The sequence below is a fragment of the Pteronotus mesoamericanus genome, unplaced genomic scaffold, assembly GCF_021234165.1.
Source record: "Pteronotus mesoamericanus isolate MK-2021 breed Mesoamerican mustached bat unplaced genomic scaffold, CSHL_Meso_final contig_82, whole genome shotgun sequence".
In the NCBI taxonomy this organism is placed as follows: Eukaryota; Metazoa; Chordata; class Mammalia; order Chiroptera; family Mormoopidae; genus Pteronotus; species Pteronotus mesoamericanus.
In genome coordinates this window covers 26,118,335-26,190,423 of record NW_026555265.1, presented here as the reverse complement: position 1 = coordinate 26,190,423, position 72,089 = coordinate 26,118,335, and positions in this window count along the sequence as shown.

The following is a 72,089-nucleotide window of genomic DNA, read 5'->3' as shown; positions in this document are numbered from 1 at the left end:
AGAGAGAGAGAGAGAAACATCAATGTGGGAGAGAAACATCGTTCAGTTACCTCTCGCATGCCCTTAACTGCAGACTTGGCCCACAACCCAGGCATGTGCCCTGATTGGGAATTGAACCAGCGACCTTTTGATTCCCAGGCCCACTGAGCCACACCAGCCAAACTTATTTAAAGAGCTGGAAACAAATTTATTTAAAAATATTTACATCTTCACTATGTCACAAATATGCTTTTATTTCATTGAGGAAAATGTCTAATGAGAAGGACAAATATTAATAATCTATTTAAAATTATTCCAAATTGTTATATTGGTAATAAAGAAAAAGTTCAGTGAGCTCTTCTCATCTCAGACAAGGAGGGCATCATTTAATTTAAGGAAGTCAATGAGCAATTTTAGGGTAGATAATGAAGGCTGAATACAAGTAACAAGATGAAGTAGTAAAAAGAGTATGGTAGAGGTTCAGGCAGATATGTGTGCAAACACAGGTATGATAATATATCAAATATCAGGTTGGCTAATGCTATTAGATTGGAGAGATTAAGGGAAAGAGTGGCTTGAAATGATAGTAGAGTCAGGCTACAGCAGACAGTTTTGGGTCTTGCAACCTGTAGTAATGGTCTTAGTCTTTAATTTTACAATAATGAGCTCTTAATGATAAGGATTGATATTATTGTCTTAAATATCACACTGGTTAGGGAAACAAAGGCACACAGGAGAGAATATTTATTTAATTGGTTATTGAAGTAATTCAGGTAAGAGATGCTGGTATTTTTGTCTAATAGTTAAAGATAGAGAAGAAGAGCAGCTCATGGATAATTTTTTTAAAGTAAAATCAAAGAACTTGGTGAATTTATTGGACAGAGTAATTAGCAAAAGAGCTTTATCAAGGATATAACTTTCTCAGAGTCTAGAATTCTCTTTCAAAGTGTCTGGCTTGGGAAGCTGAGTGAATTTTGCACATGTGGTTCTTCAATGCATTTGATATTTCTAAGTTGATACGTTAAGTAGGCTCCTGGATATATGGGCTATATATAAGGTGGGCATTTTTTTTGCTTTGAATTTTATGCATTTAATAGTTTATAAAATTAGTTTATGGAACTTTATTATATCTATGTATATATTTATCATAACAGTTATTGTCGAAACCTTAATATATTGCCTCTTCCTAAGTTCATTTTAAATTGAATTAACAGTGTTACCTGTCCCCAATATTTGAGTTCATCTGCTTGTGAGCACTGGTTGAAATGTTGACAGGAGAGACCTGGTTCTTCTTGCCAATGCATATAAAGAATCACATATCAGCAAATCTATTAGTGTGCAATCAGTGTTTATTAGTGACTCGTTCTCATGGAAGAGAACAGGCCTAGCTAAGGTGGGTGGGGGTAAGGTATAGGTACAGGGCAAAGCAGGGCAGGGAAAGTAAGAGTGGCCGAAGGCCAGGGGCGGCAAGCCCCCAGGAGGTCAGAAGTCCGGTGACCTGAGGCCTGCAGGCCAGAGAGCAAAGAGCTCGAGTCCCTTATTCTGAGGATTTATATGGTTGGCAGGATGGGGGTGAAAAAGTTACATATTGATTGATGGGTACACATGGTGCTAGCTTTCTCAGGGGGCTATGACTTCCCAAACTTAACATGTGTGAAGGTCTGTTAGCCCAAATCCTTATCTTGTCCAGGCTCCATTGTGATACGAGGCAGTTAATTAAAATTGGGGTGGTTATTCAAAGTTATTTATGAGCTCTTTCTTTAAGCATCATGGACTCCCTCATAAAACGGATAGTCGCCAGAAGTAGGCAATTAACCAAAGTTGTTATATGGGATTTGTTATTTGCTCTTTGGGCACTGTGGACTCTCTCCCACCTTTCAGGCCTTGGGAGGAAAGCAATGTTTCAAAGGCTTTCCTTTCCAGAGAGTGGAATTGATACATAGAATCAAGGACTTCCTTCTTCCCACCCTAACGTAGTGTTTTTTGTTTTTTGGTTTTTGTTTTTTTTTTTATGTTGGAACACTTGGCAATATTTTCAGAGCAGGCTCAGTACTGCTGAGTTAGTGGGTGAGACAAGTCTTCCTCCTCCTCTCTGCCTTGGTTTGCTATTCATTCTACCTAAATGCTAAAAGGCATTTCCCAGCAACCAGGATGCTAGACTCTGCCCAGTAACAGCAGCTCAGTCTCAGAATTCTTCCTTTGCCTTCTCCTGCCTCAGAAAGACATGCATGACCAGGAGTTTGCAGTGTAGAAAGGTTTATTAGAGAATTGACCGTTCTGGAGTGTGGACAAACTTGTGCTCTAAAGACCTGACTCACTGGTGGCATGTTGGTTACAGATTACATAGGACAAAATAAAAAAAGGCCATGGGTTAGGGGTTTGGGATAGTATTGGGAACTGGTCAAAGGTGGGGTAAGGATAATAAATCTTTTTTTGTTTGTTTGTTTCATGTCATGAGGTCAACTCTGGCATCCCTCTCTCTGGTTTCATAGAAAAGTTGTCTGAGAGCTGTTCAGACTTAGAGTTCAGTGCTGAAAGGTATCTTAGGCCAAGACGTTATCTTGAGCCTGCCAGAAGCCCAGACCTTGCGGCCATTAGGTTCAGGCTATTGTCTTCCGCTGCTGCAGGAGCTGCTGACTATTCGGGGCGGGGGAGCAGGCTCTATCTGTGAGGGGTATAGAGAGAGATATATAGTTTTTAGAGCTAAAATTCAAAGCTAATTTTGATCAAAGTCATAAGGATTCTTGATTTCAACAGCTTCTAAGAATTATCTACAGTTTTAGCTCTTTCTCCTGGAATTAGGTCATGTGTCTTAGATTAATTTATTTCAACACAATACTTATTCCAAATCATACTCTACAACTTTCTTAAAGTGTGTCGCTATTTCCCTCCCACCCCAGGTTCTTCCTAGAGAAATGAAAACATACTTAAAAGTTATAATCATACAGTATCATTTACTACATTCTCTATTCTAATAATATGCATAATACAAATACCATTTGTATTTGAAATGAGGTGGAAAAGAGAGAATCTCTTTTTTCTTCTTCAAAGCATGTCACTCTAAGAGTAAAACTTCAAAATCTATGTTACCTAAGTAAGGCTATATTGGCTTAGCACTATTTCATTTTAAAATATCATACTTCTCGGGTAACAGTCTCTAATGTCTACATTTAAGATCAAGATTAACAGTAGCAGCAAGGATATTGCTCTCTGCTGAAGAAGGACATTTGCATTTTGTTCCTTATATTAATTCATAAAAGTAAAAAAATATTTCCTAAATATAACATGAACATGCTTTCCAGTTTGACTCTCCTGGTTTACACTTGCATCTGCAATTATTCTTAACTATTCTTTTATTCTCAACATATTTGGATAATTAATTATATGGTTATTATATACATAAACATCATGAATTCTCTTACAAGCTGCTGTTCATGAATTTATCAAAGTCCATCATAAAACTATACATTTCCATGGCTTATGCAATCATGTAAGAACTTTCATTATTTTTGGTAAATTTTGTGTAGTGTACTCATCTGTTTTTATTATTTTATGTCCTTAAATCTTTTATATTTGCCTCTTATTGTATTTTAACATTTCCCTTAAATTATCATATTTTTGTTTTCTTTATACTTGTTTTTTAATTTGTTTGTTTTTCTCCCCATCAGCAGAATAATGGTTCAGTTAGCTTTCTTATCCTTTCACTATTTAGTTTTTCCCATTGGAATTTTCTCCAGTACTCATTTGTTACTGATTTACTTATTTTTTTCACAGTCAAACCTATTATTACATGAAGGGAAATTGGGAATGGATTTTCCTAGTGCAATAAGATATTAAATTCAAATTTATGGGACTATTCAATATTAAAGGGAGAAGAGCATATAATGATGCAAAAAAGAGTAGTATTGCACAAGGACATAGATTTTTACCTAATTTAGTAATATTTCTCTTTTTGTTTTAATTAAATATCACAATTTTGTATAAACCTATTTTTTTATTGTTGACACTATTACAGATGTCCCCTCAGCCCCACTCATCACCTTTACCACATTGTTCTTTGTGCCCATAGGCCATGCATGTATGTTCCTTGGCTAATCTCTTCCAGAACCCCTCTCCTGCTTTGCCTGGAGATCTCTCAGTCTGTTCCATGCCCCTGGTTTTATCTGTTTATCAGTTCATTAGATTCCACATGTGAGTGAGATCATATGGTATTTGTCTTTCTCTGACTGGCTTATTTGGGTTAGCATAAAATTTACTAGGGTCATTCATCCTGTCACAAAGGGCAAGAATTCCTTCCTTTTCACAGCTTCATGGTATTCCATGGTGTAAATATACACAACATTTACTTGATGTACAGGATATCTAAAATGTGTTTTTTCTTGATTCTTATATTTGAGAAATAAAAATCAAAACCAACTATGTTTCCAAATTCCCAATATGTAATGATATAATGATAGAACAAGGACACGCTAACCAAAATATGCACTTTCATTCAGAAATAATTAATGATTATAACATCAGATATGCAGCAATCATACATGAGTGTGTAGGTGTACATGTTTGTGCATACACTCAGCAATCAAATATATATACATTTGTAGAAATATGTGATACTGTGATCACAGATTATAAAAAGTTATAAACTTCTAACATTACATGGAAATGAAATAAAAAATTATTAAAAATCTCACACAGGCTATATTACAAAAAAGGGAAAGTTTGTTACATTTATAATAAAAGTTAAAGAACTCAAAGTATACAAAAATTAATTTTATCAATTGAAGTTAACATTTCAATTTTCAAATGATAAGCTATTAGGTATTTTATTTTAGAATAACTGAAGAACCAAATAACAGGGTCCCTGAGAAAAAGTAATTGATATTTTTAATATACAAAACCTGGGAATATATACATATATAAAGAGAAACCAAAAAGAAATAAATTATTCAATGGGGCTATGACCTGAATGTAAAAGCAATTCTATTTCTTCTTCCCTCAGTAATCTCTCTTTTCTCTGAATTCATTCCTTCTTACTATTTACTCCTGAGAAATACAGGTATGAATACCACAATATTACTACAAAATAAATACATTAGATATAAAGGCAAAATCCTTCTTATCTGTAAACCTTAGTCCTGAAGAAACAGTTATTGGTACCATTCACATAAATATTAATATAAGTAGAATATAATAATTGTATAATAATATAAGTATATTTTACTAATATACTTTAATATATTAAGTATTATGTTAATTTATAGTAACATAAATTATATATGTTATATAATTTATATATTGAATATAACATATATAAAGTATTATATATTATCATATGATTGTATCATATATTTATATATAAATATATAACATTTATATATAATTTATATTAATATAAAATTTGTTATATAATTGTTATATTTACATAATATATATTTTATATGTTATATATATCAACATAATACATATTAATATATTAAATTATATTCATATAGTATACTTATAGTTTTATATATAAATATCCATATATGATATATATCCACATATTTTTCAACATATATGTTGGTAGGACAATGTTACATGTAGTGTATTGCAAAATATGGAATAACATCTAGTCCTTAAAGTGAATATAGTAGAGATGTATGGGTTATCATGAAACATGCCAATTATATTTTAATAAGTGAAAAGAAAAACATTTGCAATAAATCACATAAAGTACATTTTGTAAAAATTTTAAATCTCTCCAAATTGGCCGTGAATGTGTATGTACAGAAAAAGTTTTGGATATGTACACTTCACTGATTTTTTAATTCTATCTGGATTACAGTATGAGTTCTTAACAAAGGTTAGATATATATGGGGGGAAAGTGACTAGCTGGTAAGGGAATTCTTCATTTCTATATCCTCATTGTACAGTTTTGATTTTTATAGTAATCTTATTAATTAAAAATAACCAATAAATGGAATTATTTTAAAAAATATAAAGAACCATACTGTTTATTTTTAAGCCTGTTATGTTTCTTAATTTTTTCAACCAGGGCCTCTTTTAGAAAGAAATTCTTTAAGTTTGATCTGTTCAGATGCATCGACTTCATGTCTTATGCCTTTTGTTATGGAATTTTGGGTATCTATGTCATATACATGATCTTGTATTGATTTCATTAGCATTCACTAATATTTTATTAAACTTATCTTTTATAACTTTATTAATTTTAACTTCTACATTCAATTTTCTAATATATATGGAATCTATCTTGGTATATCTTACTAGCTTGAAATTTAGTTTCATTCTTTAATGTGAAATTTGTAAATTTCTCAAAATCATCTTTCTACACTATGTCTGTTTTTGTGTGTGTATGTGTCTCTCTCTTCCCATTCTATTTTGTTTCCTTATTCTGTGGTATGCCTCAGTATCCAGTAAAGACCTCTTTTATTTTTGTTCCTTTTATTTAACTTGGACATAGATCTTCAGGAAAATGTATTTTAAGTAATTAACAAAATGCGTAAATTGAATTATTCAAAAGTCTAACTGAAATACTTATTGTGATTGCAATGAATTTAAAGAGAATTGGTATTTTTATAATTCTAAATCCTAAGAGCATGGAATATATCTCTCATTATTAAAGTTGTATTTACATTTCTTTAGTATAATTTAAAATTTCCACTATAGAAACATTTTTAACTTCATTTTATTCTATTTTATTGCATTTATTTAAAAATTATATTTATTTATTTTTAGAGAGGGGAAGGAGGGAAGAGAAGGAAAGAATCACTAACATGAGACAGAAACATCCATCAGCTACATCTCTTATACCTCCCGACCTGGTACTGGACCCATGAAAGGCATGTACCCCAAATGGAAACTGAACCAGTGAGATTTCACCCTGCAGAACAACAACACATGGATTGAGCCACATCAGTCAGGACTAAACTTTATCTTAAATTGTATATTTAAAGCTTGATTTCTAGGTATTTTACAGTTCTTTTTGCTCTTCATATTGTTGAATTACTTTATTTAAGTTACTTTTTATTGTTCTTTGGGAGAAATGTTAATGATTACTGTAGCTGATGCAGTCAAGACATGTTGAAATTGATTTTGTAATAAAAATGCTAAAATAACTTGAACTCATTTCATATTCTATTTTTACATAAATATTTATATCTCTAAATTTAATAGCATTTCCTTTTTCTTCTTATATGTGTTAGAACATTTATTTTGTTTTTCTTGGTTATGTCTCTGATATTGAAGAAAATGGTTGTAAAGTGTCTTCATTAAGGATAATAGCTGTTAGAGAATTTTGAAAGTTCTGCAGATCCTAAACAATTTCCCTTTGAATCTGTTTGCTAACACTTTCAAAAAGCATAATTTTTCATTTTATTTTCACTCACAGTTTGTGTATCCTAACATGATACACTTAACCAAATAGTAGTTTATTCAGTAAGTGGCAAAATGAACATTTAAAATGTTTTTAAATAGTATAATCACATATTACAAAATGCACAGTTAGTGATGAATTTGGGGTCATTAGAAGAATGACTCGCTTATATAACTGTGAACTCAAAGTGACCTATCTTTACAGAGAATCTGATCCATGTATCTCAGAGTAGCCAAAAGTGAAGCAGTATCAAAACAGTGTGAAAGTAAGTTTATGAATATTACCATATGAATATATATTACTTTATTTTTATATTACCTATTGTTCAGTACCATCCTGATCCTAAGAGATAATGTTAAAATAGTAGTGAAAGCCAATAGCAAGCACATTGTTGCTCATGTCAAATGGTAGAAGGTGAAGAGATAACAGCAACATTAGCTATTTTCTGGGTGTTTTATATGTATATACTTACATGTATTAAATAACCTGTATTAATATATCATTAAATCTATATATCATCATTTGTGTTGTATAAGTAATCCCAACTACAAAAATTATGCTCTCAAACATCAGAATGTGTTAAAGGTATTAATGTTTCTATGTGAATTGAGCTTCACAATTAGTGAACACTAGCTAAGTTGAGCTCTATTGATTTCTTTTGTTGTGTTTTACCTTCATAATTTTTTCATCTATCACTTATTTCCTGGCTTCTGACTCTCAGTAGCTCTTAGTTGATCTTACTCAGCTGATTTTATGTTTATGCAAATGTGTGTATCAGTATGTTGTGGTATGGAGCTATATTACTTTTAACTTTCTACCCTCCATTGTTAAATATCAGAAGATTTTAATAAAAACTAAAGTCATTTTCTAGTTTGGAGTTCCAGCTTTTCCAGTACTAAGTCGTTCTCAGGATGTGGAACTTTTAGTTTTAAAACCAGGGGAAAAAATTCAGGAGATTTAGGATGAGTTGGTCATCCCATCTTTATGTTTTGCTTTGTATAGCTAGAAACAATGGACTTTCCTAGGAAAAACCAAGTCTTCCTCCACACACATATTTAATAGCTTCTCTTTTTTTAAGGTTTTAAATAACCTAATGTATCTGCTAATATGTATGGGGATGATCTACACTAATATCTGACACCCTTAGAATAAAGAAACCTTCATTCTTGTTCAAAAGTTTACACGGAAGAAATCCCATGGTTTAGATACATTCACAAGTTATCATACACAGACTTCAATAAAAAGGATTTTGTCTTTAAAAGACTTTAAGGAAATACCTAAAACCTGCCAGACTACCAATGTTAACCTTTTTTCACATAGACGCAACTGTTCCTATAAGCCTTTGTATATCATCCTTAATTTCCATTTAAGAGTCATAAATTTCAAGTGGTGCTGCTCTCCAGAGCTGGCAAATTACCTTAGCTCATTGCTTTCTCTTGTGCAACTGGAGAGCCATATATATCGCACTTTGATGGCTGCATGCTGAATGGCCATCAGGTAATAATAATAATGTAAAATGTATAGGAGTGCATTTTTAATGATACACATGGTGAAATATGGGGAAAATTCCTCCTACAAATAATAGCACTTATGTCTGAAGTAATAGCTCTTACAGAGTATGCAGAATGGATCTTCATAATGTTTAATTCTAAATCATTAAACAGCTCTCAATCTTGACAGTGCTCATGGTATGCAGAGAGAAATCACTTATTCTGGTATCATCATCTTATGTGCACTGAACAACTGAAGAACATTTCAAAGCCCTTAATGATTAGAACTGCAATTATCATCTGTGATTTATGTCTAGGTATGTATGTACTTTTATGATTTTCTTATTCTGGTATGTTACTCAGGCAAGTGCCTGGTGTCAAAACTTGTATTTCAACTTCCTCAGGGCTATATTACTAAAAAAAAATTAGTGCTATGAAACACTATGGTAATCACATGTGTCTTCCACTCCCAGCACATAAACATATATAACTGTTCTAGACAAGGCTCTCCTACAGATTCTTAGGAGACTTCCTATGCCAGTTTATAATAAATGGGAGGTAAATTTCAAACAAATAGCTTATTTTTATTTCCAATTCAGTCATCCATTATGTGGGTCCATTATGTTGTGGCTCCTATGGAGCTGAGCACTGCAGGAGCAATGAGTTGAGCAGTGCTGGCAACCATTCTGATTAGACCAGAAACTGAGACAGGATATTTAAATAGAATAGGCTGGCCAATGGCTGGTTGGAGGGAGCTGAATGAAGTGAAGGAGTCATTTATAGAATTGGACGGCATCACAAAGGCAAGATTATCCAGGGTCAATCTTTCATTCATAGCTCATGTGGTCTTCCTTGGAATACTGTGGCCATCACCTGCTGTTAAAACTCACTTTGTTCTCTTGCAGGTTAGCAAATAACATCTATTTGGAGCTATTAGGATTTGCTATGGTTTCACTAAGGAAAAACCCTGCGGAGTTTTAAATAAGAAACTGCACCTGTACTTATCTATTTCTATATTCATATAATCTCCACTCTGGTAATTGAAAATCAAATAACAGATATAAGAATAAAGGTGATTTAGGTCCAAGAGCTTAGAAAAATAACAATAAAACTGTAATTCACATTGCTGATGGAAGCAGAGATAATTATAACAGATATTGAAGGACAAAGTTGAGGGTGGCTCTTTCATAGCAAGCCCAAACATTTGTAGATTTAATGATTCTGCCAATTCATTACAAATATTAGTTCCTGTTGCTGAGATGTGAATTTGAAATACAAAGTAATACCAATCTGTGTAAGGGAGTCATTTGGTTAGGTTTCAAGCCTGGATAACTGCCCCTTCTCAGAAGAGCCTTGTTGGTCTCATTTAACTAAACATTTTATGAACTCACACAATAATATGGTGAAACTTGTATTAGTATCCATACTATACTGATAGAAAAATGAAGAAATTATGCGTTTTAAATTTTACGGATTTTAATAATTATTAATGTATTTGAAAAACACCTTTTTGTTAATGTTGCCAAAAAGCATGTCAAAAATTACAAATTGTATCTTCATCCTGGCAGTCTGATCCATATGAGCATAGGATTTTGGAAATAGAGTTTATCAGCATAAAACTAATGACCAGTTTATTTCGCATTGAATTGATAGCACTATCATGTATATTGTACAAATTTTAATTAACTAATCTTATTATAAATATTTAATATTAAGGAACATTTAAATTCAAATATTTATTAAATATTATTATTATGGTTTGGAACCATTTCAAAAGCTTTTCTTTATGATTTAAATATTCAATTAATATTAAGCCCTAGGAAATGTTATGAAGGAAATGCTTTCTTATTCCTGTCTTTTATTTTTTAGAATTTAAAGAGTTCTCTTTGGAGATTTTTCTTCTGAATCAATATTAGTGTGAAAAGTAAATCCAAAAGATCAAATACAGCATGTGCATCTAGATTTTGGCCCTTAAGACAGAGCTTGCCTAAACCCTGCTTTCAAAAAGTGAAGGGAAAATGATTTTGTGCAAAATAATTTTAGTTGGCGATTTCCTCATCTAGTGCAGAGCATTGTTATGTACCTTAGGATAACATTTACAGCTCATCATCAATACTGTTTTGGACTCCCAGTGCAAACTGAAAACATAAACTTTGGTGGGTATGAATTAAAGTAATGGTAGAAAAAACACAGAGGTCTATTTCATACTGTGAGATGCAAACATAAAGTTGACAATTATTAACAGAGTCTACTCTGGAGTCCTTTTACCATGGGTTGAGTTATTTCATTTACTTTTTTCTGGTATGAAAATGCAGCCAGCCTACAAGGCACGACACACTTGGAGATAGCCCTAGCGAAAATATACGCAGATGGAAGAAGCAAATGCCTGTCTATGAGCTTGCCTCACACTCTGGTTCTATTATTAGGGATTGGGGAGGAGAAATGGTTTCCAAAGAGCAGGTGCGCACAATATACCAGCCAAAAATAGTAATATCTTGAGGTACTTCACCTCTCTAAATCTCTAAGTAGAAACCTCCAAGTTTCCAGGTTACTGCCTAACACAGAATATGCGTCATAAAGCCTGATGATGTTATTGTGACTCCTTTTTCTACGAATGTTCCCAAATAATGGTTCCTAAAGTCCAATTTTCTTCTTTTGTATTTTTCTCCAGCAAAATACGTATACAAGGAACAAAACTTCTCCTTTCTCTGAGCAGGGTATATATATTTTTATTTGTAATGGGCATATTAAAGTTAACCTTTACATCTGTCCTACTCTCTAATTATACTGGAAACAAAAAAGCATAACTCACAACTGTACCATAAAATGTAAGTTGTATATGATATAAAATTCTGTGCAGCATACACTTTATTTCAGGCAGTATAATTCTGTTTTATTATTCTCCTGTCACATACATAAATCAATAGGGAATGCCTTTCCCCTACAAAGAATTGTATGTTGCATTTCCCCTATGTAAACAAAACATGGTCTTCCTTGACAAACAAGACTTTCAATTCGTTTTTTTTTAGAGCAAAGTTCAAATGACTACATTGGTCCTATGAGTTTGCTTTGATTGCAAGAACTAGCCCCAAACTTAAAAAAAAAAAAAAAAGGAATTTGGACAAAAGAAGTAGACATTTTATGAGAAATGTACAAAAACCAAGTCACTTGAAAGTCTCTTTTTTTCAGTCTTTTTTATGTAAAGAAGAAATATAAAAAACCAAAAACTTTGTATTTGAGGAAAGTTAGCAGTTGAATTAGTTTAATATAAAAACAAATAGAGTAACACCCTCATTAAATACACCAAATTTTCAATTCTATAGTCTCAAATCTCAGTAAATAATTTCATCTTCTGTCCAGTGTTTCTTACACGGCAAAGAGTAACTTGGATTATAAAAAAGTTGTCCATAATATTTTAATTTGATTTTAAAATGAACTGTTTCAAATAAATTATGTATTTTACGATGGAATCTATTTTGGAATAGTAGAAAATATCAGATAATCATGTTCTTGTCTCTATAATATTCGTTTTATACATGTGAATTAAATGGGCATGTTGAAATGAAAATGTATGTACCTGCCATCCGCCTCATCCTCCGTGGCCCCATTTTCATTCCCATTGTCTTTCACACTGAGTTCTCATATAAAGATGAGTCTTTACTGTTCAAAGATTATTTCGCAGACACATTTTTATAGTACTCTGAAGTTTGTCATTCTCAATTACATATTTTGTGCTATTAGCACAAAACTTCATTTTTATTAGTTATCCAGTACTTTTTTATTATTAGCTATCCAGTACTTATCAAATTACATTCAGAACCTGTATTTTATTAAGGCCCACTGCAGTTCCCTACCTTATCTTTATTCTTTTTCTAATTCTAGGAAATTTGGGGATCATTATTAAGTTACAGAACATAATACTTTATTTGTATTTACTCCCAATTTTTTTCTGCTTTCTCAATATCAAAACCATTTATGCTACTTTTATTCTATAACTGTTCTTTCTTTGTATATTTTTAGACTGAGGTTATGGGAAAAATTGTTGTCTTCTAGTCTCAAAAAAACTTTTCCTCCTTTACTCGGGGTTCAGATAAATCTTTTATTTATTTATTTTTTATTGAATGCATTTGTGTGACATTGGTTAATAAAGTTATATAGGTTTCAGGTATACAGTTCTGTAATATGTCATCTTTATATTGTAGTGTGTGTTTACCACCCTGAGTCAAGTTTGCAGAGAAACATATTTTAGTCTTGTTTACCAAAGCCAACTTGCCTACTAAAGTTATTATTCTTTCATCTTACCATGTGTAATTCTTCTCTGTTTTAAAGTTTTTATCTTCACCGTGTCCTTCCAGTCCACGAAAAATATGTTCAAGGTAACTTCTGTCTAAAATCTGTTACCAAAAAATAAAGATATCAAATCTTAAATCAAATACCTCTCAAGGGTGATAGAGGTAATAGTACCTCTGTACTGTTGTAATTATTGGACAAGTTAGTGCACTTTTACTCCCTCTGTATTATAATTATATACAAATCCTGAATCCCTTGTAGATTGGCTTTGATTCTCATCACTCTTCACAACTACTCTTAAAATGTAATTAAATCATTATTACTCAACTAACATACAGGGTCCAGCAGAAGTTTACCTGTTTCAGTGTGGTTGATAAGGTAATAATATGGATGTAACAACTCAGAATTTTAATTTGAATTGTTCATATAAAGTGTCATATAATATGCTTGAGTGTGATATTGTTATGTTACAGAATTACATGCTTATGATTTTGTAATAAAAGTGGGCATTATTTGTGGCAGACGCTGTATATGGAAGGCTTTCTGTACAGACATAAACTAAAACCTGTACATGGATTAATTAATTTAACCCACATGCAGATATAAAAATTAGAAGTGTGGAAAACTTAGAAAGTCACCCAAAGGCACAACAAAATTATTAAGTGGCAAAACTTGGGTTTAAATCCAGGTTGTCTAATTCCAGAGCATAGTAACTGACCTTTTTTTATTAGAGTACAAATTTCAAAACAAACAAGATATCATAGAATTATTTTAGCTGTTATCTTAAATTGTCTGTACCATTCATCACTATCGACTGTTACATTATTAATTTGATGTTCTATTTTCTTGGCATCTGATATTGCCATTTTTCTCTTTCCTTCTTAATTCCCCATCTGCTTTATCTAGAGCGTACACTGACAAATTTTATTCCTCTTTCACCCCAACAATTCAGATGTTACCCAACAGACTTTCCCATGGCCCTTTTCTCTGTTAACAGTCTCTCCACTTACACTTATGTATATATTTATATTTATAAATATTTATTTATTTATATAAAACATATTCATATTTTAACTATCTACTCTAAGAGGATAACTCCCAATTTTCCAAATTCTATCCTTAACATCCTCCTGAGATATGAACCTGACTTTTTGATCATTCCTTGTGTCTTGCTGAGGTGAACTATAATAACTTCACTGCAGAATAAAAGGATAAAGTTAAATACTGTCACCAGGATGTCATCAGAGACATACGTTCTCTGGCCCCTCATCTACCAATACTTTTACTCCAATGAAGATTAAGGAACTGGTCCAGAAGAGGGATTATACTACTCAGGGTTATAGAAAAGCAGATGTTAAAAAGTGAAGGAAGAAACCATTTCATTAAATTGTAAAATAAGTGGAGTTTTTATTTTTAGCACTGTGTTTTAACCTTTTGAGATAACATGCTATGTGATGGGACATTGATTAGGTGATAAGATTCCAATGACTATGTTTTTCAGCTCCATTCCTTCCTTGAAACCAAATGCGGGATATGACCATAGTCATGTCATCTTCTTCAGTTAACTCTTACAGTTGGCTCATTTTTTACTGTTCCAAGTCATCCTCAGTGGTCATAATTTTTTGCTGAAGGGTACAAAGTTTGGAAATTTGTTTTAGACTGTTTGATGACCTCTGTAATACTAACAAATCTCAGACTTACAGTTTTCAGTTGAGTGGAAGATGCATGTCATTCACAGAAATAGTGAATATATATTTTTCATAAGATTTTCTGACCTTCGAAACTATCCTGTGTTACATATGCTGCATTATTTTGGGCAAAACACAAAGGCCTCTTAACAATAATCTTAAACAATCTACTGCTCCTCTAGCTAGTCGCATTATTTGTTTTTGCTGAGAATTGCAAGGAAATCACAGGATACAAAACATTGTGTTCTTTCTGAGCGTTTAGGCAAGTTGTTGATGGCCACAATGATCTTCTGGATAGACTTACCCTTGCCTGTGCTATAGCTTTATTGGGAGTCAATGATCACCACTTGAAGACTTCTATTCAAATAGAGAGAAAGCCAGTGTGTTTATTCCAAATAATTTATGAGCTGATGAATAGACATCTTTTATGCATTTTATGTTATTTTTGCCATTTGCACCATGGGTGTTCCAGTTTCATTTAGTGGAATTAAATCATTTTAGCTTTCTTTATATCTGTCAGTCTGAAGGTAGAGGACGTTGAATATAGATATGAAGTATTTTGAGCAGTTGCCTATTAAAATAGTATGCAAATGAGGAACCATGATCAAGGTTTTCTGATGTAAAATAAACTTTCACTATTGAATAGCATACTAGCTCCTAAGTTGAGTAACTGACAGTTGTAGTTTTAATGTACTATTGTGATTGGACTACCTTTTATAATTAAGATGGTAGGAAAGCCATGGGAAAGGATACAACTGAAATTCAGTTCGTTGTGGTAGGAATTCAAAAGTTCTTTGAAATTGGACGATTTTCAGAACTTTTTTTTTTTCTTGTACTTTTTCATTCAGTCTTTATTTTAGGCTCATGCACCGTGCATTTTTATGTATTCAAGATTACTGTTTCAGATGAAAGTCCACCAAAAGATGTTCCTAGGGCCATGTTATGCATGGGTCATGTTAAATTATTAGGAAATGTAAAAATAGACCTCTAGAAAATTAGCATGGATCTTTATGTTCAATTCAATCAGATTTTTTTTTCTTATATAATAAGACCATCTGAGCTTTGAATTTCCTAGGATGGTAGAGAACTCTCAGTTTCATTTCCATTTGCATAGAATGATCTGTTTCTGCTCTAAATAATTTTTTGGTATAGGATGAAGATTGATTTCTTAGATCAGAATTTTTTTTCTTGAGAGAGAGAATAGAGATGTGGGAAACATTGATCTGTTGCCTCCCATAGACGCCAGAGCTAGGGATTGAATCTGCAACCTAAGTACCCTGGCCAGGGATCAGACACACAACCTTTTGGTGTGAAGTTTCTAGCTTTAGAAGTCAAAACTCTATCAGGGGAGATCACCTGCATTAGCACAGTCTGAGTTTATGGCCCACACTCCACTGCTATAGGCTGCAGTGCTCAGAAATAGCTATTGTTGATGGATCTGTTCCTATAGAATGTTTCTTTACATTGAAAAAATTTTGTTGTCTGTGAGAGTTACCAAGGTGGTTCTCTGATATTCCAGTTCTCCTTTTTCTGCATATATAATACAATTGCATTTCACTGTGTTATTTCAGTTGAAAATGACTCTCTGACTTGCTTCAGTAAATTGAATATGAAAACAAGCGGCATAATTTTCTCTGTATGAAGGTCATTATAACCAATGAGCAATTTAGCATATTCTCTTCTTCCTGCATAAAGTCTCTACTTTAAAACCTTTCTAAACAGTTTAGTTTACAGATCAGCAGCATAAACATTATCTATGGACTTTCTAGAAATGCAATGTGTCAGGCACCTCCCCAGAGATGATTCAATATATGAGTTTTAACAAGTGGTTTATATAGACATTAAAGTTTAAGAAGTTTTGTTCTGAAAGCTGTCAGCCTGTGCCTCAGAATGATATCAGTTTGGAGGTGTGCTGTTAGCCAACCCACTTAGAAATTTTAACTGAGTGGAAATAAACATTAGTTGTCATAAGTCACATAGATTCACATTTTTATTATTTTATATTTTATTGCAGCATAACCTTGCTTATTCTGGTTGGAACAAACATCAAAATGTTCAATGCAGCATAGGATAAATGATTACCATATAGATACTAAAAATGTGATAGTTAATACCTGAAATATGAAATATTGGGGTAATTAAACTATTACTAAATATGCAACACAAGAAAAATTCTCTTAAAAATTTTAAAATTGTTATTTTCCAATTACACAAAAATTAAAACCTTTATTTTCCATTTTCTTCATTGTGAAAAAATATGCATAACATAAAATCTGACATCTTAAATGTTTTTAGGTGTATAGGTTAGTAGTATTAAATAAACAAATTTTATGCTACATCACCATCCATCTTTAGAACTCTTTTCATATATATGAGATTTATTACTTTTAGTTACCTTCTATTTCTTGTCTGTTGAAGATTTTTATTATGAAAAAGTGCTGAATTTTATCAAATGCTTTTTCTGCATCGATTGAATGATCATGTGCCGTTGTTGTTTTAATTTACTCTGTTAGTGCAGTTTAATTTTTGTATGTTTAACTATCCTTGAATTCAGAATAAGTCCACCCTTGGCGTGATGTTTAATCATTTCCATATGCTGTTGAGTTTTGGGTACTAGTATTTTGTTGAAAAGTTTTGCATTAGAGTTTGTACAGGATATTGGGTTGTAGTTTTCTTTCTTTGTAACATTTTTATTTGGCTTCAGTGTTAAGGTAATATTGGCCTCAGAGAATTAAGAAGTATTTTCTCCTCTTCAATTTCTTGAAAGTTTGAGAAGGATTGTTGTTAGTACTTAAAATGTTAGTTGGAACTCACAATAAAGCTATCATGTCCAGGGCTTCCCCTCGACCCCCCAAGATATCTTCAACTACTGATTTAATATCTTTACTAATTAAGGGTTTATTCTGATTTTCCATTTCTGTGAGTTAGTCTTGTTCAGTTTTGTCTTCTTAAGAATTTGTCCATTTGAGCTAGATTATCCAATTTGTTGGTGCATAATTGTTTAGAGTTCTCTCTTATCTTTTGCATTTCTGTACAATTAGTAATACTGTCCCTACTTTTATTTTTGATTTAAAATTATTTAGCTAAAAATTTTTCAGTTTTTAAAAAATATTTTCAAGGAAACAATTTTTGGTCTTGTTGATTTTTTGTTACTGTTTTTTTAATTCCTTAATTAATTTGCCTCTGTCTTAATCTTTATTATTTGTTTCCATTAGTAGATTTGAATTTAGTTTGGTCTTCTTTTTCTAGTTCAATAATTTCTAAAGTTAGGTTGTAGATTCAAGATTTTTCTTTTTTGTAATTGAAGCATTTATAGCTATAAATTTACCCAATATTATTGCTTTCCTTGTATCCCATGTTTTTATTTTTTATTTTTCTCTATGTATTCTCAAATTTTCACTGATTTCTTTTCAATCCATTTGCTATTTAAGAGTATGTTATTTAATTCTAACACTTTTTTCCAGTTTTATTTATTAATTTTTAACTTTATCATTTTATATTTACTGAGACTTAAGTTGTGAACTAATATACAGTCTACCTGAAAATATCTCATGTGACTTGGAAAAGATATGCATTCTGTTCTTGTTGGGTAGAATTTTCTGTATATTTCTATAAGATTTTATAATATTTTATAAAGCTGTTTTAATTGTGAATACCATGGATCATAACTTACATTTATCATCCAAAAGTTATAACACCCTCAATGGATACCAGCATAACATCAGTAATATACAAAAATGCTGCTTATTTAGAGCTCGGCCCTCATCCTTTTCAGATGCTAATATCACACAATTCCATTTTTATATATTGTGTGCCCAAAATATAAGATAATGATTCTTTTAAATATGTCTATGCCTTATATTATATAAAAATATATATCAAACCAAAGTTATAATAACACAAGCTTTTTGGTTAATAATTCTTTTTGTTAAGTATTTGTCTTTTCAGCCATATAGAAAAAAAAAGTGGAGTTGGAAGCTATTGATACAGTAATATGAATTTTGTAATTGCACATGTATTTATGTTTTAGTGAGATCTTTATTTCTTCATATGTCTTCAACTTACCCTCTAGTGTCTTTTTTATTTCAACTTGAAGCACTTTTTTAAGAATTCCCTGCACAGCAGGTATAATGGTAACAAACTTCCTTAGTTTCTGTTTATCTAGGAATATCATAATTTGTACTTTACTTTTGAAGGACAATTTTACCAGATATAGGATTCTTGATTGATAGTTTTTTTTTTCTTTTAACACTTTAAATATATTGGCCCACTGTCTCCTGGATTTCAAAGTTTCTGATGATAAATTTGCTTATATAACTACTGAGGATTCTTTGTTAGTGATGAGTCATTTCTCTTTCGTGGCTTTCATAATTCCTCCTTTGTGTGTGTATGTGTGTGTGTGTGCGTGCATTTTTTAATTATAATGTCTTCTAGAGTGGGTCTCTGAGTTTATCATTAGTTTTTTTTGTTTGTTTAACTTCTTGGATGTTAACATTCATGGCTTTCATCAAATTTGAAATGTTTTCTGACATTATTTCTTCAAATGTTCTCACTGCATCTTTATCTATTTCTTCTGAGAATCCCATAATGTATATGTTGATTTGCTTGATGATGTATCATAGAGCCTTAAACCTCTGTTAATTTTCTTCAGTCTTTTTCCTTTACATTCTTTAGACTTAATGATTTCCATTGTTTTACCTTTAAGTTTACTTATTCTTTACTCTGCCTCTTCAAATTTGATTTTGATTCCCTCTGGTGATTTTTTTATATCAATTTTACTTTTCAGCTGCAGAATTTCATTTTTGTATTTTAGAGTTTTTCCTTTATTTTTTAATATTTTTATGTACATTTAAAATTTTTTTTCACATTTTCTGTTACTTTGCACAGTTTTATAACCGTTGTTTTAAAGTATTTGTCTAGTAGATCCATCATCAATTCTTTCTCAGGGAAGATAACTGTTGATTCACTTATTATCTCTGAATGTTTAATATATCTGATTCTTTCTATGCTCTGTTATTTCTGTTGTTTTTGTTAAAAACTGAATATTTATAACTAATAATGTGGTGACACTGGAAAGCAAATTATTTCATTTTCCCAGTGTTTTATTTTTTTGGTCACTTTGTTTATTGGCTATTGTTTTTATTTATTATTTTTTATTTTTGTAGGCCTTTTTATTTTGCAAGAATCATTTTGAGATATAAATTTAAAGTCTTTCCAAGTTTTTTCTGAGCATATGCCTTTCCTTGAAGATACATGTGATTTTCTTTATTCCCCCCTCCCAAGTATGCAGTTGTTTTGAAATGTTTTAATTTTTAATGTCTGGCTCCTAAAAGAGAAAAATGAATATGACTAACGACTCTAGCCTTTTACATTATTTGATAGTTATTTTAGCCAGACAGTGGTGGCGAACAGTATTTGGGGAAGGTGAGACAATAATGGCTGCCTACCACTTTGTCTGTACCTCTGAGGTCGGAAACAGCAATCAGTGATCAGAGCACAGGTCCCTTATGTTCTAAGGGCAAGTTTATTTTTGCAAACCCTGGATCCTTCTGGTTGCATATATGGTGTTACTGGAATGTATTCATGATTGCCTGACATGAATTATGAGTGTAGAGAGTAGTTGTTGCTGTCATAACAGCTGAAACTGACAAATTAATTATAGTTTACTGCATATGCTTTCCTCTGGAAGTTTCAAGCCATCAATAGACTTCATATTTTTTAAATAGTTATATCAGATAAATTTTGCCAATGCAATTGTTGTGTAGGTGGAAAGACAGATTCCTGATGCCTCCTACTTCATCATTTTTTCTATATATGCTTGTTAATAACCTTATTTATTTAAAATTGCTATAAAAATAATTGCACATACTTAACATATATAATTGATGAGTTTGGACATATGCAAATACCTGTGATACGATTACTACAACCAAGGCAATAGGTGATAGACATATGCAATATCTGCCAGAGTTTGCTTGTGTGTCTTTGTGTGTGTGTGTGTGTGTGTGTGTGTATGTGTGTGTGTGAGATAAGGATACTCAACATGGACTCCATTCCATTAAGAAATTTTGAAGTGCATAAAGTGCATAATATTGCACCATTGGAACTATGGTATATAGCAGATCTCTATAACTTATTTATCTAGCATAACTGAAATATTATAGCCATCAAATAATGAATCTTTACTTTTTAATGAATCTAATTAATTAATGGAAGAAGATATGGCTTCTTCAAATTAGTGTAACTACTCTAGTATTTGGATTTCCACAGTAAGATCCTTTAAAAAGTAACTATTGCTTTTTCTTAATCCAAAAGGAATTTGTTTTCAGAAGTCCTTTTGCTTAAAGATAAATAACAACCTTAAATAATTTCCTTTAAAATAATGGCTTAACAAGTTTCAAAGGAGAGCTAAATTACCAATTAGTAATTCATAGAGGTAAATTATATGCTGATCATCTATGTCATTATTTGTTATAATTTTAAGGGGCATTCATATTAAAATCTCTGACTTTCTGTTCTACACTAGAAAAAAGTTCTTCAAAAACGTTAAAGAAAGCAAAGTGTGAGCTTCGTTGAAGTTTTAAGAAAACATGAGTATCAAATTGGGTGAATGAATGATGGGTGTATGTTTCAAAAATCAGTAAGTAGACCTCTTCTGGAAGCTAGAAAATTTTAAATCATGGGTTTGAATTAGATCACTTAAGAGTTTTTAGCCTTCATTGTAGTAGAAATAGTTCCTCTGGGTAATTAAAAGATAGAGAAAAGTTTAACAGGACTAAATTAGAAGACTTTATTAATTCATGGAGTCTATCACATCAGGAGAGTTGGGAAATTTCTTATTCTAGACTTAAATAAGAGTGGGATACAGTCACAAATTGATGTCTGTTCCCTCTCATTATTGTAGGCTAATGCATCACCAATTAAAATGAGAAGTCATAGTAGAAAGTCACTGATCTGTCCTTCTTGACATTCTATGAAAGGTATACTATAGCATGCATTGAAACTCCAAACTGAAGTTTAAGTTCATCATTGTACACTTGGTTGTGTAAAATTAAAAAAAAATACAAAACCTATTTTATGTTCCTTTTAGAAATCAATAAACACATAAGTACATTCTAAATAACTAATGGAATGACAAGAGGAAGAATATAAAAGGTTTCTATACACAAATGCTATGCCATACAATTATATTTCCCCATAAATAATTGAAACCAGATCTCAGCACAGGAATCCTTATTCAAAAGGGAGATTTAAATATGCTTATCCACCAAATTAATCTCAATTTAATTGTCTTCAGCTTTGCTTGTACTTGATGTTAAGCCTCTATAACATTGGGCCTGTGCAACATTAGCCAGCTTACATTTGTACTACAGCTCAAAAAAAAACAATTCAGAGCCATGAAGATAGAATCTGAACAGACAACCCACATATGAACTGATAATATGTATTCAAGATATAAAAGCTAAAACTATTAGTTAAATTAAAAACAGTTTCCCTTCACAACAGGATAGATGGAACTGGAGTGCCTTATGCTAAGTGAAATATGCCAGGCAACAAAAAACAAATACCATATGATCTCACCTATAAGTGGAACCTAACCAACACAACAAACAAGCAAGCAAAATATAACCAGAGACATTGAAATAAAGAACAAACTGACAGTAAACAGAGGGGAGGGAGGAGGGGAGATAATGGGGAAAAGAAGGGAAAGAGTTGTCAAAGAACATGTATAAAGGTCCCATGGACAAAGTCAAAGTGGGGAAGGATTGAGTGTGGGAGGGGGCAGAGGGTGGGGCAGGGGAGAGTGGTGGGTGGGAAAATGGGGACAACTGCAGTTGAACAACAATAAAAAAAGAAATACTAGCTTCAAATCCTAAATAAAATAAGTACTATTAATTTTGATGTGTTTAATATTATTGCAATTTTAGAGTTACATACAGAAATATATGTAAAATGAAAAATTATGAATATATTTTAATCAAATGTATTTAAGAATTTTATAAGAATTTTCCATTTATAGGAGTTACACTCAGCCTCTAGTTTAGAAGAAAGTCAACATTCATATTAAGTTCATGAAATTTGGACAATTCTGTAATAAATACACATCCCAAGATATTTCATAAGCTTTTGAAAGATATATTTTCATATAATTATAATAGCATTAGAATTTTCCATAAAAAATGTATTAGTCTAATGCAATTAAAAATTAGCTTTAAAAATTCAAACTACAAAACCAGGAAAATGGTTTCAACATAGAAATGACACATGGCACAAGTGATATAATTTGTAACTTTTTTTTTTAAATTAACAGTCCAAAGTATTAACTTGGAATGTTAGCAGTGTCTGAAACAACAGTTAAAATTTAGGGTGTGTTGATGTTTGCCTTCAAAATTTATGTTTTTGCCCACTCCAAATTCTCCTTGCCCTGCTTTAAGAGTTTACTGTTAGAACTACCTTTGGGCAAAAATACAATAAAAAAAGTAACTGCCTAGTAGAGTGAATAAATTAATGAATGGATGAATAAATAAATAGTAAAAACTGTTCATAGCAGCCTTTGAAATGGGATTTTAACGAATAACCTCTGAAATCAAACAAGTTTATACTGAGATTCCAGCAATGAAGTATATTTCTTGTCTGACTTTAAGAAAACCACTTGTCCTGGCTAGGTAGCTCAGTTTGTTTGAGCATTATCCCATATACCAAAAGGTTGTGGGTCCAATTCCCAATTGGGGCACAAATGGGAGTTGATCTGTTCTCTCTCACATCAACATTTCTCTCTCTCCTTTCCTTTCTCTCTGAAATCAGGTGAAGATTTCTTTTAAAAGTCACTTATTCTTGTGAAAACTTAGCTTTCTTGTCTATCAAATTGATATTTAATGAGAGGTGTATTTTGAGGATTAAAGAGATGATACAAAGACAAAGATAAGATATTAAATGTTAGCTACCTAATTCCCCCAAAGAATGTTAACCCTATCACAGGGGTCCCCAACCTCCAGGCCATGGACCGGTACCTGTCCCCGCCTGTTAGGAACTGGGCTGCACCATAGAGGGTGAACTTGAATGTAATGCACTTGAATCATCCCAAAACTATCCCCCACCCCCATCCACAGAATAATTGTCTCCTGGGAAACCAGCCCTTGGTGCCAAAAAGGTTGGAGATGCTGCCCTAGCAAATTGAATTCACTAACATAATATGAAGGTAAAGAATATCATGTGTGCGTGTATCCGTTTGTGTATGTGTAAATACAATAATTGTTTCACCATCAAGGGAAAAAAATGTTATTTGAAATGTTTACAGTTAGGTTAGACAGTTTTCCTAAAGAAATTATTTCAGTTTGATTTATAATCTACATAGGTTCTGGACTATAAAACAACACATACCTAATGGATTAAGCAATTTTGAGACCAGACATGTGAAATTGCTTTTAATTATTTACTATGACTTATCAATCAAGTTTGGTAGGCAGATTTAAAAAAAATAATAAACTACATGATTTTCTTTCATCAATAGGATAGAATTACTTTCCTGGAAGCATGTTCTTGGCACATGAGAATATCTTAAATATGAAGAGGCTTGATGCTTTGAAAAGCCCTAAATATCTGCAATATTACATTTTTCAAATGGAGTTGGAAATAAATAAATTTATAATTCTCATGGATGAAAAATCTAGTTCAACTGAGCTTGTGTGCAATTAATTTTTTAAACAATGTTTATCTTAAATATTTCTTCCTTATAATAGTATGTATGGACTGATAATAGTCCTTCCCTTTAAAAGGGCATCATGATTGTGTCTTCCCCTAATGACAGGCAATTCTGCAATACCACTGATGTAACAGAAGGGTCACTTAAAATACCATCTGGCAATCTGGAGGAACTGACCTTCTTCATAACAGTCTTTTTTTCTGAGAATAAATTAATTCGCCAATGAGTGTCTGCAATGTCCTCTTGTCTGCCTAAACAACCTTAGTTCACTGAGATTAAAGATGAGAGAATATTGTTGGTGAGTCATGAGAAAAGCTTAAAAAATACTGAAGACTACTTACAGCAAGAAATATTAAATACACTTAAGAGAAGGGAAACTATACTATGCATTAACAATGAAAGAGGTTTGTATTGCATCAGGTACTATGACTTAAATAGTGTTTTTAATAAAATAGACTTCTTAGCTGCACAACATAAAATTATACCAAATTAATATAGACTTACTGTATTGTTGCTAAAAAGTACAGTACACAATGAGAAAAAGAACTTTTTCATCTACTTGATTTGTCTTTTTCTATATTTGTAAATAAATAATTTTGCTTGTAGGACACATGTATTTGATCATTGAAAGGATAATCCATTTTGTTAAAATGGAAGGAAAATTATGAGTGGTCTTAGATAAAATTCTTTGTAAGTATGAGGAATTCTGTTAACTACCTATAAGGTAGCTACACACCTAACATTTATCACTAAAGTCGGGCACAAAACAATTACATGAACACACAAGAGGAAACCTCTCAAATTCCAAAAAGAACATAGATGAAAATGCTAGACAGAAAATACAGTTTGCATATAGGATACAAAATCATCCCAAAATAAGAAGTGGCACAGAATTCTACATTAGTTTTGTACGGGTCTTTCTTATGACATTTCCTATCATAGAAGAAAGAGTTGGTACCCTAATCGCTCTTTCTCCACAGCAATTTTTGGTTTATTTCATCATTCATTTGATTTGAATGGTAAGAATTTGAAGATCTGAATCTTTTATTCCTGGAAAGCTCCTTTATTACCAGCTTTCACCTGTGCACTGATTTTCACTATGTCATGTGGTTTATTCTCCTTTAGAATTGCTGGTTCTTCTTTACAACAAAGCAGGGACCATCTTGGGATTCTGCTACTGCTACCTTTATTACTAATGGTGCAGCTGGAAGGATTTTAATCACTTGGAAAAAACTCTAACCCTTTCATCCCCAAACTGTTCTTATGCCAAATGTGCCTTGCTTAAAATGTGCATGGAGTTTTCTCTGCTTTCAGGGGTTCCATACATTAATCTGACAACTGTGTAGGGAGCCCTTTTTTTGGCAGTAACTCTGTGAAGTACTGAATGTATAGAAGAAGCTGCCCATTCTCTTGAGGGAGCTCACAATTGATTGGAATCACACATAAAATATTGCAGCTCAGTGGATTGAGCACCGGCCTGTGAACCAAAGGGTTGCTGGTTCGATTCCCAGTCAGGGCACATGCCTGGGTTGCGGGGCAGGTCCCCAGTGAGGGGTGAGCGAGAGGCAACCACACATTGATGTTTCTTTCCCTCTCTTTCTTCCTCCTTTCCTTTATGTCTAAAAATAAGTAAATAAATATAATCTTTAAAAAATATTGTTTAATTCACTCTATGTCACAGGAACAGACAGAGGAATGACCACTAACCTTCATTTAGCAAAGGCTTTTGCGAAAGATGGATTAGTTAAAATTTTAAAGAATAAGTATCGTTTGGCAAAAGAAGAGTGGTGAGTGTGTGTGAATGTGTGTGTGTGTTGGTGGGGGTGCTGGAGTCTCCAGTTAGTTTTCCAGGCAGAAAGAAAACCTTGTGTAAAGGTTCATATATGTAAGATTTCATGATATTTTTTTTGTAATACCAGAATACTTTAGCCTTGTAAATAGTTTAGCCTTGCTGGTATATAATAGGCAAGGTTGAAATGAAAGCATCTTCTACAGGGAAAAAAAGAAGCAGGTAATATACTAAGGGTTTGCTTGAAGAATTAACTGGGGAACAGATTACGATGTGTTCTGCTCCTTTTGGTTGTCCTAGTCAGCTAGGTCTGAATTTATTATGACTACTTCTATTACCACCCTCACCAGTACCTTTGCTGAAATCTCAATATGGACCAGGTTTGTCCTAAATATTTCACACACACTAAATCCTTTTATACATCAGCTCTAGGAGATTTATCATCATTTTGAATTTTCATACGGGAAATTTTAAACTTAAGGGTTATGTAATCGTTCAAGTTGCACAACCAGTAAGTGGTAGAACCTAGTAACATGTTCCCCTTTTTTAACCAGACAACAAAACTGTATCTGACATCTATGTTTTATTTTTCTTGGTGGAGACCTATATTGTAAGTTTGTATTCCCAAGTGCTATAACCTGAACTTTCCTTAAAAAGGACAAACCAGTGATAATCATTTCTTAAAACTAGTGAAAAGATAGAGAATTCAATCTTGTGTAAACTTCCACATGTTCTCTAAAAATTATTATTTTTTTTCTATTCTCAAACATCTTTCTAACACCCCCAACACACATGTTCAGCTGATGATATTTCCACAAAATTTATTGGAAAAAATAGAAGCCATCATATGGGAACTCCCTCATTTCTTTAAAAATAGCAACTCTAGAATTTACAGCCATATGCTTCAGGCTTTATTTTTTTACTCCTCTTCCCTAGCACAGGCCAATTCCTTCACATTTTCTCTGTACCTCATCCTCTCCTATCTTTTTAATGAATTCACACCTTCAATTTTTGTCCCTTTCTCTTACATATTCAAGATATCCCTTACAAATGGATCATTTGAATTACCCATATTTCTTATTTGCAAACCTCCCTTGCTTCTACATCTCCTTCCTTTACTCTGTTTTTCTGAGTTTTTGGTATCACAGTAAATTTTCTGGCAGTTTTTTCTATACACATGGACTTTGGTTCCAAAACATCTATCCTTTTTGTGTAGAGTGTAGAGAAGAGGAATAGAAGTTAGGGTAAAATAGTCATAATAAAAATGACTCGTTAAAATAAAGATTGGAGTTAAATAATACACTACTCTTCAGCACTACATTTGGGAGAAGTGAAATGGCCTCCTTCAGCGCTGCTGTAACTCTGCTGCCGCACTGCCCATTACCACACCCAAGCCACTATGACCAGGGTGAAGGGGCCATTGTCAAGGTTTGAAAGCAGTAAGTTGGCTTATTGATGCATAACAGCTTCAGAGTTATCTTTTCCTAAGGTCTTCGTGCTGATCTATGTAAATTTTGGCTATTTGTAGGAAAATCTGTGAGAAGTGATCTCTCTAAAACCAAATTTAGCAAAAGAATTCCACTCTCCTAGCTGGTTGTACCATGAAGCAGCTAGAATATGTACCGTGTTGTGAATGTTCAGAAGCACAGGCAGTTCTCTACCTCTCTCTGGAGCAGTGGCTTGATTGTGCTCATTCATTTTTGCATTCCAAAGGAAGGTCCATCCACTGTTCCCTCAGAAGCCCCTTCATATGTTCCAGTACAGCTCAACCTCTATGTTGAGGTGTTAGCGTAGCCAGCATGGGTGATCATGCACTAAGGATGGGAATTAAAGTGCCAAATGCTACTCCCAGCCTTGAATATGGATTCTATTCTTCTCCTCCAATCAGAATGTCAGAGTAGGCCTACACTTCTTGAAAATATGACCACAGGAATATTTCAAGCATCCATATTCCAATATAGAGCCAGGTCCTTAAATATACAAGGTTTTGCACAATCTTCTTTGCCTTTACTTCATCCTCAAAATCTTCTTCTTCTCCCATGTCTAGGCTTCAGTCTTCCTGGTTTCCCATCAATCACTTATGTGTTACACTCTTCTGGATATTATACATAATGTCTTCTATATCTAAAATTATCCTTCCATTATTATTCCACTGCTCTATAGATGGCTAATTCACAATAATTCTGTGAGTCTTAGGTCAAATATTACTTCTCCAGAAGCTGTTTTTAATTTCCAAATGTAAATTTGGAGATCCCTGTTAAGGTTTCTCTTGTGATATAGCTGGTTACTGGTTTAAACTTTGTTCAGTCATTATATTTTCAGCAACTAGAACACATTATCCACAAACAGGATTTCTTCAAATAGCAATTTTTAATGAATAGACAAATAAATGAATATATAGATGAGTGATGAATTCTTTACTGTTCCTATTTCTAAGGTGAATGGGTAGGAGACAGTATTGATCAGCACCAATTTCTCTATTTAAAATACTGAGCTCGGCCCCTTTCCATTTACTTTTTGCTATAATCCTGACAGAAACACTATGAGTCATGATTATTATGCCAAAGATTTTTTCAAGGAAATAATCTCATTCACAAATTTACTCAAGGTTTGAGTGTCTCTATTTACTTTCTACTTGAGTAGGTTTGTTTGATTCCAAATACAATTCTCTAAGATATCTCCCTTCATAGATAGAGAGCAAGATGGAAGATACGGTGGCAGAGTTGGTTTAGGGGGTTGAGGGATCAAGCAAAAAAGAAAAAAGACTCATGGACATAGACAACAGTGTGGTGATTGTGGTGGGGAGGATGTATAAGGGAGCTAAATGACAATGGGAAAAATACAAAAAAAAGACATCTCCTTTTAATAAAATATCTCCACATTTGCATTAATACCTAATTCTGATGCAAAAGCATGATCTATTGCACAAACTGGTAAATTTTCTTCATCCAAAGTAAAGACTCTACTCATAAAAATATGCTTTGGCATGGACTAGAAGAATAAAGCTTGCAAAGCATGTACCTGAAGACTTGTGTTCATAAAGTATAAAATATTGTTAAAATCAGTAATAAGAAAATAAACAATTCAGTAAATAAATGACTAAATTGAACAGTTACTTCACCACTATATATGTAATATAAATACATATATTATATGCAATATATACATACTATATATTATATAATATGCATATTATATACACATATATGTATATTATTTTATGTACACATATATGGGTAAGATATATACATATGTGCATATGTATATGTGTATGCATGCATACATACATATATCATACATATTATAATGTATTATATGTATATGCATATTTTCATATATGCATAATTCATATACATAATACAATGTATTATATATGTACTATATGTATATAATACATATATAATACATATGTGCATAATATTATAGATAATATTACATATTGTTGTATATCTAATATAATATGTATATAATATTACATGTTTATATACATATATGGCAAATAAGCATATATAAAGAAATCAACATAAATTATTAAGAAAATGTAATTTTTAGAAAAAGACACTTCAAGTGAAAAGTCTAAAGTAAAAATATTAAAAAATAACTGACAATTCCAATTACTGGTTGGAATGTGGAATATTTGTAATTCTCAGACAATGTTGGTGGGACCAAAACATGCTACAACACTTTGGAAACGAGTTTGTAAGTTTCTAATTAGATTAATAAACACTTAGCATATGATTCAGCAACTCAACACTCAATTAATTAATCAACAAAAATTAAAATATATGCATGGTGCAAAAACCTGTATGCAAATATTTATAGCAGCTTTATTTATAACAACCCAAAACTGAAAAAGCCAAATACCCTTTAACAGACAAATGGATGAAAAAGCCGTGGAGCACTTATACAATGCATTTTTAGTACTCAGTAATAAAAGAAATGATCAGTACATGTTACAACATGGATGCATCCCAAATACATTATGCTAAAAGAAGAAAGCCAGACTGAAAAATCTCCACATATTTTATGGTATTCAGAAAAAGGTAAAAATATATATCAACAGCAAATATGGTTAGCAGCAGAGAGTATGAGAATGAGTTGATTTTCAAGGAGATAGAGTGGGATTGATTTTCAAGGAGATAGAGTGGGATTGATTATTGGTGATGATGGCAGGCTTTATCTTGATTTTGATATAATATATCATAAGTATTTGTCAAAACTCAGAACTGTATACTAGAATGGTATGTTTTATTGTATGTAAATTTTCTCAATAACCTTATCTTTAAAACTATTAATCTTAATACAAAATTTAATTCTTTCACACTGGAAATTTTACTTCTTTCAATGTAGATGCATCAAAGTGGGGCTTTTCCAGAGGTAATTGCATCTTTTGTTAATACCAATATAGAAGCTAAGAAATTGTGAACTGTAGCATGTTAGTAACAGAGTAATACTGTTACTAACATGCTTTATTATTGCATGGTTAGAAAATACTATGAATCAAATTGTATCCTGTCTTATAAATAGGTGTAAATGATTTAATGGCATCATTCCATGTGGTTGTCCCACGGAAGACATGGAAGAAGAATTCCTAAGAATTGCCAAAATGTTTACTGATTGCAGAATAAAGGGGCTTTATTTATTTCTGCTGGATTCAATCAGAAGAAAAGAAGAATGTTTTTGTTTGTTTGTTTTGTTTTGTTTTGTTTTGTTTTCTGCTAAAAGCTAGAGACAGGTAAACCTTCTGTACGTTTGTAGTGCAGGAAATATGAGAAAAAGCTGAAGCAATATACTCATATGGCAAAGTCATCCTTGGGACAAAACAGGTGGCTGAAATTTTTCTATGTTGAAAATATCACTGTGTATAAAAAAAACTAAAAAATTTAGAGAATTTTTTTTAATTCAGAATTATAAATTATGAAAATAATTACACATCAACAGACTAAAGGTCCTATTATTGTAGTAACATGTACTAAAAATTTCAGCCATTTTTTGCATGCCCAAAATGTATATGTAAAACAGTGGACACCCATCTCAAAGACCATCCCCATTCCTGCCTAAGCTTGTAGTTCTTACAAAGATAACGATAAGGAGCAGAGAGCTTTTTTCTATTCAATCATATTGTTAGTTTTTGGTTGCCTGGGTCCCGACCATTCATCCTTCTAACTTTTAACTAACTCAGTGTAAGAACATTCCCCTGCTGCCTTCTTGGCTAAAGTAGGAGACTCTCTGGTGCCTTGACTAACTGTCTATGGAAACAATAGTCCATAAAAGGAGGGTGTTTAGCTGAGGTACATATATAAAATCAAGTTCTCTGACACACAGGAACAGCATAAACAGAGTCCCATTTACCAGATTTTGTTTTGTTGCTCACATCTAGAGTACAACCCTAATGTTCCTAATGAAATGATATTTTTCTACACTAAAGGAATTCTGGGTATATATGCACTAAATACATCTGTGTATGTGTGTGTATACAATCTAAATGTTACTTAGTGTTTACACACTTAAAAGATTTATATGTTAGTATTCATGAATCGGGGAAAGCTTGTCAATTATTTTCTTGTTATTTTTTAAGTTTATTATTGAATGTCACTATAAACAGTATCAAATTAATTCTGGTAGATGTCTTATTGCACTAATGCATTGTATCACATCATAAAAACCATTTCTTTTCAAGTTTCAATTTATCTAAATACAAATGATTTCAGGTAGTTGTTCATTCTGTTTAGTTTTTCAGGAAAATCTTAATAACAGTGGCAAATGCTTTAATGCACTAAATGCCCAACAATATTAATGTTGTAATTATTGAAGGCTTGTTTAGAGGTAATGAGCTAAAGTGTTGGCAGAATTTGTAATTATGAAAGCCTAATTTTTGGGCATTGGATTCACCTCACCACAGAAACACATACTGAAAAGCAGGATTGTTGTAAATCCCTGTTAATAGGGCATCCAGCAACACTTCCCTTTGGCTGTCAGTTAATGTGGGATTCAGCTGTATGTCCTGAATGCTCTGAGTCCTCATAATCATATTATGTCTGCTTTTGCTTGTTCTGGACCTGGAAACCTTGGACATAGTGAATTGATTTTTAGTTGGCTGTTTCCTATTTTATTTCTGGAAGGGGAGTTAGTTGAATAGACTCAATAATAGAAAATACATCTTTACAAGATTTAAGGTCAGGCTCTTTACTTTCAGGTCTTTATGGGAAACTCTCTTACAAAAAGATATTTTTTAAGGTATTTTATCTTTAAAATCTCATGTTCCAAATTCATATTAAAAATATACTCTACTTTGAAGATTTCAAGGGTAATTGAAAGTCTTAAAAATAAAATACTTACAGAATAACATACTCAATTGATATTATAAAATCTCAAATGTATGCATACAATATCTGTTTTATGGAAATTTTTAATATTTAGATTATTTCTCCTCACAGCTCTCCAGACTCTATCTATATACCTTACTATGAAAACAGGCAAAATTGAAAGTTGACAATATTAAGTGAAGTACTTTCTTCTTCTTATATCTCAGTCTTGATTCCCATAAACTATGATCTGAGACAACATTAAAAAATATCTTCTAATCCCTTCAAGCAAGCCATAACCAGAAGATTTTTATTAAGATGTTAAACAATAAGTAGTTTAGGAAGTTTAGGAAGATGTTAAATAGAAGTAATAGGAAGGGAACAAATTCCTTTGTGTAGCTCCTGGATGGTGGTCATTTTCTTCTTTTTTTCTGAAAATAAACATTTTATTTATTTATTTTTATTACAGGTTTATTTTTAATTGTACTTCCTTCTGCATACCCCAATGGTGCCACCATTCCTGTGCAGAGCTCTCTTTTCACATGCCCAAATCTTGGTCTGTTTGAGCCTGATTAACTCTGTTGGTCTCACCCTGATGAATCCCTGAGGGTCCATCCCATCTCAAAGGTCTCAAAGCCCCTGGCTGGTGGTGACTGACTCTCGTATAATCTTGGACTATTGTTGAGTAACATCAAACCTAACACTGGCACCAAGTTTAAACCTATATCAATCTGGTGAACACCACCTGCTTCTATCTGGTGACTCATTGAGAACCTACCTCATACAAGTTGCTACTGCAAAAAGCTCTTTCAGTGGCTGAGCCTAACACAAACCCTAACCCTAATAGAAGGTGAAGGTGGATCCCAGGAAGTCTTGGGCCTTTTGCTGATCTGTCCTCAGTCTTGGTGCCAGTGGAAACAGGTGTTGGCCTTTCCCATGCATACCCAGGTAGCAGAGGCAACCAAAAACTGTTGATCACTTTGTAGCTCTAAACAGGTAGCCCTGGGTCAATAATAGGTAACTCCTGACATTGTCCTGAATTGACGTCTCTTCTAAGTGACCCCAGAACCAAATATACCCAGGGGGAGTTTCAGACCATATCAGAGCACAGTCCAATTCTCCCCGCAAGTGGCACATCCAAAGGGAAACCGTGTATCCTGCTACTTAGCTGAATTCATTTATCAGTTTTAGTAGTATTTTTGTGGAATCTTTAGGACTCCTTATACACAGTATCATGTCATCTGCAAATAATGACAGGTATACTTCTTCCTTTCCCATTTGAATGTTTTTTATATCTTCTTTTTGCCTGATTGCTGTCACTATAACTTCTAGTACTATTTTATTTTATTTTTTTTAAAGATTTTATGTATTTACTTTTAGAGAGGGGAAGAGAGAGAGAGAAACATCAATGTGCAGTTGCATTTAGTGTGCTCCTTTCCGGGAATCTGGCCTGCAACCCAGGCATGTGCCCTACATTGGGAATTGAACTGGCAACCCTTTGGTTCACAGGCCAGTGCTCAATCCACTGAGTCATACCAGCTAGAGCTATTTTTTTAATACAATTTTTTAAATTTGTTGTTCAAGTCCAGTTGTCTCCATTTTCCCACCACCACTTTCCCTTACACATTCACCCCCACCTTCCACCCTCAATCCTACCCTCCTTTGGCTTTGTCCATGGATCCTTTATACATGTTGCCCAATGACCCTTCCCCTTCTTTCCACGTCACACCCTTCCCTCCTCCCCTCTGGCTACTGTCAGTTTGGTCTTTCTTTCCATGTTTTTAGTTATATTTTGCTGGCTTCTTTATTTTGCTGATTAGGTTCCACTTATAGGTGAGATCATTTGGTATTTGTCTTTCACCATCTGGCCTATTTAACTTAGCATTATGCTTTGCAGTGCCATCCATGCTGTTGCAAAGGGTAGGAGCTCTTTCTTTCTTCCTGCTGCATAGCATTCCATTGTATAAATGTACCATAGTTTTTTGATCCACTCATTTACTGATGGGCACTTAGGTTGCTTCCAGCACTTGGTTATTGTAAATTGTGCTGCTATGAACAATGGGGTGTGTAGGTTCTTTTGAACTGGTGTTTTGAGATTCTTAGGGTATAATCCCAGCAGTGGAATTGCTGGGTCAAAAGGCAGTTCCATTTCTAGCTTTTTGAGGGAAATTCCAAATTGTTTTCCATAGTGGTTGTACCAGTCTGCATTCCCACCAACAGTGGACTAGGGTTCCCTCTTTTCCACATCTTCACCAGAATTTATTGTTTGTTGATTTGTTTATAATGGCCATTCTGATCATTTTGAAGTGTTATCTCATTGTGGTTTTAATTTGTATCTCCTAGATGGCTAGTGATGCTGACCATCCTTTGATATGTCTCTGGACCCTGTGTATGTCCTCCTGGGAAAAGGTCTGTTCAGATCCTTTGCCCACTTTTTAATTGGATTGTTTGTCTTGCTGGAGTGGAGTCACGTGAGTTCTTGATATATTTTGGAGATCAAACCCTTGTCTGAGGTATCATTGGCAAATATTTTTTCCCATAAAGTTGGCTTCCTTTTCATTTTGTTGTTTTTTTTCTTTAGCTGTGCAGAAGCTTTTTATTTTGATGAAGTCCCATTTGTCTACTCTTTCTGTTATGTCCCTTGCTCTAGGGGACATGTTGGTGAAAATATTGCTGCATGGAATATCTGAGAGTTTCCTGCTTATGTTCTCCTCTAGGACTTTCATGGCATTGCTACTTATATTTAAGTCTTTTATCCCTCTTGAGTGTATTTTTGTATATGGCATAAGTTGGTGGTAAAGTTTCATTTTTTTTGCATGTAGCTGGCCAGCTCTCCCAACACCATTTGTTGAAGAGGCTACTATTACTGCATTTTATGCCTCTGCCCCGTTTGTCGAATATCAACTGACCATGGAGACATGGCTTTATTTTTGGGCTCTGTATTCTGTTTCACTGATCTGTGTGTCTGTTCTTATGCCATTATCAGGCTGTTTTGTTTACAGTAGCCTTGTAATGCAGTTTGATGTCAAGTATTGTGATCCCTCCTACTTTGTTCTTCTTTCTCAAAATTGCTGCAGCTAACCAGGGTCTTTTATGGTCCCATATAAATTTTTGAAATGTTTGTTCTATATCTGTGAAACATGCCATTGGTATTTTAATAGGGATTACACTGAATCTACAAATTTCTTTTGGTAGTATGGATATTTCAATGATGCTAATCCTTCCAATCCATGAACATGGTATATGCTTCCATTTATTTGTGTCTTCCTTAATTTGTTTTTTCAATGTTTTGTAGTTTTCTGCATACAGGTATTTTACCTCCTTGGTTAAATTTATTCCTAGGTACTATATTTTTCTTGTTGCTATAGCAAATGGGATTTTCCCCCTGTTATCTATTTATGATGTTATCTATTCATTGTTGGTGTACAAAAATACCTTTGATTTCTTAATATTGATTTTGTATCATGTTGTTTTGCCAAATTCACTTATTTGGTTGAGTTGTCTTTTAGTGTATTCTATAGGGTTTCCTATGTATACTATCATGTCATCTGCAAACAATGACAGTTTTACTTCTCCTTTCCAATTTGGATTCATTTATTTATTTTTCTTGTCTGATTGCTGCGGATAGAACTTCTAATACTATGTTGAATAGAAGTGGTAAAAGCAGACATCATTGTCCTGTTCCTGATCTTAGTGGGGAAGCTTTTAGTTTTTGCCTGTTGTAATGTTTTTACCTATGGCCTTTATTAGGCCATAGGTAAATGTTGGCCTAATAGGTAGATGTTGGCTGTAGTGTTTTTACTTATGGCCTTTATTAGGTTGAGGTATGCTCCCTTAAGATCAGAGCAAAATTAAATGACATAAAGACTCAAAAAAAAAAATAATTCAAAGGATCAATAAATCCAGGAGCTGTTTCTTTCAAAAGAAAAACAAAATGGAAAATCTTTTAACCAGCTTCATTAAGAAGAAAAGGGAGAGGACTCAAATAAATTAAATCAAAAATGAAAGAGGAGAAATTACAGCTGATACCACAGAATTACAAAAGATTGTAAGAAATTACTATGAGCAGTTATATGCTAAGAAATTTGAAAACCTGGGTGAAGTGGACAAATTTCTAGAAAAATATACTCTTTCAAAACTGAATCAAGAAGAGGCAGAGAACTTGAACAGACTGATAACAGCTGGTGAAATTGAAGCAGTAATAAAAAAACTGCAGGCACACAAAGCCCTGGACTGGATGGTTTCACAGGCAAATTTTAAAAAACTTTTAAGGAAGAGCTAACCCCTGTCCTTCTCAGATTATTTCAAAAAACCCAAGAAGAGGGAAGACTCCCAAATGGTTTTTATGATGCCAGCATCATTCTAATCCCAAAATCAGATAAAGACACAAAAAGGAAAGAAATCTACAGACCAATATCACTGATGAACATGGGCACTAAAATCCTCAACAAAATATTGGCAAATGATATCCAGCAATACATTAAGAAGATCATACACCATGATCAAGTGAGAATCATCCCAGGGATACAAAGATGGTACTATATTCGTAAATGAATAAATATAATACATCACATAAACAAAAGGAAAGAAAAAATCACATGATCATATCAATAGATGAAGGAAAATCATTTGATAAAGTACAGTATTCTTTTATGATAACACTTCCAGGATTATTTTAAATAAGAATGGTGAAGGCATACATCTCTAACTTGTTCCCTGTCTTAAAGGAAACGGTGTTAGTTTTTTCCCATTGAGTGTGATGTTGGCTGGCTGGTGGTTGCAGTTGGCCTTTATTACACTGAAATGTGTTTCCTCTATATCCATTTGCTGAAAGTTTATACCATAAATGGATGCAAAATTTTATCAAATGCCTTTTCTTCATCTGTTGATATGATCATTCAATCAGAGCAGTAAAAAGAAAAAATGAAGTAAAAAATTAGAATAGTTTAAGGGACCTTTGGAATAACAAAGAGTGTAACAACATATGCATCACAGAGGTACCAAGAGAAGAGAGAGAGAGCAAGTAATCAAGAAAATATTTGTAGAAATAATGGGTGAAAACTTGCTTAACCTGGTGAAAATAAACAGAAACAAAAACAAAAAAAAACACATACACATTTCCAGGGAGCTCCAAGTCCCAAACAGAAGAACCTAAAGAGACCCACACTAAGACACATCATAATTAAAATGACACAAGATAAATAAAGAATTTAATAGGAGCCAGAGAAAAATAGTTACATTTTGCATGAAATCTTCAAAGTGATGAAAAGCAAGAACCTAAAATGAAGAATACTATACCCAGCAAAACTATCATTTAAAATTGAAGGAGAAATAATGATCTCCCCAAATAAGAAGAAGCTAGAGTTTATTGCCACCAGATTAGTATACTAAATAAATAAATGAAAAGCCTATTAAAGAAGAAAGAAACATAAAAAAAACATATGTATTAAATGTAAAATGGCAATAAACACATGGCTATCAATAATCAACTTAAATACAAATAGTTTAAATCCTCTGATCAAAAGACATAGTGTTGATTTTTTTCCCCTTATTTCCATTGCCTGAGGAGATACATCAGAAAAAAATATATTGCTACAAGCAATGTGTGAGATTTTAATGCTTATATTTTCTTCTAGGATTTTTATGGTTGTCACTCTAACACTTGTCTTTAATCCATCTTGAGTTTATTTTTGTGTATGATGTAAGATGGTGGTTGAGTTTCATTTTTTTGCATGTAGCTGTCCAGATCTCCCAACACCATGTGTTGAACAGGCTATTTTTACTCCATTTTATGTTCTTGCCCCCTTTGTTGAATATTAATTGACTGTAGAGACATGGGTTTATTTCTGGGCTATGTATTCTGTTCCATTGATCTAAGTGTTCTTATATCAGTACCATGCTCTTTTGATTACTATGGCTTTATAGTATAGTTTGATATTAGGTACCATGATTCATCCAACTGTGTTCTTCTATTGTTGTTCCATGTAAATTTTTGAAATACTTGTTTTATTTCTGTGAAATACATCATTCATATCTTGAAAGGAATTTCATTGAGCCTATAGATTGCTTTGGGTAGTATGGACATTTTAATGATGTTAGTTCCTCCTACCCATAAACATGGTATTCTTCCACTTATCTGAATCTTCTCTAATTTTTTTCTTCTAAAAATCTTATAATCTCCAAGTACAGTTGTTGTGTTTTTTTACATTCTTGGTTAAATTTCTTGCCAGTTATTTTATTCATTTTGAGGAAATGGTGAATGGGATTGTTTTCTTAATTTCCTTTTCTGATAGTTGATCATTGGCATATAAAAATACTGATTTCTGGATATTAATTTTTATCCTGCTATTTGACTGAATTCATTTATCAGTTCTAAGAGTTAAATTTAACAAGCAGATATAAACCTTGTAAACAGTTATGCATTCAATATAGGAACTCTTTAACATGCAAAAACCTTGATAGACATAAAGGAGATATGGATAGTAATTCAGTTATAATTAGGGATTTTCATCCCCCATTACCATCAATGAATATATCCTCCAGACAATATTTCAACAAGAGAATAGCTTCCTTAAACAGCACACTAAACCAGATGAATTTAAGAAATATCTTTAACATTTCACCCAAAGCAGCAGAATGTACATTCTTTTCAAGGGCACATGGAACATTTTCTACAATGGACCACATGTTAGGACACAAAAAATTCTCTGTATATTTAAGAATATTGAAATCACGTCAAGATTTTTTTCTGACAAAATGGCATGAAAGTAGAAATCAATCACAAAAAACAATACAGAGAAAAACCTGAGAAAGACACAAAACCAAAGAGGCTATATAACATGGTACTTAACAATAAATGGGTTAACAATTGAGATAAAAAAAGAAATCAAAGGTGACCTCAAGACAAACAAAAATGAACACACAACAACACAAAATATATGAGACAGAAAAATCAGTCTTAAAAGGGAAATTCATAGCAATACAAGTCTACCTCAAGCAGCAAGAAAAATCTTAATCTAACCTTGTGCCTAAAGGAATTAGAAAGAGAACAAACAAACCCATAAGTGAGTAGAAGGAAAGAAATAATAGAGATCCGAGTGAAAATAAATGAAATAGAATCTATAAGGACAATACAAATGATCAACAAAACCCATCACTTGTTTTTTAAAAAGATAAACAAGATTGGTAAACTGTTAACAAGACTCATCGAGTAAAAAAAGAGAGAACCTAAATAAATAAAATCAGAAGTGAAAGGATGGAAGTTATAACTGACACCATAAATATACATAGAAATATAAGAAAATATTAAGAATGATTAAATGTCAATTAATTAGACAATCTGGAGGAAATGGATAGATTCCAAAAAACATAAAATCTTCAAAAACTGAATCAAAGAAAAACAGAAAATCTGAAGAAACTATAAGTAATGAAATCAAAGCAGTAATCAAAAAACTCCCAGAAAAAGAAACTCTTGAACCAGATGGCTTCACAGGTGAATTTACCAAACATTCAAAATAGAACTAACACATATCCTTCTCAAACAATTCAAAAAATTGAAGAGGAAGGAGACTTTCAAGCTTATTTTACAAGGCCAAAATTACCCTGACTCTAAAATCAGGTAAAGAAAGTATTCAAAGAAAATAAATAGAGGCCAATATCCCTGATGAACATAGATGCAAAAACCTTCAACAAAATTTTAGCAAACTAAATTTTACAATGGATTAAAAAGATCATACACCATAATCCAGTGGGATTTATTCCTGGGATGCAAGGTTGGTATAATATTTACAAACCAATTGAGGTGATACACTACATAAACAAAATAAATTATAAAAATTATACAGTCACAACAATGGATGTAGGAAAAGAATTTGACAATAACCAGCGCCTATTTATAATAAAAACTTACAAGGAATCAGAATTTGAGAAAACAAACATTCTTCAACATAATAAATCCCATGTATGAGGAAACCACTGCTAGCATCATACTCAATGGGGTAAAAGTAAAAATATTTATCTTAATATTAGAAACAAGACAGAGATGTCTGCTTCCACCACTCTTATTCAACATGGCACTGTGAGTTCTTATACAGCAATGAGACAAGAAGAAGAAATAGAAGGTATCCAAATTGGAAAGGAAGAGGTAACATTGTCAATAATTGCAGGTGACATGATATTGTATATAGATAGTTCTAAAGATTCTACCACAAAGCTACTGAGACCATTAAATGCATTCCATAAAATATCAGAATATGAAATAAATATCTAGAAATAGGTTCCATATTTATACACCTATAATGAAATATGAGAGAGGGAAATGAGAAAAACAATGCCATTTACAATTACATTAAAAAAAAAAAACTAGAAATAAACTTAACCAAGGAGGGAATAGACCTGTATTCAATAACTTATACGATATGAAAAGAAAAAAAATGAAGAACATACAAATAAATGGAAACATATACTATGTTTGTGGATAGGGTAAATTAACATTATTAAAATGTTTATAATACACAAAACAGTCTGCATATTCAGTGCAATTCTTATCGAAATACTAATGGCATATTTCACAGAACTAGAACAGGTAATCCAAAAATTTATATGCAACAACAAAATTTCCTTAATAGAATCAGGAGCTTGAGGAAATAGTACAAAGTTGAAGGCATCATTGAAGAAGGCATCATGCTACCTGATACCAAGCTATACTACAAGGTTGAAGTAATCAAAACAGTATGGTAATGGCATGAAAACACACAGATTGGTCAATGGAACAAAATAGAGAGCCCAGAAATAAACTCACACGTATGTGGTCAATTAGTATTTCACAAAGCAGGCAAAAATATACAATGAAGTAAAGACAGTCTATTTAATAAATGGTTTCCGGAAAACTGGACATAGTCATGCAAAAAAATGAAACTTGACTGTGTTTTTACACCATATGTAAGAATAAACAGAATGGATTAAAGACTTGAATGTCTGAATCAAAACAATAAAAATTTTACAGAACAAAAACATAAGCAGAAATATCTCAGACATTTTTTGAAGCAATGGAAACAAAAGAAAAAAATAAACAAATGAGACTACACAAACTAAAGTTTTTGTACTAGAGAGGAAACCATCAACAAAATGAAAAGACAATCTGCCAAATGGGAGAAGATATTCATCAATGATACATTTGATAAGGGGTTAATATCCAAAATTTATTAAGCACTTACACTGCTCAACACACGCACATGCACCCACAAACCTGTCCTATTAATAAAGGGTAGAAGACCTGAGTAGACCCTTCTCCAAAGGTGACATACAGATGGCGGTAGACATGTGAAAAGACGCTCAACATCATTAATTATGCAGAGAAATACAAATCATAACCACAATGAGATGTCACCTCACACATGTCAGAATGGTTATCAAAAAAAAAAAAAAGGAATTGTGAGGATGTTTAGCAAAGGGAAACCGTGTGCGCTGTTGATGGGAATGCAGATTTGTGAAGCCACTGTGGAAAACAGTATGGGACTTCTTAAAAAATTTAAAAATGGGACTGCCTTATGACCCAGCAATTTCACTTTGGGCATTTATCTTAAGAAATTCAAAACATTAATTTGAAAAAATACATGCACCTCTACTTTCATTGCTGCAATATTTACAATAACCAAGATATTGAAGCAACCCGAGTACTCATCAAAAGACAAGTGGAAAAAAAGCAGAAGTACCTATATGCAATGAAATATTACTTAGCCATAGAAAATAATGAAGTCTTACCATTTGTGACAGCATGAATGGACTTCGAGGGTACTATAATTAGTGGAATAAGCTAGACAGAGAAAGACAAATAACATGTAAGTTCAGTTATATGTGGAATCTAAAGAACAAACTAAACAAACAAACAGCAAACAAAAGAACGAGAATAAACTTATAGATACAAGGGACAGATTGGTAGTTGCCAAATGGGAGGGGGTTTGGGTGATTGGGTGAAAGATGTGAAGGGGATTAAACAGTACAAATTAGGGGAGATAAATGGTAATGGAAAAAATATACTGAAAATAAACTATTTTTAGAAACAAATTAGTAGTTACAAAATAGTCATGGGTGTGTAAGGTACAGCATAGGGAATACAGTGAATAATATAACTACACACTGTGTCTAGTGTATACATATATATATACATACACACAAACAATATGGAGATAAACAAAAAGAAAATGGGGTGAGGCGAGGTGGGAGAGAGTAGGTAGGAAAGTAAATACGCAGGGAAAAGACTTGAGTTTGGGTGGTGAGCATAGGATGCAACATGCAGATAATATTTTATTTATTGAGTTGTACCTTTGAAATCTGTATGGTTTTATTAACCAATGTCACTGAAATAAATTAAATAAAAATAAAATTAAATTAAATAGAAAAATGCTTTTTGTACTGAAACAAAAGTTTTTCATTCATTAAAAAAAAAAAGACATAAAGGAGAAAACATCCAGAAAGGAAAGATAAAGGGAAGAGAAAGTTTCATATTATTTTTAGTGAATCCAATTTTATTCGTGTTTGCAACTCTTAAACACTAAAACTATTTTTGTTTATTTAAATGTTCTATATGCATATACTGGCACAACATTTTAAATCAGTGAGTATATTTTATTGCAAAAATTAATATTTTGAAAAATCAAATTAGTCAAATTTATGTTTTATTAATTATTAGTTGTGAGAATAGTTTATAACTGATTAAAACAAATCTATTTGGAGGAATAATTATTTAACTGTCTCAAAGTTTGTAATTTTGAAAGTTGGAAATGGAAATTTTCAAAAATTGTTTTTTAAAATTCCTCCCTAGGCAGCAGGTAACATTTAAAGAGAAATGAATTAACTTTAAAAAAAAAGATGGCAAACAGACAACAAAGTAATTAAAACTGGGCATAACATAATCAGTTTTGATATTTAGTACCTCCAGAATTAGTGCAGAGGACAAATAAGGTCTTAAAACTGCCAAGGAGAATTTTCCAAGCTGTTTCAATTATATAGGTAAGGTGATTATAAGGGTATGCTTTATTTTATGTTATTAAATATTTAGCAAGTATTTTTTATTTTTATGTCAGCGGTGATTAACTCCTCCATGAAGACTTCTTTATTGTTTCTACCAATTTTCATACTATCCATTTTAATCCTAATATGTATTCCTATAAGCAGTGCTGTTCTGATTACACCTTAGCTTTTAAATGCTATTTAATCTCTATAATTTGACCATAAATATATCTCTTGGAGCATGTAGCACAATGACAAGTTTATAGCATTCACCCCATGGTAAACATACATAGATTACTTAGAATTAATTTGTTCGTATTTGTCACTAAATTACAGTTTTAGTGTGATGTAGTTAGTATCTTAGCAAGGACACTAGTAAAACAACTGGAAGAAAATTATATTAAAAAACAAAAGACAAAATAAAGAGCCATTTTATCTATTTTCTAATGACCTCAAGATTTTGATTTTGTACAAAATCTTTCCCCACCAGGGAAATTTATAATTATAGTATGACAATATTACAAATACTGACATTATAAAAACAAGAATCCCAGACAACTGTTCATTATTATAATGCACTCTAGTCCTTGAAAATTTATGAATGGGAGACTTTGATAGATTCTTGTAAGATTCTTTTGTAATTTTTTTCTATCCTATTAAAGTGGACTTGTTTTACCTCATTACATAGCTATGATTTTATTCTTTTACCCAATTAAAACTTGAACAGATATAAATTTTACTGATGGGATTTTTATTTGAACAGTAGCTATAAACACACTACTCAAATGCACTGGGAGTGTTTAAAATCATAAAACTTGAAGCTATCACTCACTCTGTCTGAAAAGTTAAGAATTTGTGATTTTTTTCCTGTGATTTGTGGCAACACCAAAATATTGAGGAGAAAATAAATTGAAAAATTTCTCTTTAAGTTTTTTTTTAATCTAAATAAGGTTTCTGTATTTTGTTTATAGAGTAGTTCAAAACATCAAATTTTTGTGTTAGAAACTTTAATTAGCTTCAATACATGAGCTCTGAAAGGAAAACTGGGCAATGTATCAAACCGAAAGACTGAAATCTCCATATAAGTTATCCAGTAAATGACAATTTAAAATGAAGATGAAAACAAATGAGAAGCTGGCATCTCTTAAGTGCAACTCTAAAGTGAATATCTCCTGGCCATATTCCTCATGCCTTTTTCACTCTCATACATGCTACCCACTCTGCAGATTGTTATATACTTCCCTGGATCAAATTCTACCTGATGAATAACGTGGTATCTGAGAATCAGACAAATAAAGTTGGATTAACACAGTGCAAATTATCTCTCATAATGTTCTTCCAAAAATGCAATTTAGAAAATTTTGACATGGTAATGTGTGGGGTGGGGTGGGAGAGGAGATTACTATTAACCACATCTCATCAACGTATCTACAGAATGCTGGAGTGAGAAAAAAATAATAGTTGAATTGATGAGTATAATACAAATTTTTTTTTATATAACAACATATCTGGAGTTCAATATTTCATAAATGCCTAAAGATGCACATATTGCCAATATATTTTCTTGGCCATTTTTATCAGTAATTTATATATTGAATCATTCATCTTATGATTTATAGGCTTTTACATTTAAGAGAGAGTAATGAGGTCTTTCAACGGTTGAGAAACTTCTAGGTTTTTAATGCTACTGATCAAACAATAGGACAGAAACATGGTATCCTATTGGAAGTTTCAGCTTGAACATTTTCTACACTAGAGAAAAACAAGTAATTTGAACTTTATGATTTAATTTCACATGTATGCTGACTTCCTTACAAAATGGACTATTATGTGGAAAATTCTATGTGTAATCTGCTTTTGATTTGGTGTATATATTTTATTTTATTTTTTCAATTTTGTTCATCAGTTTACACATATAAGTGAGATCATATCCTATTTGTCTTTTACTGACTGGCTTATTTCACTTAGCATAATAATTTCCAGGTCTATTTATGTTGTCACAAAAGGAAAAAGTTCTTTTTTCCTTTTTTATGACTGCATAGTATTCCATTGTATAAATATACCATGTCTTTTTATCCATTCATCTACTGAGTATATATTTTAAGTTACTAGTAATTAAAGTGTGCGCTTACTTATTCTTACCTAGAGGGAAAAGAATTCCATTTTCATTTTCATTTGACATATGGGGGGACCCAAAAAACCTGGAATTATCTTCTGGATGGTGGGTTTTTTGTAGGATGGACTTCCCCCACTAGGTGAGTGTTCTAGGAACCCATCTACATCACTGTACCAGTTGTCATTAGTGTGAGAGGCTGAGTTTGGCTTCAGTGAGAGTTTTTGAAGACTCAATACATTTGCTTATTTCATGATGGGTGATTTAGGAGCACACCTGCCCATGCTGCACTAAATGTTCAGCAGTTTTTGACAAAAACATCATGACCCCCATGTCTCACCCTTCCTATTCACTCAATCTCATTCCAGTGACTTTTTTTGTTTCCCTGATGAAAAAAGTCCCCAAAGGGAAACGTTTTGCAGATGTGGAGGAAGTAAAACAAAACTAAACAAAAAAATGGCAGAAGCACTAAATAGCATCAAAATCAACAAGTTGCAAAACTGTTTTGAGCAATGGAAAAAAATGCCTCGATAGGTATAGTGCATTAAATGGAGAGTACATGGAAGGGTGACTGAAGTTTAAACATGTAAGAATGAGTACACACTTTCACACACTATTCCATTTGTTCATCTCTATCTGGTATAGGTAGTATAGCCTGGAGGGAGTGTAGCTCGGCAAAGATGTTTTAATACTTTGAAATGTTTTTGTACTTATACAATAAAATGATATTTAAAATGAGAAGAATTTTCCTACCTTGTATGTAAAAGCAAATGAAATATAATCATTAAGATGAGTTTGAGTTTGCAATACTTGAAGAAATATTACTATCTAATGGATTATATTGTTTTTATCATAGAGTGCCTGATATGACGTTTGCAAGCTGACTTTCAAAGAAATCTAGTTGGAAGAAAATCACCTACTGAACATCTTTGTTTTGTAATATGTGATTAAATTTAGTAATACAGAAAGTTGATTATATCTAAGAAGTTTAGGTATGGCAAGAGATCAGAAATATCTATACATAGTACGATTATTTTATATTAAATATACTCCCACTAAAATTACCATAACATAATGAAACTCTAATCAACACAGGGTATGTGTCAAATATCTATAATAATAAACTAACTTTATTTTTAATACATTTGAGTGAGAAATTATTTATGAAAGCTTTATGTGAAATTCTGAATAGTTTTTTTATATATATTTGTATTTCAAAGAATTTGCTCCTCAGCCAATAGGGTCTCTGGAAAGGAGATATACAAATTAAGACTCTCAGTGCAAAGTTACAAAAAGAACAATAATTTAAGATTAAAGTACCTTTATCCTTCCATGCAAAATCCTATTAGTTAACAAATGGGTACATTGTTTTTATGGACAATATCAATGTGTGTGATACTGTGTTTATTATAATCTTTATTTTACTAAAACCACAAAATTATTACTCAATCTCTGTATCAAGGACAATGTTGGTCAATTTATGCCAACATTTCTTCCTGATACTGATGTGGATCAATGCCTACTGGAAGGGTTTTCTAAGAAAAAGATTACTGCAGGCAACATCATTACCTTTTTTAAAGGCAGGAGCTCCAAACAGTGGAGGATGTATATTCTTAAAAATACAAGTGTAGGACCAGCTGCTGTGGATATGCTCTTTATTATTCACCTTACAAGGAAGCGCACTGATGACAGCAAAGGTGGGGCAGAGTAGGTGAGAGGCAGCTCCCTGCCTCCTGTCTTTGCTCTTCTTATCTGGTTAAGAAGGGAATCCGCAGCTGAGGGGAGGGAGCCACGGTAGCCTGTGAGAATGCTGCAGAGTTGTGATAAACACAAGAGCACCGAGAAGGCCAGGACTCCAGATACACACTGTTTTCTTTGCTCCTTATGGCTTCTGGCCAGGCAGCCACCTCTTCTCTGAGGTTATAGAGGGGTCATGTCCTGAGCTACCTGATACCTTCTTGTTTTTACCTTAGTCTTATACACATATCAAGTAAATCACTCTCCCCCAAACATCAGAATATAAACAAAGTTGCAGAAAGTGAGTAAGAAAAGACAACAGCAACAGTAACAAAATGAGTCTAATTCTATTTTCATGTGTCCTGGCTAAAAAAGCAAGTCTTAAATTCAGTTTCACTTTAGATAGGCCTTTCCCTTTGAAAAAAAATTACACAATGAGTAAATTTCAAAGTGACCTCCTAAATGAATACAGGAATGTCGACTTATAAGTTTACATTTCTTCTAGGTTCATGATACTATAATGAGAGTTATGTTGATAATCAAATTCTCCAATTGGTTCTAAATTGAGATCAACATATAAATAGGTTTTTGCCTTCTGCTTCAGCAGTGATGTTCAAAAATTGACTCATTCTCTTGTGTAGTAAGGAGAAAAAAATCACTCACTTGTCAGAGGCACAGGAACTCTTATTTCTAATTTTCATTTCACCAGTTTAAAATGGTCATGCATCATTATGTTAAACTAACTTTTAGACAATGCAGTTAACTTCTTCAAGTTTTCACAGTTCAATCTATAAAGTAAGGACAATCAAATATTTTAATTTTTCTCTTTACAGATTATACCAGATACTCCTTGCTGAGTTGATGTAAGTCCTTGACCCTATCCCTCAGAATGTCCATACTTCCTTTGTTTATCCCTTTGTTTATCTTGCAAGGGTCATTTCTAGTAGTGCCTAACACAAACTCTCCAACGATAAAATACCTTTAGAAAAACATTCATTCAACTAGTAGGCAATAAAAGTTTTTAATTTAATCTTTATTGTATTTTTTCCAGTACCATTGGTCCCCTTATATTGCCCTCCCACAGGAGGCACCGCGCTGTTGTCCACGTCCATGAGTCCTTTTTCCTTTTTGCTCAATTCCTCCACTCCCTACTCCCCCACTAGCTGTCATTCTTCTTTCTATCTATTAATCTGTCCCCATTACCCTTGTTAGTTAAGCTTGTTCATTAGATTCCACATATGAGTGAAATCATATGGTATTTGTCTTTCTCTGACTGGCTTAACTCACCTAGCATAATGTTCTCCAAATCCATCGATGCAATCTCAAAGGGTAAATTTTTCTTTTTTATGGCTGAGTAGTATTCCATTGTGTAAATGACCCATAGTTGTTTTATCTACTCATCTACTGATTGACACTTGAGCTGCTTCCAAATCTTGGCAATTGTAAATAACACTGCAATGAACATAAGGAAGCTTAAGTTCTTTCAAATTAGTGTTGGTTTCCTTTGGATATATTCCCAGAAGGGGACAGCTAAGCCTAAAGGAAGATCCATTTTTAATTTTTTCAGGTATCTCCAAACTGCTTTCTACAGTGTCTGCACCAGTCTGTATTGAAGGGTGCTCCTTCAGTGCAGTGCAGAAGGGTGCCCCTTTCTCCATATCCTTGCCAACACTTGTTATTTGCTGATTTATTGATGATAGCCATTCTGACAAGTATGAGATGATATCTCATTGTGGTTTTAATATGCATTTTTCTGATGATTAGTGACACTGAGCATCTTTTCATATGTCTATAGGCCATCTGTATGTCCTCTTTGAAGAAGTGTTTATTCAATTCCTTTGACCATTTTTTAATTGGGTTGTTTCCTTTTGGGTGGTGAGTTTTGTAATTTCTTTATAAATTTTAGATATAAACCCCTTATTATATGTACTGGCAAATGTGTTCTTCCATTCTATGGGTTGTCTATTTATTTTGTTGATGATTTCCTTTTCTGTGCAAAATCTTTTTTAGTTTGACATATTTCCATTATTTTTTTTCTTTTGTTTCCCTTGCCTGGGAAGATATATCCAATAAAATATAGCTACCAGAGGTGTCCAAGATTTTGCTGCCTATGTTTTCTTCTAGGATAAATGTGAGTCTAACATTTAAGTCTTAATCCATTTTTAATTTATTCTTGTGCATGGTGAAAGAAGGTGGTCTAGTTTCATATTTCTGTGTATATCTTTCCAATATTCTCGACAACAGTTTTTAAATAAACTACCTTTAGCCCATTGTATGTGCTTACTTCCTCTGTCAAATATTAATTGACTATAAAAATGTAGGTTTATTTCTGGGCTCTCTATTCTGTTCCCTTGATCTATGTGACTCTTTTTATGCCAGTACTATGCTGTTTAGATTACCATGGCCTTATAATATAATTTGATGTTAGGTCTCATGCTTCCTCCACTTTGTTCTTCTTTCGCAGGATCACTAGTGCTATATGAAGCATTTTGTAGTCCCATAAAAATTTGTGAAATATTTTATCTATTTCTGTGAAATACATCAGTGGAATCTTTATAGGAACGGCACTGCATCTATAGATTGTTTTGGGTCATGTGGACATTTTAATGATGTTAATTCTTCCTATCCATAAACACAGTATATGCTTTCACTTACTTGTATCTTCTTCAACTTCTTTGTTCAGTGTCTTATAATTTTCTAAACACAGGTCTTTTACATCCTTGGTTAGACTTATTCCTAGGTATTTTATTCTTTTTGTAGCAATTATGAATAGGATTGCTTTTTAATTTCCCTTTGTGTAGTTCATTATTTATATATAAAAATGCAACTGATTTGTGGATATTAATGTTTTATCTTGCTACATAGCTAAATTCAGTTAGCAGTTCTAGTAGTTTCTTCATAGGATCTTTGGGGTTCTCCATGTATAGTATCAGGTCATCTGCAAATAAAGATAATTTTGCTTCTTCCTTTCCAATCTGGGTGCTTTTTATTTCTTCTTCTTGTCTGATTTCTATGGCTAGGATTTTCAGTACTATGTCATATAAGAGAGGTGAAAGTGGATATCCCTGTCTTGTTCCTGATTTTAATGGGAACACTTGGAATTTTTGCCTACAAATATGATGATGAGTATGATGATGGCAGTGGGTTGTCATATATGGCCTTTATTATACTTAGGTATGTTCCTTCTAATGCCATTTTGCTGAGAGTTTTTATCATAAATGGGTCCTGAATTTTATCAACTGTTTTTTCTGCAACTATTCATATGATCATGTGTTTTTATCCTTCTTTTGGTTTATGTAGTGAATCATGTTTATTGACTTGCTAATATTGTACCAAACTTGCACTTCTGGAATAAATTCTACTTGATCTGGTACATGATCTTTTTGATGCTTTGCAATATTTGTTTAGCTAATATTTTATTGAGGATTTTAGTGTCTGTGTTCACGGGGGATATTGGCCTATAATATTTGTTCTTTGCAATGTCATTATCTGCTTTTGAAATAGGATATTGCTGGCCTCTTAGAGTGAGTTGCAGAGCCTTCCTTCCTCTTGAATTTTATGAAATAGCTTGAGAAAGAGCAATGTTAGTTCTTGGAATGTTTGGTAAAATTCACCTGTGAAGCCAACTGGTCTAGAACTTTTGTTTGTTGGGAGTTTTGTGATTTCTGCTTCAATTTCATTAGGTTTAATCTGTCTATTCAGATTCTCTGATTCTTCCTCATTTAGTTTTGGAAGATTGTATGTTTCTAGGAATTTAACCATTTTTTCCAGGTTGTCCAGTTTATTGGCATATAGTTATTCATAATATTTTCTTACAATCCTTCCTATTATTTTGGTGTCAGTTGTTATTTCTCCACTTTCATTTCTGATTTTATTTATTTGAGCCTCTCTCTCTTTTTCTTGATGAGTCTGGTTACAGGTTTGTCCATCTTGTTTATCTTTTTTAAAGAACCAGCTCTTGGATTCTTTGATCCTTTGTATCATTTTTTTAGAATATATTTTGTTAATTTTTGCTCTGATATTTTTTATTTCCTCCCTTCTACTCACTTTGAACTTTCTTTGTTGTTTTTTTCAAGTTCCTGTAAGTGTAAAGTTAGATTGTTTATTTGAGATTTTCATTTTTTGTTTGTTTGTTTTTTGTTTGTTTTAGATAGGCCTGTAATACCATGAATTTCCCTCTTAGGTTGCTTTCCCAGTCCCACAGATTTTGGGTTGTTATGTCCTCATTCTCATTTGTTTCAAGGTATCTTTGGATTTCTTCCTTGATCATATTGTTTATCAATTCATTGTTTAATAACATGTTATTTAGCTTTCACATCTTTGTGTGTTTTTCAATGTTCTTCTTATCGATTTCTAGTTTCAAAGCAATGTGGTCAAAGAAGATGCTTGATTTGATTTCAATCTTCTTAAATTTATTGAGACTTGTTTTGTGTCCTAACACATGGTCTATTGTAGAAAATGTTACCTGTGCACTTGAAAAATATGTATATTCTGCTCATTTGGGGTGAAATGATCTAAAGAGATTAATTAAACTCATTTCATCTAGTGTGTCATGTAAAGTCATTGTCTCCTTGTTGATTTCTGCCTCGAAGACCTATTCATTGAAGTCAATGAGGTGTTAAAATTCCCAGTGAAGACTGTATTTCTGTTGATCTCTCGATTTCTGTCCATCAAGATTTGCTTTATATATTTAGGTGTTCCTAAATGTGGTACATAAATGTTTACTAGGGTTATATCTTCTTGTTGGATTGTTCCCTTTGTCATCATGTAGTGTCCTTCTTTGTCTCTCCCTATAGCCTTGGTTTTGAAGTTTATGTTGTTGGATATAAGTACTATTACCCCAGCCTTTTTTCCCTTTCTATTTGCATGAAATATCTTTTTCCATGTCTTTACTTTTACTCTGTCTCTATCTTTCAAGATGAGGTGGATCTCCTGGAGGCAGCATATATATGTGTCTCGTTTTCTTATCCATTCAGCTACCCTGTGTCTTTGGGCAGAAGCATTTAACTTGGCCATTTACATTTAAGGTGATTATTGATACATATTATTTAGTGCCATTTTCTCCTTAGACTATATTCTTTTTTTTTCCTGTTTTTCTTCTTATTCTTTTTAAAGCAAGCCCTTGAACGTTTGTTGCTATATTGGTTTGGTGTTCACAAACTCCTTTAGTTTTTTCTTGTCTTGGAAGATCCTTATTTCTCCTTTGATTTTAAGTTATAGCCTTGCTGGGTAGATATCCTTGGTTGTAGATTCTTGTTTTTCATTACCTTGAATGTTTCACACCACACCCTTCAAGCCTGAAACATTTCTGTTGAGAAATAATAATGGCACCCTAATTGGACTTCCCTTATATGTAACGACCTGCTTTTATCTTGCCACTTTTATGATTCTCTCTTGTCTTTAAGTTTTGCTGTTTTAATTATGATGTGTCTCAGTGTAAGCCTCTTTGGGTTCAACTCATTGGAGACTCTCTGAACTTCCTGGACTTGTGTGTCTTTTCCCTTCACCACATTAGGGAAGTTTTTGGTCATTTCTTCAAATAGGTTCTCAAGCCCTTGCTTGCTTGCTCTTTTCCTTCTGGCATTTCCATTATGCAGCTATTGTTACGCTTCATGTTGTGCACACTGGTTCTTAATATTTCCTCATTTTTAATTTTATTTTCCTTTTTGCTGCACTCCCTATGTCATTTTTCTAACTTTGTCTTCCAAATGACTAGGTTGATCCTCTGCTTCATGTAACCTACTAGATATTCCTTCCAGTGTATTATTTATTTCACATATTGCATTCTTTATTTCTATCTGGTCCTTTTTAATGGTTTCTATGTCATTTTTCATTCTATGAAGTATCCTTATGATCATTTGTCTAAATTCTCTATATGATAAATGGTTTGCTTCTATCTCATCTAGCTATTTTTCTGGAGAATTCACTTGTTCTTTCTTTTGGATCTGTGTCTTTGTTTTCTCATTTTGGTTGCTTCTTTGTATTTATTTTTATATACTTGGTTGATCTGCAAAAACTCTGGTGTAGGCTTTTGTCAGATGCTGCCTGTGATTGGCCCTAGGCAATCTGTTTGGAAGTGTCAGCAATTCACAGCATGTGGTTTCCTCTGCTGGGCCTGTTTGTGTGTAGAAAGTACCAGACTATGCACCAAGACCAGCTTTTATCAGTGCCAGTCCCAGGGGAGGGTAACCCAAATCTCCTAGATCTCCCAGATATTATTCTTAGTGATATAGCCTGAAACTGTAATCAGCAGCCTCACTTAAGCTCCATAGGGTGGGACAGAATAATTTCTGTGGGCAGAGCTAGTGCTTCCCCTCAGGCTGATGCCATTCAGAGAGAAGTGCTTTGCCTGAGATAGATGGTTTCTGCAGCATGGAAAATGACTCAGCACATGGATCCTGGTAGCTGTTCCTTCAGTTCTCCCTCCATATCCAATAAATCCAGACTCTCCTTGAGCATCTCTAGACTACTCTGCCCTCTTATGCCACAGCCCAGGGTAAGTAGCTGCAAACAAAATTTTGTGTGTTGGCTCTTTATCACAGCCATGTCTTCAGCTCTCTCTCCCTGGCAGACAGAAACCCTGCTGCTTTTCACAACTAGAAGTTACCTGGGTTTTTTCCCAGCTCTGTTGTTGTAGGCTTGGAGTGCACCTTGGGGTTTAGACCCCACAATTCTCAGGGAGAAACCTGTGACTGCTAAAATATCCCTCTGGAACTTCAGCTGCCTCTAATGGGAGCCCAGCCCTCCCTCTCGCTCCTCCTCTGTACTCCCTAGCAGTCTTGCTGTGATGAAATGTTTTTTTCTGCCTTTCTGCGGTTATTAGACTTCTCTCTAGCTAGTGTTCAGTTGTTTATTCAGGATGATTTCTCTACAATTTAGTTGTGATTCAGATTGTTCCTGGGAGGAAGTTAGTGTAGCTTCCACTTACTCCTCTACAATCTTGGATCCAAAATTTTTGTCAGGTGGGCTGTGTTTGAAAGGCTCTCCCTCACATCGTTTAAAGAGTTTAGGCCAAGGAAACAGGTTACATTAGCTGGTTTTTATTATCAAATAATGTTGTTTATGGTATCAGTGAAGTAGTCTTTAATATAGGGCAAGTTCAACCTGATCATATCGAAAAAATCTTTCTCACTTCTACCATATGTCTGCTTTATAATGAACAAAACACAGTAATTTATATAATACTGGATATAATATATTAATAGGTTATTATAGTTATTCGGGCCATGCCTCAAAAACTTTTTCCTGATTGAGGTGTACTAGTATAAACAATTGAAAGTACACTGTGCTAAAAGATTATCTGTTTCAATGTTATTGTGATTATTTATTTAGATTTTAATGTGTTAAAAATGTATGGAATGCCATTAAAACTTGTTCATTGGTTATCTTCATTCTAAGAAGTCCTTAGTTAATTAGTACATGTCTTTAAAGACTGAATGTTATTACTAAAATCCATATTCTCTTATCAACTAAGATATTATCGTTGTATCCCAAAGTAACTTCCACATGATGAGAGAAATTCTCTGTACTTTTATTTTTTAACTTATTTATGTAATATTTGGGTCTGTGAAACTATGCCTCCCTGCACAGGAGACAGACACTTTTTATCTTTTTCAATGATTTCCTTTATTAAAATTAAAATAATTACTGCTCAGGATTTTATTTTGTTTTATGTTTGTATTGACATACATGTAATCAGTAAGATTTAAATAAATATGTACATAAGTCTCAAAAGTTTCAATGCCAGTCATCTCAAGGAAATTAAGCATTGGTCAGGAACCTGTGACAATTTAATAAATTTAATAAATTTAATAAAGAGAAATTTGTACTGTGTGAAATGTTTCTATTTCAGGTTTTTTACTGTGAAATTTTCTTTGAAACTGCAACCCATTTTGTTTAATCATGGAAAGCCTTGCCTTTAACAGAAAAAAAATTTATACATTTTTATTCTTTTAGATGAATATCATCAATGAGGAAGACAAAGAATAATGATAAGAATGCAAGACAATAAAAAGAGAAGTGCTCATTCTACTCTTTATTGCTTCACTTGATGATTGTGTCACTTTGAAAACATCATTCAAATTTAATAAAGCCTCATTTCTTTTATTAAAAATGCAGAATATACTATTTTTATTTCCTGCACAGGTTTTTAACTGATAGTGATTTGTAAATCATAGATAAGTAAATGTATATAATATATTATTATTTCCACTAGTCATTTCACTTGATTTCATTAAGTCATCCTTGAGGAAACATTTTGGAATGCTTGAAAACTAGAATAAAAAAAGTGCACCATTTTATTTGATGGTAATCATGTGCTGAAATTCTGAAATTTCAACTTATTTTTCTTATTTATATATTTAAATGCATTAATAGTGTATAGTTTTTTTACTTTAAAGTTACTTTGTAAAGTAGAAAAAAGCTTATGAATAGGTTATAACATTTAAGAATAAGACCAGCAACACTGAAAGGAAAAGAAATCAACAGAGACAAGAGGGAAGGAGGGGGGGGGGCGGGGAAAAGTAAGGGAAGGGGGAAGTCAAGGAACATATAGCAAGGACTCATGGACAAAACCAAAGGGGAAGAGCTGAGGGAGGGAAAGAGGGAGGGAGGGGGCAAGGGAAAGTGGTGGGGGGTAGGCAGAGACAAATGCATTTGAAAAAAATAAATTAAAAAAAAAGAATATATGCCTTTGGTCAATTTTACAAGTATATCTATTTCCAAGTGATAAATGAGTACTTTGAATTTTTCTTTTTATACTCCTCACCTGAGGACTTGTCTATTGATCCCAAAGAAATGGGAGGAGGGAGAGAGTAAGGGAGAGAAATATAGATGTGAGAGAGAAACATCCATGGGTTGCTTCTCGTGTGTAACTTGACCAGGAACCACAACCACAGTGTAAGCGTTTGCTCTGACAGAGATCAAACCTGTGACCTTTCAATTTACAAAACAGTGCTCCAACCAAATGAACCAAACTGGTTAAGGCAGTACTTTGAATTTTGAAAATGCCCCTTGATATGATATCCAGAGCAAACAAGTCAAAAATAAGGCTACAAGGAACTGTACTAACCTTCCCTCAAAGAGGGTAATGTTTGATTTCAGAGATAGGCAAGACTCATGATTACATAATGAATATTTATTGTTTAAACATTAAATATGGGTGGAAATTTATCAAATACTTGGTAAAATTCTTTTGATTATCAAGCTCAGTTTTCAGTAGTAATTTAATTCTGAATCTTTTCAAATGCAAGAAGCATCACCTGTGACCTCATAACTATGTGTTTATATTCTTCCACGTGAACAATGTGTAACTCTGTTTTCTAACATCAATTGGAGTGTGAACTCTCTCCATGGACATGTCTTAATATATCATAATGTTTTTGCCAAATATTGAGTGCTTAATAAATAATGTTTAAGACATAAAAAAGGTAATACATTTGGAATAACCTGATGAAAGACACAGAAGATTCAGTAGGGAACAACGAGATAAATTTTCATGGATGGAATGAGAGCATTCTTTTTAGAAATGGATAGTTAACACTGTCAAATTCTGAATATGAAAGTACAACAATAAAACAGCTATCAAATTTGGCAATTTGGAGATCATTGGTATCCTTTAAGAAGACAATTTTGTCAAGGATGAGTTTTAAAGTAAAAGGACAACAGCTTGGGAAAAATAGAAAAGGAAAAAGGGAAGCAGTAATGACATGTAATTTTTTTTGAAGAATTATAGGTGAAGAGATATTAAAAAGCAGAGTCACAGTGGAAGAAAAAAGCAGAGGTAACGAGAATTTAGGCACATGGGATTAGCAAAGAAAGGTACTTAGAAGTGCACTTAAGAATGTTGTCAGTGTGGGCACTGACTGGGAGCAGGGGGTGGGTGGGGCAGGGAAAAACCACAGAGGAAAAATTGGAACAACTACAATAGAACAATAAAATAAAAAATAAAAATAAAAATAGAATGCTGTCCATTCTTAGAGTCTATGGTTATATTTCTTTCACTTAAATATTCTCAGATTTTCTAACATTTCCACGCACCCCCTAAAGGCATCTTCCTTTTCTCCCCTATGTCTTGTCTCTGGTTCACACATTACTATACTGTTTCTCTCTTCAAAAAGCCGTTTCTATCATAAGATGCTCTTTTCATATTGTGAAATATCATTCAATATATAATAATTATACAAAAGCAAGTGCTTTATAAATTAAATTTGTGTTAGCAAATACACAATCCACTATCTTCATATCTGGAATACATGGAAGTCCTGCTAATTGATCTGATGGGAAACGCCCTGTCTGGTTTCAGGGACTGTAACCTCACTGACAGGTGAGAGGGCCCCAAGGTTGGAAATAATCAAGAAGGCCTTGGGAAAATAGGCCATTGAGGAGACAAAACCTGTCCCCCGACAGGGGCATAGCCTCTGCCTCCCTCACATCACCTTGCTTGGCCCCGTGATGGTTGGTAGTCAATAATGGGTAAGAGTCCTCAAAGAGGAGGAACGAGCTAAGACAGACATGGCCGGTATAGGCAGCAGGACAAGGACTTAGGGGACACAGAGAAAAGGCAAAAAGGCCTGCATCCCTCGGCTGGCTTGGACATGCCCAGGGTCCTCATTCTATCTGAAAGAAGTCCCCTTATCTCTTGGCGGCTCTGCCGTGCCAGCCTGGCTTAGGCTTGAAACAATACTAAAGGCAGCTACAGCCCTTAACTGGAATTTGTGGTTCCCAGGGGGAAACCAGGCCTAGAAGTAGGTGCTTTGAAGCATGCTTTGTTCTTCCCTCAAAAGCTATGATAACCAGCTCATTCCGAGAAGGAGATTTACATTATTCATAGATACTGACCTGAGGCAGATCTCTTGTTTTTCTTCAATTGTTATCTATGATCTCTGTCTGTTTTCTGTAAACATAGCCTTTTAACATTGATTGATGAGCTTTGCACCCATACCACTGTGCATATGGTTCTCAATAAAAACCTTTGGGCACAGGGATTCAGGACCTTCTCCATTAGAGGGAAGAGCCATGACCTCTCTCCTGGCAAACAGAGAAGTGTTGGAGATGACTCATGTTTACCCCCCTCATCCATGACAACCCCAGGATGGGCTCTGTGGGATTCAGAGTCCTGCTCCCTCTTCAGCTGGCTCCGGACAGTAACCCTCAGATCCGGGAGGACCCCGCACGACGCTCCCCACGACATTGATCTATGCACTTTTTTTGTGTTTTAATTACTGAAACAGCTTAAACAAAGAATTTTATTGAGCTGATCCCATTCAACCAAGCATATAGAGATGAAACTTGGCTACTCCTGAGATAGCACTTAGTTAAGGTAATATATTTAACCTGCCACTTCACAAGAAAAACTCCATTTTTAATTTAAAGGTGAGTTCACCTTGAATTCTAGGGAAGTTGAAGAGGTATCCTCTTATTCATAGAGAGGTAATATGCATGTATTCATTTCTTACATTTTTAGAGTTTATTACTTATACTATACTAGATACTCCAAGGGACTCAAAAGTGTATATAAAAAGTATTGTTGCTTGTAATGACATTTCAATTATCATTACAATGTCCTAGTTAATGTTCATAACATTATAGAATGTTCTAACTATATAGATTTTATGCATGCAGTATATATAGGTTGACAGCTTAAAACTCATCAACCCTTAATCTATTAAGATGGGTACACATGTTCACACATGCAATTTGACAGTTTAGGAGAAATTATCCATTTATTTTGAAAACACTACAATTTTCATAATTTTTTCTAATATGTGAACTTCTAAATGCTAGACATTTTTTTTATATACTTTGAGAGGAGAATGAACAAAATAGGCATGTTTTTGTGGTTGCTTTATACTGTGTAATTGTCTGCAAGGTGATATTTCCAATTTCCTTGCTCTTCTGTCCATCTTGTTTCTTTAATCTTTAGTCAGAACTTCAACTAGAAGATAAATAAAAATTTAACTTCCCCTCCCTAATTGATTTGAGACTTCTTGAATAAAATGAGAGAAGACATGAAAATGATATGATAAGCTAAGATAGAAAAGAAAAGAAGATAAGAAAGGAGAAGAGAGAAAGAAGAGGAGGGAAGAGAAAAGAAGAGAAGAAGAGGATTGAAAGAAAATACTTGATAAATAGTATATCATATTTCAAAAACTGGGTTGGAGTGTTATGACATAGAGATCACATCTGAATGAATACCTAGAACTATGTGAAAGTGTCTTGTGAACACATTTTTAACATGCTGTTATTCTCCTGCATTGTTGTCAGACTTCTCAGACCTTGTGTCAATGGTAAATGCAAATGTATGACAAATATATTGTCTGTCAGTGTTAAACAAATTCTACAGTTTCCAAATTTCAGTTTAGGGGTTAGAAATATGTTAGCCATCTACTTGGATATAATACTTAATGATTATTTATTTGTATTTATTCATGATAATCATAAATTCAATCCCTAGACATCTCTGAATTTTTTTTTTCATTGCTAAATCAAATCTCCTATATAAATTTATTTTAAAAATACCTTTCATGAGCACTCTTTCCTATTTACTTTATTCTCATCATGGCCTGGAACTACATGAAAGAAACCTACAATGATTTCTCAGATTGTCACTGAATCCACCTTCTCCCCGACTCTCCCACACATTTATGTAGGGAAATCTCCCAAATTTGCCTAATCATTAACTAGCAATAAGCACAAGACCCTGTCTCTGCTTGGTATGGTCTTTTTATGTATAGATTCCCAAGAAAACTAAGAAACTACTATGCTCCATTCTACATTTACAAATATACCTTATATTTCTTTGTGGTGTGAATTTTTTACTCTGAATAAGCTATTTATTCTTTAAATAGTCCCTCACAAGTTTCATTATGCCTTGAAGACACTCCTATGTCTCGGCCACATGATTTAAAATGTCACATTTCTTTCTTTTCAAAGTCCATTTAAATACCCTCTCTCCAGACATGATGTGGGATTGTGTGTCATTGGTCAGGTCAGAAATTTCCAGTGGGTAGGTGGGATGTGTGAATTTCATACCACATGTTCTTCCAAGGGGTTGTGTTTCCTTCAGTGAAGACACCTGGTTGATCTCTTCCTCAACATTATTGAAAATGAGAGCTGTTAATATCCAATAAAGTCTAAACATTACTCATAACAAGACACCAGTCAGTTATATTATGAAGAGGCATAAAATGTATTGGTAATAACCGAAATAATTAGTACATTTATGTAAAGCAGTATATCTTACACTTAGACTCCCTTATGTCTGGCATAACATATTTTATTAGAAGACATTTAAGTAGTAATATAATATTGTAAATATTACCCACACAATAAATATATACTCTAGGTTTAATAAATATATAAATGTGTGCTTTTAAAATATAACATATATTGTGAGTTTAAGAGTTGGTAATTGTGAGTTTAAGAGTTGGTAAATTGCTATGTTGCCAATATGCAAATAATATGTAATGTTTATGTATTACAGAAAAACAACAATGTTTTAATATTACTTACTTTAAAATTCAATGTGATTTACAAAAGCCAATTTTTCCTACAAATGCAAAACTTGGCATAGAAAATAAACATGAATAGTGTTTTTGAACACTGAAGCACCGCTCAATTATATATTATACAAAACTGTGTGATATGTTCTATAGTACTATGACATACCCAAGTCAACTTTGTCTTGAATTTGTTGTGTTCAAAAATATATCAGAAAATGATACAAAATGAGGAATGAAATAGAAAAGTAAATCAAGGCATGCAATATTATAACAATCTTTTTTGACATACAAACATGTCAATATGTGTTCTGATTTAGCCATCTCATAAAACGGCAGCATCAAAGCTGTCAACATTTATATAAAAATGTCTTCAAAGAAAATTGAAATTTTATAGAAAATCTTGAGGTGGCATCATTCATTTTGAATGATAAATAAAGCAATGCTTGAGAACTGATAGAAGATTGGCATTATTTCAGTGCACCATAGTTATGTTATTTAGAATTCATCATGCATTCTTGTGAGAGTGTTACAACAAAGCTTTTTAACCTGGGCAAATCCTATTGGTAGGTAATTGATTTGGTGCTTCTGAATGTGCATGTGCATGTGCTTATGTCTGGCACCACTTAAAGAACACTTTATTTAATGTTAAAGACTATCAAATAAAATATATTCATAGTGATATTTAACATACTTAAATTTAAACTATTATTTTAGTGAACAAATTGCATAAATCTAGTCCACACTTTGTTCTTTTAGAATAACAAAATCATATGAATTTATATTGGATCTTGTTATCACATGATGTCAACTGGAGAAAATTATCAAGCAGTGGTTAGCAGATGCATATTTAGGGATACAGAACCTAAAATGAAAGTCAATCTGCACATGATTTACTTAAAACATAATACAAATTTAAATTTCTGCCTATCAATTTTCACTTAATGTCATTTATTACATCACCACAAACTAGTTATAAAACCAAATCCTGTGAAAGAGGAAACAAAATTCATTAATAACAGCCAAAGCAAGGAATATAAAAAAAAAGTTAAAAATGAATTTTTTAAAGTCTATTTGACAAAGTTCTTTCTCAGATCATGAACAATAACAAGAAAAACTTTCCATTACTCTGTATATTTTAAAATGTTAATGTGGATTTCAAAACTCATTTAATATTTAATTTCTACCCACTACCCAGTTTTTTATAACATTGCTCTATAAGTTTTATTTTATGTTTAAACAATAGTCAATAATACTAAAAAAAATGTGGCATTTTAAAAATGGCTATTGCTACAAGAGAAAATTTTCAAACTCTTCCATTATTTATTTCCAAAGCTTTGTCACCACTACACAATAAATAAAACTTCCTTCAGAAAGCAATTTTTGTACTAAATATCTTTGAATCTTCCCAATTCATTTGAAAATAATTTATTTATTTAAACAACTACCCTGAGAAACTAATTTTGTTTATTTTTTATTATGGTAAAAATCATACTATGAGATTTACCTTCTTAAGTTTTGAAGCATACAGCACACTACTGTTTATTATAATTATAATGGTGTTTATCAGATATAGAACTTTTTTATTTTGTTTAACTGAAACATTAAACTATTGTACAGCAACTCCCTATTACTCCCTCTCTTCAGCCCCTGGCAACCATCATTTTACTCTCTGTTTCTATGAGTTTGACTATTTTAAATACCTTATATAAGTGGAATCATGTAGTATTTGTCCTTGCAATTGGCTTATCACAGTTACCATAATGCTCCCAAGGTTTATCCATGCTGCTGGATGATATAAATTTTCCTTCCTTTTAAGGCCAAATTATTTTATTTTATTTTTTATTCTTTCAATCATTAATGGACATTTAGGTTGCTTCCACATTGTGGCTATTGTGAAAAATACTATAATGAACATCAAAGTGTCAATATCTCTTCAAGGTTCTATTTTCAATTCTTTTTGCATAAATACCCAGAATGGGGATTGTAGAATCATATGGTAGTCCTAGTTTTAATATTTTTTAGGAACTCCACACTGTTTTTCATAGTGGCTGCAGAGCTTACATTTCCACCAACAGACTTCAAGCATTCCAATTCTTCCACATCCTTGCTAGTTCTTTTTGTTTCTTTTAATAACCATTTTTAAATGCATCAGGTAATTTTGATTTGCATTTTCCTGATGATGTTGAGTATCTTTTTGTATATTATTAGCCATTTGTATGTATTTCTTGGAGAAATGTCTATTCAAGTGCTTTGCCAAATTTTTAATTAGTTTTTTTTTTTTTGCTACATTGTAGGAGTTCTTCATTTTTTTTTATATTAACCTTTTATCAGATATATAGTTTGAAAATTTTTTTCCAATTCATTGGTTGCCTTTTCACACTGTTGATTGTTTCCTTGGCTGTGCAGACATTTTCTAGTTTGATATAATTCACCTTTTTCTTTGTTTTGCTTCCTTTGTCTGTGTTTTTGTTGTCATAAACAAGAAAATGTGCACTAGACCAATGTCATGGAGATTCTTTTCTTGTTTTCTTCCATGAGTTTTACAGTTTTAGGCCTTTACTAAAAATCTTTAATCCATTTTGAAGTGGTTTTTGTATAGGGCATACGATGACAATACAGTTTTATTCTTTTGCATATGAATGTCATTTTCCCAGAATCATTGTTTCTTACTCTTTGCTACACAAATCATCATGTATCCATGTAATCAAGTGTCGAACAGCCATCAAATATGTTTGCAAGAATTACTTAAGGACATATGAAAATGCCCATGAAATCATGGAAGGTGAAAAAAAACGCAATGTAAAATGGCTACAGTATGATTTCAGTTTTGTAAAACATGAATAAATAAATATAAATAAATATAGACAAAACTTTTCCTTCTCTTTTTCAGAGCTGTCCCAGGACAAAGCAGAGGATGTCTAATTTTTCAAACCTTATCTCATATTCTTCCTTCTTCTAACCAAGCCTGAATGGTGGTAAGAAGATGAACTTTTAAGATTTTTTTTTTAATTTTAAGAGTATGTTTATTAAACCTGGAGACAATAAAACAAGGATGGGCTTAGGATAGAAGAAGCAACAGGAGACTAGGTGGGGCTGCTTTGGCTATCTAGAAACGTTACAGGAAAGAAAGGAGCCTAGGAGAGGCTGCTTTGGTTCAATGGAAAGTAAAAGAAAAGGGAGCTTGGAATAGGTTCAGAGTGTTAGCTATGGATGAGCTGCCACTGCCTATTGCTCTTTTGGTTGCAGGTCTTGCAGGGACCCTTAGGGTTTAGGAGATGCATGTCTGAGAGGGAAGAAAGGTGTGAGTGTACTCCTGAGAGGGAGAGCTCCTGACGAAATTTTAGAAAATTTAAGAGCTAAGTACTCCCTTCTCAGTTATCAAAGTAGTAAGAAGGCCATATAAACATTTAAACATTTTAAACTTCTTTTTTCTGGATTATAGCCTTTTCACAATTTTATGGATAATCATGATATCATTATAAAATATCAGAATATTGTTTTTATTACCATTTAGAAGGTGAAGAATTAATAATTAGAGAACTAAAATTATGGTATTTAATGGAAGGAGCCATGGACATGATCAGGAGTCTTTCTTTGTCATGATTTAACCTGTAGCTCCATTTTTTTCTTACTAATTTTTAGTTTTGTTATTAACAAAACAAATTGGATCTATTTTAGTTTCCTATTTCTTTAATTACCTTTTAATCGTTTGGCTGCCTTTGCTCATTTCTCCCACCTCTGGAAACACTAGTCTGTCCTCTGTCCGTTTTTATTGATACCACATCCAAGAGATATTAAATGATATTTCTATCTCAAATTTATTTTACTAACTATAATGCCCTCAAGGTCCATCCATGATGTTACAAATGACTAGAGTTTAGTTTTTTATGGCTGAATAATATTCATACACACACGCACACACACAAACACACACGTATCTCATACTTTCTTTACCCATTCATTCACTGATGAGTAAAAATATTTTTATATCTTGGCTATTCTAAATAGTGTTGCAATGAATATGGGGGTAAACATATCTTTTCAAGTTAGTGTTCTTGTTTTCTAACTACAAATATTCATAGTGAAATTTCATATTTTTTATTATTAAATTTATAAGGGTGACACTGGACAATAAGATTACATAGGTGTCAAAGGTACATTTCTATAATGCATGATCTGTATACTGCATTGTGTGCCTACCACCTAAAGTTAAATCATCTTCAGTCTCCGTATAGTTGATGCCTTTTACCTTTTACTACCACTCACCCACTTCCCTCTGGTGACCATAATACTGTTGTCTGTATCTATGAGTTTCTATTCTATATCCCTCATATAAGTAAAATCTATGGTTCTTAGCTTTTACTGACTGATTTACTTGTTTAGCATAACATTCTCAAGGTCCATCCATGCTGTCACAAATGACAGTATTTCAGTTTTTCTTATGGCTGAGAGTATTCTATAGTGTATATGTACCACATCTTCTTTACCCAATCATTTATTGAAGGACACTTTAACTGTTTCCATGTTTTGGTCACCTTGAATAATGCTGCAATGAACATGCGGGTGAATATACTTTGTGAATAAATGTTTTCTAATTTTTCTGGAAGAGGTATTGCCAGACCATATGGTAACTCTGTTATTACTTTTTTTAAGAACCATCATACTGTTTTCCATAGTTATTGTAACAAACATATGTTTTTACCAGTAGTAAATTAGGGTTTCTTATTCTCTACAACCACTCCAACACTTGTTTTATTGATAATAGCCATTCTAACATGTGTGAAGTGATATGTCATTGTAGTTCTGATTTGCCTTTCTCTAATAGCTAGTGAAGTTGAACATCCTTTTAAATATTTGATGACCAATTGTATATCATTTTGGGAGAGGTATCTATTCAGGTCCTTGGCCCATTTTTTAATTCTTTTTATTTTTTTATTTTTAAAACTATATTTTATTAATTATGCTGTTACAGTTGTCCCAGCTTTTCCATTGTCCCACCCCAGCATCTCCCACTTCCTCAGGCAATACCCACACCACTGTTCATATCCATGAGTCATCTGTATAAGTTCATTGGCTACTCCATTTCCCATGCTGTACTTTATATCCCCATGAATATTCTGTAATTACCTATTTGTACTTCTTAATCCCCTCATATCTTCATCCTTTCCCCAAAACACCCCTGCTACCTGTCAACCATCAAAATGCAGTGCATATCAATGATACTGTCTCTTTTCTTCATGTTTTCTTAGTTTTTTTTTTTATTCAATTGGTGATAGGTATGTGTTTATTGCCATTTTGTTGTGCATAGTTTTGATCTTTTCCTTAAGTTCCTTTAACACTTCATATAATAATGGTTTGGTGATGATAGCTCCTTTAGATTTTTCTTGTCTGGGAAGCTCTTTATCTGCCCTTCAATTCCAAAGGATAGCTTTGCAGGGTAGAGCAATCTTCGCTGTAGGTCCCTGCTTTTCATGACAATATTTCTTGCCAATCCCTTCTAGCCTGCAAAGTTTCTTTTGGGGAATCAGCTGACAGTCTTATGGGAACTTCCTTGTAGGTAACTAAGTGCTTTTCTCTTGCTGCTTCTAAGATTCTCTCTTTATCTTTAATCTTTGGCATTTTAATTATGATGTGTCTTGGAGTAGACCTCTTTGCATCTATCTTGTTTGGGACTCTCTGTGCTTCCTAGACTTGCATGTCTATTTCCTTCTCCATATTAAGGAAGTTTTCTTTCATTATTTTTTAAAATATATTTCAAAATTCTTGCTCTTTCTCTTCTTTTTCTGGCACCCCTGTGATGTGAATGTTGGTTTGAATGAAGTTGTGAAGTTAGCCCAGAGGCTCCTTACTATATCTTTGGTATTTTGTTTTTGTTTGTTTTTCTTTTTACTTGTTTTTCTGATTGGTTGTCTTTGTTTCCTTATGTTCCATATCATTGATTTGATTCTCAGCTTCATCTACTCTACTGTTGGCTTCTTGTAAATTGTTCTTTATTTCCATCATTATTTCTGCCTGGGTCTTTTTTTATGCTGTTGAGGTACTCACTAAGTTCCTCAAGCATCATTATAACCAGTGTTTTGAATATTGTATCTGATAGATTGCACATCTCCATTTTATATAGTTCTTTTTCTGGAGTTTTGATCTGTTCTTTCATTTGGGCCATGTTTCTTTTTCTCATCATTTTGGCAGCCTCCTTGTGTTTGTTTCTATGTATTAGCTAGTGCTGCTATGACTTCCTGTCTTAGTAGCATGACTTAATGTAGTAAGTGTCCTATAGAGTTCAGTGGCACAGCTTTCCCTCTCACCCAAACTGAATACTCAAGCTGTGCTCTCCGTGTAGGCTGAGAACACCCTCCTCTTGCAGTTGAGCTTTGATTGCTATAGGCAAGTCAATGGGAGGGACTTACCAAGCCCTGCCAGCTGCAAGGACTGGCTATGACCACTGACCACTAACCTCTGCTCTCCATGGAAGATCGGCTGTGCAGGGACAGGTTGGTGGTGCTCTGACATGGTCTGTATCTATCTTCTGGGGTTTTCTAGGTGGTGCAGGCCAAGGTCATCCACCACTGATATTCTGCTTGGGGTCACTCAGCATAAGCAATAAAGTACTCCGCAGTTGGCAGCTACTTTTGCTGGGCATGGATTATCAAAAGTGGAGCCAAACTGTGATCCAAAGTTGGCTGTTGCTAGTGCCTGGCCTGGAGGCACTTAGCCAGAAGTATCGTGGCTGGGGGTTCACGATCAAAACTGGTCTTGCTTGTTATTGCTTGTTTGAGAGGATTTAGGAAGATAGGATACCTGAACCAAGACCAGCCACTGATATGGAAAAGCCACTGTTAACAGCTTGAGTGGGATGGATTCTCAGGGAGTTCCTAGGGCAAAGCAAGCCATGTGATCCAGGCTGATGGAGTCTCAGATATGGCCACCAGCTGCCAGTTCTATGTTTTTGTGAGTGGAAGGCTCAGAAATGGAAAAATGGTCTTTGCAGCTTTTTCTGTCTGGAAGAAAGCTGTCCCCCAGCTTTTGCCCAAATGCCAGACACTTCAATTCCTCCCTGTATGCCACTGGTATCTTTCAATTTGCTACACTGGTGCTGAAGCTCAGAGGGAGTGAGTCTGAGTAAGTCCATTTGTCGGCTTTTTAAGAGGCTTGGGAGTCCAGTAGTTTTTTTGTTTTTTGTTTTTCCCCACCAACTTAAAGCCCTCTGGTTTTTACAGCCATAAATTAAGGGAGCTTATCTTTTTTGGACTGGAACCCTGGGCTAGGGGTATACTGTGGGGTTGGGTCCCTTCACTCCCAAGATACCCCTCCTGAATTTTTATCCACCACATGGGGTGTGGGACCAGCCCATTCCATGTCTCCTCATATCTCTGTCTCCATGTCTCCTACCTGTGTGGATGGATGTAGTTTATTTTATGTCATAATTGTCAGACTTCCATCAACTCAATTTCTGATGTTTCTGAGTGATGGTTGCTCTATATTTAAGTGGTAATTTTGGTGTGGTTGTTCTAGGAAGCAAGCCATGTTTACCTAGGCCTCCACCTTTACTGGAGGCCTAACCCAAGCCCCATTTTTAATTGAATTGTTTGTTTGGTGTTGGGTTACATGAGTTCTTTACAAATTTTGGATATTATCTCCTTGTCTGAGCTGTTGTTTGCAAATACGTCTTCATTTGATGGTTGCCTTTTCGTTTTGTTGTTGGTTTCTTTTGCTGTCAGAAGCTTTTTAATTTGATAAAATCCCATTCATTTATTTTTGCCTTTATTTCCCTTGTCTTTGCAATCAAATTCATAAAATATTCTTACAACCAAAGTCCATAAGTTTAGTACCTAAGTTTTTTTCTATGTAACTTATTGTTTCAGGTCTTATACTTAACTCTTTGATCCATTTGGAATTAATTTTTGTACATAGGGAAAAATGATAATCTAGTTTAATTCTTTTACATGTGGCTTTTCAGTTTTCCCAGGGCCATATATTCAAGAGGCTCTCTTTTTTCCATTGTATGGTTTTGGCTCATTTATCAAAAATTACTTTTCTGTATACATGTAGTTTTATTTCTGGGCTCTCAACTGTATTGCATTGATCTATGTGTCTTTTTTTTTTTTTTTTTTTTTGACAATGCCATGCTGTTTTTATTTTTTTAAATCTTCACCTGAGGAATCAAATCCACAACCTAGGTATATTCCCTGACTGGGGATTGAACACACAACCTTTTGGTATATGGGACAGTGCTCCAACCAACTGAGCCACTTGGCCAAGGTCAATGCCCTGATGTTTTGACTATTGTCACTCTGTGGTATTATTTAAAATCAGATAGTGTCATCCCTCCAACTTCATTATTTTTTCCTCAGGATTGCTTTAGCTATTTGGGGTTTTTGTAGTTCCGGAAATCCGATCATTTTCTCTTCTATTTCTTTAAAAAAATGACTTTGGGATATTGGTGAGGATTGCATTAAATCTGTATATTGCTTTGGGTAATATGGCCATTGATTCTTCCAATACATGAGCACAAAATATCTTTCCCTTTCATTATGTTTTGTCAATCTCTTTTAATAATGCTTTGTAGTTTTCAGTTTATAGGCCCTTCACATCATTGGTTAAGTTCATTCCTAGGTATTTTACTCTTTTGGTTTCAGTTGCAAAAGAACTTGTTTTCTTCATTTCTTTTTCTGAAGTTTAATTGTTGGTATGCAGCAAAGCAGTGCATTTTTGTACATTGATTTTGTATCCTGCAACCTTTTTGTTTTTCTATATACAAAAATCATATCATCAGCAAAAAGTGACACTCATTTCTTCCTCTTGCTTGATTGTTTAAGATTTCCAAGACTATATTGAATAAGATTGGTGAGAATTGGAATGCTTATCTCACTCCACAAGTGGAATTTCTGAATCATGTAGTAGTTTTATATTTTAGGTATGTGAGGAGACCTTATGCTGTTTTACATAAGGCTGTACCAACCTACCATTGCAACAACAGTGCATAAGGTTGTCTTTTTCCTTTTGTTTCCAAACCCTCTTCAACATTTGTTATTTCTTCTCTTTTTGAGAATAGCCATTCTAAGTGTGAGGGGATAATCTCATTTTAGTTTTGATTTGCCTTTTTCTGATGATTAATGTTGTTGAGCATCTTTTTATATACCTGTTGTTTTCCTTGGAAAAAATGTTTCTTCAGATTTCTGCCCATTTTTTAATCAAATTTTTTTGCTATTGATTTGTATGAGTTCTTTATGTATTTTGGATATAACCCTTATCAGACATGTGATTTGTAAATATAATCACCTATGCAATAGTTGTTTTTTTAATTTGGTTGATTAGTTTTTTTGATCTTCAGTTTTTTTATTGTTGTTGTTTTAGTGTATTGTAGATATGCTTGTTTATTTTTCTTTTGTTGCTTTTAGTTTTGGTGTCAGATTCAAAAATCATCACCCAAACAGTTGTCAATAGATTTACCACCTATGTTTTCTTCTAGAAACTTAATTGTTTCAGGCATTATATTCAAGTCTTTAACTCATTTTGAGTTATTATTTTTTGTATTGTGTAAGATAGTAGTCCAGTTTCATTCTCTGGCATAAGGATGTCCAGTGTTCCCAGTATCATTTATTGAAGAGACTGTCCTTTCCTCATTGTACATTCTTGATTCCTTTGTCATAATTTATTATATGGGTCAATTTATTTCTGCACTCCCTATTTTGTTCCATTGATCTATATGTTGATGTTTATGCCAATGTCATATTGTTTTAACTATTAGGGCTTTCTAAATGAGTTTGAAATCAAGAAGTGTGATATTTTGAGCTTTGTTCTTTTTTCTCAAGATTACCTTGGTTTTGGGGGATTCTTTTGGGTTCCTTACAAATTTTAGGATTGTTTGTTCTATTTATCTGAAAAAAATGACTTTGAAATTTTGATAGAAATCACATTGAGTCTGCATATAGCCTTAGTAATATGGGCATTTTAACAACATGAATTATTTCAATTCATGAGCACAAGATCTTAGTTTGTGTATCAATTTTTAACTTCTTTGGGTAAATTTAATTCTAGTTATTTATTGTGTATATTCTTCTGTAAATGAGATCATCCATTTCTTTTCCAGATGTCACTAGCATATATAAATGCAACTTATTTCTGTATGTTGATTGCACATCCAATTTAGATGCTATTTACTTGTTTTGCCTGGTTGTGCTGACTAGTCCTTCCAGTGGGTATATTGAATGAGTCATAAAGTGGGCATTCTTGACTTGTTCCTGATCTTGGAGGAAAAGCTTTCAACTTTTCACTATTTAGTATGAAGTTAGTTGTGGGCTTATCATATATGGCCTTTATTATGTTGAGGAGGCTTTCCTCTATACATGCTCTGTTAAGAGTTTTTATCATAAAAGGATATTGAATTGTGTTGAATACTTTTCCTGTAATTATTGAGGTGATCAAATGATTTTTATCCTTCATGTATTACACTGACTGATTTGTGGATATTGAACTATCTTGTATTTCTGGGATAAAACCACCTGACTGTTGTGTATCATCCTTTTAACATGTTGTTAAATTTGGTATTATTTTGTTGACAATTTTTGCGTCTATATTCATCAAGGCCTATAATCTTTTCTTGTGTTTTCCTTGCCTCGTTTTGGTATCAGGGTAATGTTAAGCTTATAAAATAAGTTTTTAAGATATCCTCTTTCTGTTATCTGTTTGAAGAGTTTAAGAAGGATCGATATTAGTTCTTTTTAAATTTCTGGTATAATTCACCAGTTCTGGAATTCTTTTTGTTGAGAGATTTGTGATTAGTGATTGAATATCCTTAGTACTATCAATCTATTTGGATTTTTCTATTTCTTCATGATTCAGTTTTGGTAGATTGCCCATTTTTAGAAATTTATCCATTTTTTTTTCTAGGTTGTCATGTTTGCTAGCGTGTATTATTCATAGTAGTATTTTATGACCCTTTGCATTTCTGTGATATTAGTTGTATTAGTTCCTGTTGTTTTTAAATTTTAATTATTTTTATTGATCAATCAGTATAACAGTTTAGCAATTCATTAATCATTTTTAAGAGCCAGACCTTAGTTTCATTGATATTTTCTTGTTTTTGTCTCTATTTCATTTATTTCTCTTC